The sequence below is a fragment of the Salvia miltiorrhiza genome, chromosome 2 (assembly GCF_028751815.1).
Source record: "Salvia miltiorrhiza cultivar Shanhuang (shh) chromosome 2, IMPLAD_Smil_shh, whole genome shotgun sequence".
Taxonomy (NCBI): Eukaryota; Viridiplantae; Streptophyta; class Magnoliopsida; order Lamiales; family Lamiaceae; genus Salvia; species Salvia miltiorrhiza.
In genome coordinates this window covers 10,190,554-10,262,642 of record NC_080388.1, presented here as the reverse complement: position 1 = coordinate 10,262,642, position 72,089 = coordinate 10,190,554, and the positions used below count along the sequence as shown (strand labels likewise).

General features: G+C 39.9%; 3 protein-coding genes across 3 annotated transcripts; 2 read left to right on the top strand and 1 right to left on the bottom strand.

Annotated features, from left to right (window-relative positions):
- Positions 1–29,624: 29,624 nt before the first annotated feature.
- On the bottom strand, positions 29,625–30,716 carry LOC131013676 (protein S40-7-like). Its single transcript, XM_057941806.1, has one exon. It carries the CDS (start codon positions 30,417–30,419, stop codon positions 29,904–29,906), a length of 516 nt encoding a protein of 171 aa, XP_057797789.1. The 5' UTR covers positions 30,420–30,716; the 3' UTR covers positions 29,625–29,903.
- A 21,777-nt stretch (positions 30,717–52,493) lies between these two features.
- LOC131007980 (uncharacterized) lies at positions 52,494–54,606 on the top strand. The gene is made up of 4 exons (XM_057934887.1): positions 52,494–52,901; positions 53,418–54,116; positions 54,198–54,326; positions 54,445–54,606. Exons 1-4 carry the CDS (start codon positions 52,494–52,496, stop codon positions 54,604–54,606), a joined length of 1,398 nt encoding a protein of 465 aa, XP_057790870.1.
- Positions 54,607–55,184: 578 nt separating this feature from the next.
- LOC131007979 (uncharacterized) lies at positions 55,185–56,681 on the top strand. The gene is made up of 4 exons (XM_057934886.1): positions 55,185–55,282; positions 55,377–55,563; positions 55,929–56,105; positions 56,187–56,681. Exons 1-4 carry the CDS (start codon positions 55,185–55,187, stop codon positions 56,679–56,681), a joined length of 957 nt encoding a protein of 318 aa, XP_057790869.1.
- The last annotated feature ends 15,408 nt before the right edge of the window (positions 56,682–72,089 follow it).

The window sequence follows — 72,089 nt, the reverse complement described above, 5'->3', positions numbered from 1 at the left end:
CTGCGGAATTAACAAAATAAATTAGTATAATGGCAAGCAGGGTCGATCCCACAGAGAGCAGTTAAAAATCATTCAAATCCCTAAATCTATAAAAACGGTGATGCCACCACGCCTTAACTTTGGAGAAAATATTAATTAAAACTAAGAATGCAATAAATTAAATAAAAACTACTCTTGAATTAAATCAATAAAAAGGTAATTCGACTCAAATAAATCCACACTAATTTAAAGCTTTGATCATCGACGTAATAATTAATTAATCCCTATCAACCAACCAGTTATAGGATACCGTGAAACGCAACGGACGTACCCCAATTCCTATTCACTGTGTCGATAAACAGCTGGAGACGCCAGACCTGCTTATTTCTCTTATTAAAATATAACCTAGCTGGAGACGCCAGACCTAGATTTAATATTCTAACAACATTACGATGAAGGAACCCAATTTATATCAATTATCCTAGAGACGCTAGTAATAATTAATACACCAATTAATTCCTACTACGAACATGGTAGTTGTATCACTAATTAGTCTAATTCCAACAATTACGGATTGGCGGGAACTAATTGACACGGCGGCGCCGTAGGCAGCCTTCGCGGATCTCTCCAAAAACGGCACGGCGCGCGCCGTGGGGCCACGGCCGGCGTCATGAAGGCGGCCTCCGTGAGACGGCGGCGGCCGTGAGCTTTGATTCCAAAACTTGCTCCCGACGATGCCAAAAAGCTCGACAACTCCCGATTCCTGCACACGACAGTAGCACACCCAAAAAGTCATCGAGCACGTGAAAAATATAGCAAAAAGATACGAAACATGCTCAAATGCACAGCAGAGAAACTCGCAAATACAACCCAAAAACGAGGTAAACAACCCCCCCACACTTAAATCCTTGCTTGTCCTCAAGCAACAATCACAACATCGATGGAAAATCCACAAGCGATTCTTCTCACCAAGCAAAACACCAACCAATCCAAGTCTTTCAAGATATCAATGTCCCCAATCAAGTGTTGAAAGCTAAGGTTTAAAAATGCAACAACAAAGTGATACAACTCAATCCGATCAGACCCAATTCTCCGCTAGGGGTGAATTTCCTAATGCAATTTCCTTTATAATCATATCTCGTTCCTTTTTCACATTCTTTCATTTTTTCACATTTCACTTCTCTTTTTTTGGGGGGGGGGGTCAAGTTATTTTCGCTCTTAATAGGGGTCAAGTTATTTTTGCTCTTAATAGATGGGCCGTAATTCACGAGATTGACACTTTTGGAGGTGATCCAAAATATTCTCGTGTGGTTTCCCATGCTCATAATGATGCCATTAGAGGAGCAGAGACCCAGAGCTATCAAAAACTCAACAACCAACCAAACATTTCAACACAGAGAAAGATATTAGGATATTGCACTGAAAACACTCCCCCTAGCATGTACCGGACAAATCACGTCAAGAGTTGCTCATCAGGGTGTTGCATCTAAACCTTAAACTAATTACACCACAATGGGAACAAATCAATCATAAGAGACAAGGACAACAAACAACACGAATCACAACCCAGAATCGCTAGTGAACCACCATCAACATGCGATGCACTTAAAAACAAACAAGAAATCAAGACAAGGGGACCATTCGCCCCACACAAGAAAACCCAAGAACACAACAAAAAGACACCCACGGATTCACAACTACCAACAAACACCCCCCCACACTTAAAATCTGGCACTGTCCTCAGTGCATACAAAAAGAGGGGTGAAAAAGGAAACTTCCCTAAATACCGATCCAAGTGGTGAGTCTGTAGTATCCCACGATGTCTGCCAAGCTCTCATCTATAAATCAAACAGTCCCCGACGCACCAACCTGCACCAAACAATAGAAACAACAGAAACACAAACTCAAACAAAACGAAAGAAAAACGAAAACAAGAAAAACATGGGTTGCCTCCCACGCAGCGCTAGTTTTTAAGTCGCCAGCCCGACTAAGAAGATCCCTTAACCAAAATCTGATTGAAGCTCCAGCTGCATTAGTGCCCTTGCAAACACATCTTCTTGAATTGCAGCTGCGGGTCCTCCAAATGAGTGCTCCATACTCATATCCTGGGATGGCCCTCTATCCACACATCCAACGAGATTGAGCGACCCAACCTCATCAAGCTTCTCTTCCAGTAGCAAGGCACACAGAAGGCCTTGCTCTTTATCATCTTCCTCTTGCAGCTTATCCAGAAATTCCGGCTCAATGTCAGCCTCATCCTGCAAGTTAGCAAGGAATTCCCCCACAATCTCGTCCTCCTCCTGTAACTTATAAAGAAAATCCTGCACAATACAGTCTTCATCCAAAACATCTAAAGTCTCAACATAAGAGCAGTTTTGCAATAAAGGAGTACGAGTAGAAGATTTCTTATCAAAAACAGAGAAAGTTACAGACCATACTCAAATTTCCAGTACTCACGTCAATACGAGTATGGGTGGTGGCAATAAAAGGTCGGCCAAGCAAAAGAAGATGCCCATTCTCTCCTCTAATCCCTTTTCCCACATCAAGTACAACAAAATCAGCCAAAACACTAATCCCCCTCACAACCACCTCAACATCCTCAACAAGCCCTCATGGGCTGCTAATGGATCCGTCATCTAGCTCTATCTTAATATTCGTGCATTTCAGCTCTTTGTTTCCCAATTTCTCGAAAATATCAAGCGGCATCAAATTGACTGCCGCGCCCAAGTCAAGCATTCCTAAAACCTTTTCAACCCCACCTAAGCTAATATCAAAAATAAAGCTACCTGGATCTCCTTGCTTGGGTGGTGGTTGGTCTGGTGCAACAGTGATAGGTGGCAGTGGCTCACTGGGGCATTGGGTAGCCTTGATTGCTTGCACGGTTTTGCTTCTCCATTTCCCCGTGGTTATTGGGGCATTTTCCTTGATTACCGCCACGGCATGAGCTTGATGCGGCTGTTGGTCCTGGTTTGGGAACTTCCCAGTTGGCCGTTCTTGCTGTAGTTGATTCAAGGCTCCTGTTAGTTTCCCAACTGTAGTCTCGAGGCTCTTGATGGTAGCACTCTGAGCCTCCATCGCCTGTTTGCTAGCTTGCATGAAAGCTTGCATCTGATCTTCAAATAAGGGGCCTGGAGGTTGGTGCTGCTGAGGTGGGTAGAGTTGCTGCGGGGTTTGCTGTTGCTGAAATGGTTGAGGGTAATGCTGCTGCTGAGGGAATGAGAACTGTTGTTGAGATGGGTAGAACTGCTGCTGGTTCTGATACCCCAATTGCTGTGGAGGTCGGGGGAACTGATTGCCTTGGTTTGATCCCGACCCTTGGCCAGGAGCTTGGTTCCTCCATCCCGAATTCTACTCATTTCTCCCACTCGAGTTGGAGCTTTGTTGCCCTTGATTAAAGCTGGGCCTCTGTTCAAATTGAGGCCTCCCCGGATAGCCCTGAGCAGCATAGACCTCTGCTTCTCCTTCAGGTGTGAATTCGCCCATTCGATGGCACGCATTGATTCCATGGCCAAATTCGCCACATATGCCACAACCCTCTGCTGGTGGCACGCGAACGGGTGAAGTTTCCACCTGGTTCATCCTGAGGTGTTGTACTTGCCTCATCAAGTCCGCTACTTGCTTCTGAAGCTCATTGTTTGGAGCTACTGCATTCGCTTCAACCCTCCTTCCTCTTACCGACTTTTGTTGAGAACTCGCAGTAAGTGTGTCGAAGATCTCCTTGAGCTCATTGGCTGTCTTTCGGGCAATGTTGCCCCCTGCTGTACTGTCCACCATAAACTATGCCGTCTGAATCAATCCGTCATAGAAGAACTGCATTAACATGACGGGTGCTAACTGGTGCTGTGGGCACTGGTGGAGGAGCTCTTGGAATCTCTCCCAAGCCTCGTGGAGAGGCTCGTCAGCTCCTTGCATGAAGTTCATTATCTGAGTCCTAATCTCCTGTGTCTTATGATTAGGGTAGTACTTGAGCATGAACTTCTCACATGCCGCTCCCCATGTAGTGATGGAGTTTGGCGGCAGGGACAGTAACCACGTCCTAGCCCGCTTATTGAGTGCATAAGGTAAGCACTTGAGTCTCAACTGATCCTCGGTGAGTTCTAGCAGTGGGAAGGTCTGCACTTGAGTGCAGAAGTCACGCATGAACTGTAAGGCATCCTCACTTGGCATCCCATGAAAGAGCGGAAGCAGGTTTGAATCGTTGGGCTTCAGATTGTAATTCCGGACTGCTGTGGGAAGCACTATCGCCGAAGTGCTAGTGTTCCCAATAACCGGCCGGGAGAAGTCTCCCATGTACTGTACATTCTGTTCCGCCATGGCTTCTTGGTCAGGATTGGGACAAACTTCTTCTTCTCCTTCAGAATGCACTGAAAGTGTATCCTCAACGGCTTCCAGAATGGGGTTGGAAGCGGTTCTCTCTTCACAGTCTTTCTCTCGAAATTGTGATTCCACAAGGTTTCTCGAACTGGACTCGGACTCCTCCTCCAGGCTTGAAAGGACCTCACGAGGTCGGTGAATGTTGTCGTAGTAAGCTGCAAGCTTTCTCTTCAAGCTTCTGCGTCCTTGCATACACAACACGAACAAACAAAATCAAACGCACCGGAGGGAGAAAAAAAACCAAGTCAAAAGAAAGAAATAAAATAAACACGAAAACAAATGCAACACAACTAAATGCCTAAAGCCCTCCCCGGCAACGGCGCCAAAATTTGACTCATCCAAAAACACCTAGCGGATGGACTCGAATTTATACGAGGTCGTTATAGGGAAGTAAGGTGACTCAAGTCGTCTCACACGGAAGGCTTAACAGGGCTTCAATTGTGCTACTCACAAGAAACAGGAAATAAACCTAAACACTCTAATCAGAAGTTGGGTCTGACATTCACTCTCCGATTAACTAATGCGTAATTAAAGTAAAGTATATAAAACTAACTAGGCCAAATATAGGAAGCGGATTAAGAACGCAGGAAAACTAATAAACCTAGGGTTCTAAACTAGCAATCTAGAAAGCAATAGTTAATTCAACAATCATAAACAACGATTATCTAGGCGAGATAAGAGAACAAACAATTCATCGAATGAACTCGAAGCATCAATAATCTACGCAAAGGAAATAAACTAGCATTCAATCCTATAGAAAAGGTAAACTGAGTTCTTACAACGAGTACGATCCAAAACTTCAATCCAATGTAATGAAAACTAACATGATCTTCAATCCACAAAGCCAAAAGATGTTTGTTGATGTTTGAACTACTCTAAAACTAGGAAAACAAATGTAAAATTGCCTAGGAGGCTGTTGGGGTCGAGAATACATCCAAAACCCTAAAAATCAGCTTTTATATGGCAAAAAATGTAACTACCGAAATTACTCAGGGACGGCGGCGTCGTAGGCAGCCTTCGCGGATCTCTCCAAAAAATGCATGGCGCGCGCCGTGGGGCCGCGGCTGGCGTCATGATGGCGGCCGCCGTGTGACGACGGCGGCCGTGAGCTTTGATTCCAAAACTTGCTCCCGACGATGCCAAAAAGCTTGACAACTCCCGATTCCTGCACACGACAGTAGCACACCCAAAAAGTCATCGAGCACGTGAAAAATAGAGCAAAAAGATACGAAACATGCTCAAATGCACAGCAGAGAAACTCACAAATACAACCCAAAAACGAGGTAAACACAATGCTTTCAACAAGACCTTTTGATGGAAAGTTGCTCATCATGGGTGACTTCATCATGCAGTCCTTGACTGTTTCTTCCAGCTTGTGGTTGAGCCTCTTGATCTCATAAGATGCTCTATCACATTTCGAGTTGGAGAAAAGTTGCTCATCATGGGTGACTTCATCATGCAGTCGACTGTTCTCCATGATTAGCTGATCAAGACAAGTTTTATCTGGAAAGTAGATGATTGTCTGATTCCTAGCTCGTTCATCATTGATCTCCTTTTCCATTTTCTGATTCTGCTTGAGGAGATCTTCGAACATTTTCCTCAACTGACAGTGATTAGTCATGAGCTGATTGAGCTCGTCAGTTTCATCGGATGAGCTTTCTCCAGATTCTGAGTGGTCTCCTGAAAACATCAGGAAGTTATCAGTATAAGGAGTTTTTGAATGAGAAATTACCTCTGAGCCATTCATTCCATTGTCGTAGTTGTTGTCAGCCACGCTTTCAGATCCATTGGCCATCAGGGCTTGACTCTCATCGTCTGAGCTGGTGGTGTCGAAGTCGGATGATTCTGATGTGTCTTTGGAAGAATCAGCATCGTTAGCAACCATCGCTTTCTTCTTTGAAAAGCTGCGATCCCTCTTGGCTTTCAGCTCTTTGCGCTCAGATTGAGTCAGTTCAGGACATTCATTTCGAAAGTGCCCTTTCTTTCTGCATCCAAAGCATTCCATATCTTTGATGTCGTAAACGACTGACTTTCTTTCTCTGCTTCGATCAGTGGAATGTCTGGAGTTGCTTTCCCTTTCTTTTCCTTTGTTGTGCTGCTTGTGGAACCTTCTGTACTTGCGGAATTTGGACTCCATCTTGTTGAATCTTTCAGTCAACAAAGCATATTGACTGAAGAAGTCCTCAGGGTTGAGTTCCGCTGGTTCCTTGATTTGCTTTTTGCCTTCTCTCGCTGAAGCTTTCAGTGCTGCTCCTCTTGAGGTTGATGGACCATGTTCGTCTGATCCTCCAGCCTTCTTGATTCCAAGATTTCTCTGAAGGTCGAACTCATTTGCCATGAGATCAGAGAAAAGCTTGTTTGTCGGGAGCTGACTGAATACAGGCTTATGCTGATGAGCGACTGAGTAGATCTGCCATTCTCCTCGTGGCAGTGCACGAAGAATTTTTAGGTTGATTTCTCGTTAAGTGTATTTGTCTTTAGAGATGGATTGAACTTCATTCAGGATTTGATTGAATCTGAGTTCCATCTCTTCGACAGATTCATTCTTGAGCATGAGGAATGAGTCGAACTTCTGGCAAGCTATGGATAGCTTATTCTCCTTGATTTCCTCAGAACCTACGCACATTCTTTCAAGAATGTCCCAATCTCCTTTGCAGTTCCGCACTTGATGATCTTCATGACATGCTTGTCGGGAACGGTGCCGAAGATGATGCTTTTGGCGAGGTTGTCTAGCTCATCTTGCTTCCTTTCTTCTGTGGAGAAGTCTGCCTTTTGCTTGGGCTGAACCTCATCGTAAGGATCCTGATGTGGGTCAACAGGAACCGTTTTGACCACCAATCACCAACGACATGGTGATTGGTCCGTTGGTGATGACTTCCCACATTCGGCAATGTTGGACGGTGAGGAAGCTTTCAAGCCGAAACTTCCATATGTCGTAGTTTTCAATACTAAACATAGGTAGAGAAGATAATCTGTTGTGGTTAGTCTCCATCAAAAAGAGAGAACAGATAACAACAGATAGAGCAAATAGCAAGCACAAATTGAAAGAGAAAACTTTTTCGAGACATTTGAGAAAAATGATCTAGTTCAATTAGAACCTAATCAGAAACAGAGTGTTCTTGCGAAAAACCTGCTCTTATACCAATTGTTAGGTCCGGGGGGTCTCGAATAGGTGTATGGGAGGGGGGGGAATACACCTATGGGCTATTTTTCTTCCCTTAAAGTGAGGGATCTCCATATAGAGATCAAAACGAAACTTTACATGCAAACAGTGACGCCTGTTAACTGAAAATAGTTTTGACCAAACAGGGTTGACGATTGATACTGAAAACTCTTCAGTAAGGAGTTATCAGTTAAGTTGCTGGAACTTAACTGATGCACGTAAGGGCTTCAGTCGAGTTTGCTAAAACAGAGATGATAACACTCTTCCTGACTATCAGAAGATAGATCAGTCAGATTGATATCATACGCAGCGGAAATAATTCGTAATAGACTCGGTTGAGCACGTTGTTGGTCTTAGGTTTCTCTTTGCAGTTATTCAGTATTCAGTTTATCAATTGAAACAACACAAGTAGGAATGTAAAACTGAAAGCTGTAAATAACACATAGACTTTTACGTGGTTCGGAAAAACCCTTTCCTACATCCACGGTCGGTTGATCGGACCAACAATCCACTCCGCAAGTGCTTAACAGGTGCACTGCAAACCAAACCGTGTGCTTGCCGGGTACACACAACTGTACCACTGAAGAAACCGCTTCTTCAGTACCCACACTTCACTCGTGTCGGATTTCTCTCGCTTAGCATAACCCGCGCTAAGACTCTCAGAGTCAGAATACCTTCCTGAACTCCGAATCACTCAAACACTTTACTCTTTCTTTCTAAAAGAAGGTTTGAACGGTTGCCAACTATACTGCAAAGAACAAGTTCTTTGAAGCAAGTTTGACCTTGGCTTCTGGGTAAACAGAGGTTTGCCTAAGGTCTAAGAGAATGTATGTAATCAGCAGTGACTGATTTTGGCTTTGGGGAGGTTAAGCTTTAGGCTGAGTAGCGATTTTGGCAGAGCTTAAGCTTATGTCGTTGAATTGGTGAAGATTGAAGTGATCCTCGAGCGCTATTTATTGGAGAGGTCTTGAATAGATCCGTTGGCGGAGAACGTCTTCAAGATTTCTTTCGTTGGAGAGCATTTCGAATTTGGGCTGAGGCTTCAATCTTCGAGGTTCCTTGTTTGGTGGAAACGGCTCTCTTGAGGGACAAGAGATGTGACGTCTCTGATAAAGTAGCCACCAAATAGGAATGACCTCTGCAGAGATAAGGAGATCCTGATATCTCTGCATTTAATGCGGCTGTACTTTTGTGAGTACGTGGCTTCCTTTGAACGTTGAAAGTTCAGTCCGAGGAAGAATGTTTAACTGATACTTGACTTTAGTATCAGTCCGCTGAGTCCACGTGGCATGCATTAAGTAATCAGTTTCCGAACTGATTCTTCAACTGATACTTCAGTTGGTAACTTCAGTCTTCAGTCTTCAGTCCTTCGTCCTTCAGTCTTCAGTCTTCAGTCTTCAGAACCGCAAGCTAAACTAGAAACGAACTCGAACACTTGAGTTCAAAACATTCTAGTCTATTACAATTAAGACATATGAATTTTGGTATCATCAAAACAAGGATTAGGATATTCCACAAGGTTCCCAACAAACCACATTTTAATTAAAAAAAATAAAAAATGGTTGACTTACGGAAGAATTAACGCCGTTTGTCCAGAGGGGCCTAATTGCACGATTTTTTGAGTTCGGGGGTTTAGTTGCACACACAGTGAGTAAGAGGGGTTATACGCTATAAGCGCTACCACTTAAAGGGCCTATCTGCACCTTTTCCCTATTCTTAAACTGTAGTGAGAACTCCCTAATTAATCATAACTGTCAACCCATATCTTGAAGGAATAATTATAATCGAGGTGCAATAAATTCATAGAAATAAACAAATGAAAGATATCAAAATCTGAATACTAGGGTAACAAAGTTCGACAAAGCCCATTTGAATGAAGAAAGAAAGACATCGAAAGATATAAATCAATCAACATCATAGCTAACCATTAGGATCATAAGTTTTGTTTCATGCTTCTAATAACCAACAATCATTAACATAATACTGAACATTAAGATTCTAATCTCGATAAAGCATATCATTTAAAACACGACATTGAAGTCTTCGCTTATGGTGGACGTCGTTTTCCACCAAATAATTCCTGCAGAATTATCAAAACTAATTAGTATAATGATAAGCAGGGTCGATCCCACAGAGAGCAGGTAAAATCATTCAATTCCCTAAAACTTATATTTTTGGTGATGCCACCACGCCTTAATTTTGAGAAAATATGAATTAACCTAAGAAAGCAATTTAAATTAATTAAAATAACTCTAGAAAATAATTAAGAAAAGGAAACTCGGCTCGAATAAATCCACACTAATTCAAAACTCTGATCATCGACGCAAAGATTAATTAATCCCTATCAACCAACTAGTTATAGGATACCGTGATACGCACTGACATACCCCAATTCCTACTTACTGTGTCGATAGACGGCTGGATACGTCAGTCCTGCCTATTTTCCTTATTAAAATATAACCTAGCTGGATACGCCAGTCATAGATTTAATATTCTAATAGCATTAAAAAGAAGGAACCCAGTTTAGACCAATTATCCTAGATACGCTAGTAATAATTAATCCACCAATTTATTCCTACTACGAACATGGTAGCTTTATCACTAATCAGCCCTATTCCAACAATTACGAATTGGAGGTGCTAATTGAGTGTAATCCAATTTAATCTAAGTTGATCAGGCTTAAACAAAATCGGAATTATCTTTAAACTCTAGGAATAAATCGAAATCAATAGGAACCAATTTTAAAACCAATTAGATCTCACATATTGATAAATTAGTGTTTCATTATTCTCGCCGAATCAAAAGTTTAGCTACTCATAATTGAAAGAAAAACAATCAAATAAATAAAAGTAAACATGAAACAGGAAAATAAATTACAAGTAAAATAAAAGTCACCACTTGAATTTAAAATAAACCGTCTGCTTGATTCAATAATAGCCGCCAATCTTCAAAGTAACAAAAGCAAAAAAAAGAAATTCAAACTAACAAAATTGTTGCTCCCAGAATGATCTGCCCTCGTCTAATGCCTAAGGAATGAGTTCAAATTAAAAGTCTAACCTAATCAACTAATTATACTCCCCAAAAGTCGCGGCTATGTGTGTGTTCCAAACTAAAGGTTGAGGGAATTAATCCCTAAGGTGCCGCCCCAATCCAAAATATGGGCTTCGGCCCTTACACATAATAAAACCCAAAATAAATTACAACATTAGTTTTGAGCTCAATAAAAAAAATTAGAACAATTGTTTCCAAGCTCAATCTCTAAACTCCTTCATAAATCAACGCTTTCTTCATCAAAAACTCGACTTCCACTATCTCTTGATATCTACAAGCGTCCATCTCCATTCTATCTAATTCCTGCGCCAAAATATCACAAACCATGTAAAATCATATAAAATTCATGGGAACACACACTAAACTAGGTAATTAAAATACACACATCAAATCCCCTCACACTTAGATCATATTTATCCTCAAGTATGACATGAAAGAAGAACTTAATGGTGAAAATCAGTCACTAGCGACAACTTCCTTCCTTGACACGACACTAAGGACTCTAAAAGCAAAGAACGAAACAACGGACACAACAACCAACTGGAAAGAAAACAGAAAAGAACAAGGACACTAACAACTCAATAGAAAACAACAGCCAAGTAATCATCAAAACACTAGTAACGTAACATACTGCCAAATCGAACTATGCAACTTACAATCGATTCTCAACTCTCAAATCAAGAAAATGAAATGTCAAACAAGTGTTTTCATTGTCTATCTAGTCCAAATCAAGCAACAACGAGTTCCTCTCAAGATTCATTCTCCTCTCAAATATTTATTTTGGAAATTCACACACAAGAAGGAAAATCCACTTAGTCGTGATATGTTATGGTCACATAGCAACTCAAGAAGGTCTTTTCTCTTTGGTTGTAATGGGGCTAAGGACCATTCATGATGTTGGCAAGATCCTAGGGGTTGGGTCCTAAGCTCAAGCATTGAAATTCAAAGTGTGCACATCTAATCCAAACTATCATCCACAATTTCAAGTTCTTAGATTTTGCTTGCCCTCAAGCGAACAAGGAAAATGCATAAAGAGAGAACACACAAGACACTAAACCAAAGACATAAAAGACACAAGAAAATAAATAAACTAAAAAACACAAAGAAGGGAAAGATGTCACCTGGATCTTCAATCACGCTCTTTTTCTCGGCCTTGATGGTGGCAACTTGTAGATGCGGGACGGAGGCAGACAAAAATGGAGTGGCGACGGCAGCGGCTGAAAATCAAGAACAAAAGCAAAATCAAATAAAACAATAAGCAAATTAAATACAAGAAAAGAAATTTGGGTTGCCTCCCAATTGCGCCTTTGTTTAAAGTCTTTGGCTAGACTTTATGATGTGATCAAAGTTCCGTCTGAGGTGATAATGGAATTTCTTCCACCGTCGTCATGTTTGATGCATCGCAGTACGACTCCAACTTGCTATAGTTGACTAGAAACGTCTTTGATGTAGCCAAACTCTTAATTTCCACTGTCCCGTTTGGGCAAATAGACTCTATCACGAAAGGGCCTATCCACTTTGTCTTCTGCTTCCCAAGCATGAATTGGACCTTTTCACCAACTTCAAATGTCTTCCGGAGCCGATTCTTGTAAAACCATATTGCTGTTAGATCCTCATACCACATGTTGGCATCATAAACTTCCAGATGAAGCTCATCCTCACACTTATCTTCTAAGTCGGGTGGTGATCCATATCAAAATGCAGAGTTCTGTCGCATGGCTTCCGTCTGGCCAAACAAACCGTATGTCCAGAACCTGCCAATTTCGAGTGAGCATGATGAGACTTGGTAGATTCTTTGACTTCCTCATTGTTCATCCCACAAGCATCAAGACCAGTTGCTCTTTTGATCAAGGTCGGTTCCAACTTGTCCTGCATAGATTTAGTCTCAAGATGTTCTTAGATAAAAGGGTCAGTAACATTAGTGGCACAAGTAGTTTTAACAGCATGGGGATTTTTCATGGTATCATCAATGTTGAAAGTAAACTTTTCTCCATGATAATCCAAACAAATAGTACCACTATAAACATCGATGACTGCCCTAGTGGTTCTTAAGAAAGGACGACCTAACAAAACACCGGCTGACTCTTTCGATTGCATACCACTCATCTTCACCACATAAAAATCAGCTGGACAAACAAAATTATTCACTTTCACAAGGACATTCTCAAGCAAACCTTTAGGGTGCACACATGATCCATCGGCTAACTGAATTACCACTTTAGTATTTATCAACTTCACACCATTTAAACTATTATAAACAGCTAACGACATGACATTAATAGAAGCTCCTAGATCACACATAGCATGCTCAATCTTAGTATCATCGATGTAACATGGTAGATAAAACATACCTGGATCCTTGCATTTGGGCGGCAACTTTTTTCGTATCACTGCTGACACGTTCTCGCCCATCACAATTTTTCCAGATTTCTTAGACTTACCAGCAATGAAATCCTTCAGAAACTTGCTCAGCTGAGGGAGTTTGAGTGCTTGGAGGAAAGGAAGATTAATCTCTAACTTCCCAAATATCTTCATGAAATCCATTAGCTCTTCCTTCGGCTTCTTCTTTGCTAACCTCCTAGGAAAGGGAACAGGTATCTCGATCTCGGGATCATGTAGACTCAAAGGTTTATGAACCTTAGACTGCTCACCCTCAACCAATTTGTGTTCTGCTTCTTTTCCTTTCTGCACAGCTGTCGGGTTACCGTTCTGTTTGGCCAAACCGGACGTATTTGTATTCTGGGCAGCAGAATCAATTTCCTCTCCAAAATTTTTGAATTTTTCCAAGTTGAATATTCGACTCCAGAATCCTTGCTCGGACACCCCTTTGAATTCTGGGTTGTGGGCTCACTCAACTCATTTCCACTCCTCAAAGTAATCATACTAACGTTCTCCATTGGATTCAATTGGACTTGTGATGGTAAAGTACCTTGATTGCCCTTAAGTTGATTCACAGTCGTTGCGAGTTGAGATATTTGCCTCGCCAACCCTTCCATCTGCACCTTATGCTCGGCTTGAGATTGTTGGAGCTGCTGCACATTGCCTTGCAAAAATTGTTGATTACCAATCAATTCCGCCATCATCTCCTCGAGTGATTTACCTTGCTTTTCTGGAACGAGCTGAGGAGGCGGTGGGGTTGGGTTTCCCATCCTCTGATGCGGCGGGCGGTAGTTCTACTACTACTACTGTGGAGGCACTTGTTGAGGTTGCTTCTGCTCTGGATCCCTCCAACGAAAATTAGCATGATTTCTCCATGGTGCATTGTGGTTGGTCGAGTAGGGGTCCCGTTTGGGCAAATGGGGCAGTGGCACGTCGCAGCTGTAAAAATCGTGAAAAGAATTCGCTTGTGCTTGATATTCTTCCTCACTCCCGGTGCATAGCAAACTCGTGTGGCCAAAACATCCACATACTCCACATGGTTTTTCGGTCGGTTGTCCAGCACTTGCTACCTTTTCCACCACGGTATTTAGCAATCTTTCCATTCTCTCCATTCTCTCTTCAAACATATCCTTGTGGTCAGAAGAGTCAGAGGAGCTTGCTTGTGCGGCTTTCTTGAATAATTGCATGCGTGGCTCCTCATATTCTCTTGTCGCATCCACCAAGTGTTGTATCAATCTTTTGACTTCACTCATCGTGTTTTGGGAAAATGCTCCTCCACTTGATGAGTTCACCAGATTTTTAATATCGACTGTCATCCCCTGATAGAAGTATTGTAGCAAATCTCCATCATAAAATTTATGGTTCGGGCAGCTATCCACCAATCGTCTGAATCGGGTCCAGTATGTGCTCAATGACTCATTGTACTCCTGCTTCACTCCACTAATTTCCTTTTTCAACGCATTCGTCTTGGTGGGAGGGAAAAAATATTCCAGGAATAGCTTTTTCATCTCTGCCCATGAAGTGATAGAATTGGGTGGAAGACTCGCGAACCAAGAGTTCGCCTCTACCCATAAACATGCATTTTTACCTCTTGGTGTGTCATTTTTTATGCTTAGTTGTGAGGATTTTGTGTGTTTGATGGTCTATTTGAGCTTATATTCGTTTATGGTCAAGAACTTGTTACTTGCTTGTGTTTGAACGAATTTTCAGAAATAATGAAGCAGAATTTGGAAGAATTGGCTGAAATACAAGTTGTAGTTCGTCTCGATAGGAGTTCGTGAGCGCAAACGGATCATAAATCGGAGTTCGGACGAGGGAGAACAAGCCAAAACAAAATTGTTGCGCAAAGCTGTCAGAAGTTCTGTTTCGTCACGCGGGCCAGCCATGCGGCCGCGCGACGTGGCCGCGCGAGTCGCCGTATTTCCGCCCAAAATTCGTTTTTTTAGCGATTTTGGGTATTTTTGAGAGCTACAAGACCTAGGGCATATAAATACTCCCCAAGAACTTATTCTCTGCAGACCTTTTAATCATCTTTTATCATCTTTTACATCTTTTGGAGAGCTTTGAGAAGACGGAGAACACCATTGGAGCAAGAACTGAAGACTCTCGAATTCTACTACGGTTTCATTGTTGAATGTTTATTTGTGTATTTGAGATATTGATTTTTAGTCATATGTCTATGTGTGGCTAGAATCCCTTTTTCCCAGGGTTTAGGGAGTAGACATGATTTGATTTTCTGACTGTTTGATTCAATTAATTGAGATTGTTTTTCCTTTTTATGTTCTTATTATAATTGTTTGCTTTATTGATTGGCCACCAATTTAGCATAATCATAGGTTTTAATTTGAGATCGGGAGATGATAATTATTACCTGAACTAAGAACATAGAACACATTTATTTTAATTCTAAAGGGAATTGATAACTGTGAGGGCGTTAATCCTAGGAACTTTTAGGAGTTACATGTTAGAAGTGTGATCCGGGGACGGTAGCCTTGCATGTAATCAACGGTTTGTATGCCACGGGAGTGGGTATTGACTAGCTTAGAGATTGCCTTAGGAATCGTCTTATTAATTGAATTGAACATGTTAGTTAGGAGAATCTGTTGAAACCTTTGCCTTGGGAAATCTTCTCTTATCTGTTTCTCTGTTTCACAGCTTGATTTGTTTTCTTTCCTGTTGTTTTATTTATTTTGTTCTTTACAACAAAAACTCTTAATTTTGTTTGTCCAGATAGAGTAGAATAATTTAGGATAGGCATTGATAATAATTAGTCTCTGTGGAATACGACCTTGCTTGCTACTGTACACAATTGCACCCGTACACTTGCGGCGTGTCAAAGAAATTAGCGAACAAGTTTTTGGCGCCGTTGACGGGGACTGATTTTTATCAGTACTATCTGTAGATTGTTTGATACTAATCTGGATTTTTTTTTGTTATTTTTATTTATTTTCTCTATTTTTCTTTTGGTTCTTATTTTTTGGTTCTGGAGTTTTTCCATGTAGTGCATGAGCAGCTATGGAGATTTTTTATAGCACGGGCACTACATGCTATCAATGGCCAGCCGAGATGGTATATTTGGAGAATGTTGCTGCCACCACAAATTCTGATTCAGTTACTTTGTTAGCCACTCAAATCGCTGCATTGTCTTCCAAGATAAATGCTTTGAGTATTGCTAAGATGGAGTCAGCTGTGAAAAATCTGATGATGATGGAAGAGGCAAATTTTGTCAGCAATTTCAATTTCAGGAATTTTGAGCAGGGTGGATTTCAAAGAGGACAACAGGGAAACAATCAGAGTTGGCAACAGTTCTATCATGGAGGGTGCCCGAATAACGCGCTTCAGGCTCCACCAGGCTTCTCTGTCACCAATGGAGTCATCAATGAGGAGAAGAAGCCTAATTTGGAAGAGGTGCCGATGAAATTTATCTCCAAGTCGGATTAGAGGATGGAGAAGCTTGAGTCTACCACTGCTGCTTTAGGGACTCAGATGAAGGTATTTGAGACTTAGATGACTCAAGTTACCACTTCTATTAGCGATCTATATCAGTCGGGCCAATTCTCAAGCAATACTGTGGTGGGTCCAAAAGAGCAGTGTATGACCATTGAGCTCGAATGTGATACTTCATATGAAGAGCCTCAAGCGCTAGAAGAAGAGCAAGAAGTTTGAAAAGTTGAGATGAGCTTGGAGGATGAAAATTTTAAAAGTGTTGAAGTGCGCAATGTCCTAAATGTAGTCAACACTTGCATCGACCAAGGGAAATCATTGAAGGCTTGTCTCTTTAGCTTTTATCTAACTCCATCTTTTGATTTTAATTTTGATTCATCTGATGAACACTTTTTGGAGTGTGGTAGTACTTTTGATTGTTCACAGGATGGCCATAGTTTTCAAGAAAATTTGAAGGTTGGAAAACCACCTTATTATTGGTTCGCAACAGATTATGTACTCAAATTTGATGAAAAGTGGCCACCACCTACACCTGCTAGATCGTCGAGCTAACGACGTTAAAAATAGCGCTTATTGGGAGGCAACCCAATCTTGGTTAGTTCGTTTCTTTTTGTTTAGTTTGTTTGTTTTTGTGCCCCACAATTTCTTTTCAAACTTATTCTCCTTGGTGGTGAATAAGTTTGGGGGGATGTGTCTTTGTGGGTGCATTTTTTGTTGGTTGTTCTTGTTTGTGTCTTCGTTGAGTTGTTTAGTCTTGTTTTGGTGGTTCTCTCTGTGATGTTACCTTGATGATGATATGAGCTGTGCAGGAATTAGTTGGATAATTGGCTTATGATGATTTCTGCTTTAAAATTGTGATGTTGCATGTGTTTGTGTTGATATTGTTGAGATTGAGCATGATTGATGAATGATAAGCATGGTCTCTTTTGATGTTGCAATCAATGAAATAAGCTGTGAGATTTGAGCCTTGATTGTCACCATTTTACAGTCTTATTTCTTATTCTTGAGTGATTGTTCGAGCATGCATGTTTCTCACTAGAACTTATCTTGGTTTCTCCCTCGAGGTCACATAGTGTGCTTAATAACTTCGAGATGATAGAAGGCCGTCTTTGCTAGCCTATGTATCTCATCTTTGTCTTATATCTTTATATGATCCTAGTTCACCCCCTTTGAGCCTTATTTTTCCATATTCTTTGATTTAGCTATGGGTCGGAGCTTGGAGAGTTTTTGATATGAGATAATTGGGTTGTGAAGATGAATGATCATGAGTATGTTTTGTGATTTTAAATTGAAAATCCTAGTACCCTACAAGTTGCTGAAAAGAAAAAAGAAAAAAAAGGAATGGTGGAGAAAAGAAAAAAAAAAGAAAAAAAAAGAAAAGAATTGAAAAAAAATGGGTACATAGAATGCTTTAGAAAGTCATAATGTCATGAGGAATAATTGATGAGTTGTGATGGTTTTGTATTGAAAATTTTGGTTTATGGGAGGTGGAGGATTGTGTTGAGTAAGAATGCTATAAGGTTGGTGATTGTGCTACATTGAGAGTATTTATTAGTCACTTAGCCAAATATATCCTACCCTACCAAAGAGCTTACATTACAACCCTCAATAAAGACCTTTTTGATCTTGGTTATAGGAGCACACATTTAGTAGTGGAGAGGTGAGACGATTGACAAGCTTATGGATGAGTACTTGTTTAGCTTGAACTGAGCGTATACACGTCCTTTTTGATTGATACACTTGAGAGTTGAGAGATCTTAAATTCTTTATCTTTTTGGTAAGGATTGCAAGTCATTGAGACCATAATTTGAAGTTTGTCATGAGTGTGATATCTTGATGATAGAAGATACAAATACATGTTGTTATTTTTGTTGACAAATCTGAAGCCACAATGTAATCTACTTTTCTCTGCGCTCTTGTTGATTCATTCTTGGTTCATCTTTGTTTTGTCCGAGGACGGACAATAGTTCAAGTTTGGGGGGTTGATAAACATGCATTTTTACCTCTTGGTGTGTCATTTTTGATGCTTAGTTGTGAGGATTTTGTGTGTTTGATGGTCTATTTGAGCTTATATTCGTTTATGGTCAAGAACTTGTTACTTGCTTGTGTTTGAACGAATTTTCAGAAATAATGAAGCAGAATTTGGAAGAATTGGCTTAAATACAGGTTGTAGTTCGTCTCGATAGGAGTTCGTGAGCGCAAACGGATCATAAATCGGAGTTCGGACGAGGGAGAACAAGCCAAAACAAAATTGTTGCGCAAAGCTGTCAGAAGTTCTGTTTCGTCACGCGGGCCAGCCATGCGGCCGCGCGACGTGGCCGCGCGAGTCGCCATATTTCCGCCCAAAATTCATTTTTTTAGCGATTTCGGGTATTTTTGAGAGCTACAAGACCTAGGGCATATAAATACTCCCCAAGAACTTATTCTCTGCAGACCTTTTAATCATCTTTTATCATCTTTTACATCTTTTGGAGAGCTTTGAGAAGACGGAGAACACCATTGGAGCAAGAACTGAAGACTCTCGAATTCTACTACGGTTTCATTGTTGAATGTTTATTTGTGTATTTGAGATATTGATTTTTAGTCATATGTCTATGTGTGTCTAGAATCCCTTTTTCCCAGGGTTTAGGGAGTAGGCATGATTTGATTTTCTGACTGTTTGATTCAATTAATTGAGATTGTTTTTCCTTTTTATGTTCTTATTATAATTGTTTGCTTTATTGATTGGCCACCAATTTAGCATAATCATAGGTTTTAATTTGAGATCGGGAGATGATAATCATAGGTTTTAATTTTATTTTAGCATTCAAATGTTGTAATTTGTAAATTTTATTTACAAGAGTTGTAAGGTATAACTTTGAATTATAAGTTCAATTTAGAAAATAATGTATATGAACTTTATATTTTCTTGTGTCATTTATTTTATTAAAGCAAATTTCATTAAATTTTACACAACAATACATAAAATAATAAAAATTACATTAAAAAAAAAATGGACGGTTCTAACAGTTCGAACCGGAACCGGCGGTTCGGAACCGGAACCGAAACTGCCGGTTCACGGTTCGGAACCGAAACCGTGGGGATTATTTTTCGGTTCGGTTCCGGTTCTAGTTTTTGGAACCGGGAACCGGCGGTTCCGGTTTCGGTTCGAACCGGGAACCGAACCGTGGCCACCTCTACTTAGAGCATCCGCATTGGTGTCTACTTGATAGTCTACTTGATAGCTTACTTGATAAGAGGGGACCACATTGAGTAAAGAGGCCGCATTGGGATTACTTGATAGCCTACTTAATTTTTTAGTTTTGATTTTTATGCTTTTCATTTAAATTTAATTGCTCAAATTTAAATAACACAATTTAATTAAAATTGAAATTGCATTAATTTAAAAATCCTAAAAATTACAAAAAAATACATAAAGACATAATTTAAAACTACATAAATTAAAATTTTAGTCTAGATAAGTCAACGACGCTTGAGCACTTCTTGGACCATGAAGTTGTGCAATATCCTTTGTGCATCCGTCATGTGCGTAGTATCCGTGCTGAGAAGCTTCATATCGAGCTCCTCCCTCTTCAGCTCGTTCTTCTTGGCGTACTCGGCGGTGATTGCCTTCAGGTTCTGGTCGGATCTGTCCAACCTCTCCATGTATTCGGGTGGAGGCTCCGAGCTCTGCGACACCTTCCACTTTCCCTTCGCCGCTCTCGCCGCCTTCGCCGCTTTGACGAGATCTCCTCGCCGGACGCCGAGGTGATGAATTCGCTTATCTCTGTAGTCTTCGTCCTCTTGGAGGAATGGACGTCGCCCTCAAGATACATCGACTTGAACTTATGTGGTGAAACATAAGAGGGTGGATATCTAACTAATCGGTGAATTAAGAATGGATCGTGAGTTATACCTAGTTGCGATTGATCGGAGAAGATAAAGGAAGTAATCGGAATGCTAGAACGAGAGAAAAGTTGTTGTTGTATTGAGTGTAGAAGATAACGTAAATACAAAGGAGCACGCATGCGGATATTTATAGATTACATATGGAGGGTAAGACTGTAAAATCAACACTGGAGCATGCGTCTTGCATGGTCGGGGGCAAAAAGGTAGATTTACTGGTGAGGCGGGCGATTCCTCTGGCGCAAGTCTGCCCTCTGGCAAGGACCTTTCCTCTGATTAAGTTTGGTTCCTCAGGCAAGTATGATTCCTCTGGCGAGTATGATTCCTCTGGTGAGGATGATTCCTCTGCCGAGGATGATTCCCCTGACGAAAGCTACCTCGCTGCTCCCTGTGATCCTACTGGTAAAGACATTCCTCTATTCCGCATATATTACTCCTCATCAGCTACTCCCCCCTAGTCTGGTTGAACCGGGTATTCTTCGTGTTCAACCAGCGAAGTATTGTTGAAGCCAGTGTTGTGCTGTTTTCCTTGATCCCTGCAAATCATGAAGACATAAAAGTTCTAATATTGTAAGTAAGCAAAGATAAACAGTTTCCCCTTGACTTTGGAATTGTGATTCCAAGTTGGATTTCCTTCTCGTGGAATGGCGTGTTTATCCCTTTAATCAAAGTGCTGAAATGTTTCTTTGGAATTTTTGCTACTCCCCCCTCTCGTCTGACTAGTTCGCTCTGGAACGGTGCAACTAGTCAGAGGATTCGCCCGCGCGGATGACGTCATCATCATTAAATGCCCGCCCTTTCTACAGTGCTTTTTCCGTATCCCGAGGTTACTTTTTCAGCCTTCGCGTCCTTTCGCCTCCCCGTAGAAATCCTCGACCGTCGATTGCTTTTTTTTTAGGGCCACGTGTCATTCATCCCGTATAATGACAGCTGCCCGCGTACGTTACTTAGTCAGTTTTGAGTTTTTATCCCTTCATCTTCTTCCTTCTGTTTCCGCACTTGCTCATTTTTTCTCTCAATTCCAGTGATTTCCTTCTTACTGTTTCGGCAATTTTTTTGTGACCCCACCGTTCCAATCCCTTCCGTCGACCTTAAAGAACTCCTGACCTTAGGTAAATCGCGTGCTCCCTTTCCTGGTATCTGTAATTAGTTGTAGCATAGTTGTGTAATTGTTGGTGCTCTGATTGAGCATGTTAGAAACCCTAGGCTTAAAAATTCCGGCAATGGCTTCCACTTCCGTTCCCCAACCCTCGCGGTCGCCTTCTCCCTCTCCCCGAGGTTCTTCGTCTTCCTCCCCCCAGTCCCAGGATCTTGTACACCTTCTTTCCCCCTCCACCTCACATGATTCTCAGGCTACCCCAAGTCCCTCCAAGCCTAGAAAGAGGACTAAGAGAGCACCCCAACCTCCTAAGCATATTCCCGAATCTCGCCTTGGTGTCGCGGCGATGGAAAAGATGAGGGACAAATGTCGTCGTCCCGAAGACCTAAAATTCATACCCTTCTCCAAAACCTCGTCGCCCCCAGAAAAACTTCGTGATCATAAAACAGTGGCCATTTGGAAGGCCCAGATAGATGATGGCCTAAGGCTTCCTCCCCCTGCTCTCCTGGTTGAAGTCTGCAACCATTTCTGCATTCCCTTTTATCAAGTCACCCCCTCCGCCATCCGGAGGTTATATTCCTTCCACATTCTATGTCGAGCCCACGGTGTTGGGGACACCGCCAAATTATTCTTTCAGACCCAGTCTCTTCGCATGCAGGTCTTAAGAAATATCCCACCACCTTCCTTTCTTCCTTAAATTCTTTTGACAAAGATTTTTTATTTCATTACTGTTATGTGCGCACCCTTGTTGGTTCCTGGCGCGATCATGGCGCTATGGAGCTGGAATGGCATAGCCCGCGGACCACCTATAAACCAGCCTCTCCAGATGCCCCCTCCGCATTTGACCTGGGGGTCATAACCCGTCTTAACGACGTGAACAGCGCCCAGACCTTAGACTGTAGGTACCTTGCCGAAAACAATTCGGCTTTGGCAGCTAATGGTCTATTTCCCTTGTATCCAAAGACATCAATAGGTAAAAATATGTGTTAGAAAATATATTGACTTTTGTTACCCTGATTCTAACAGCGTAGAATTTTTTATTTGCAGACATGGCTTGGAGGGCCAGGTGCGGGCTCGATCTGGCTGCCGCTGCTTCTCCCACTCGCAGCGGGGGACGTGGCTCGGGAGGCTCTGACTCCCGTATAGGCCCTATAGAGCAACCAGCTGGGCCCGAGACGGACACCTCTCATCCGGTGTCAGATATCCCTTAAATGGCCGCCCCTCCTCAGGGCTTTCCCCCTGGTAAGGGGAAGAATATGAACGTCTTGCTTTCACTCAGCCCGGAAGCTCTGGAGGTTGATGTCGGCGGCCTTACTCACAGGCGCAGACATTCCGGAGCCGGTGAGGGATCCGGTGCTGGTGGAGAGGATGTCCCTGTTGTGGACATTACTGATGAAGTCCCCTCTCCCGACTCAGCCCAAGACATCGCCACTCCCGGGTTCACGAAGAAGAGGAAGAGGAGCCTGATCTCCTTGGGCGAAAAAGAGAAGCAGGAGGGCCTGAAGAAGGCCAGCAAGACTGTGGGTCCAGCAAGGAAGTCTGCTGGTGGTGCGGGGGCTCTCTCCTCTGCTGCCCAAAAGGGCAAAGGCAAAGTTTCGGCCCCTCCCGCCGAGGAGTCGGAGGTGGCTGTTCCTGGTCCGATTGCACGTCTATCGGGGCAGGAGTTTGTTGAAGCCCTATCTTCCCGTGTTCACCCGAAGGACAAGGAGGTGGCGGGGAAATTGAAACGAGAGGTTCTGACCAGCCATCTGGGCCAGTTGGCTCTTCAGGTACACTGCACTTTGTATTTTTATTTAAAGATTAAATTACTAACCTCTTGATTTATCTGGCGAAACCCATTTCTCTGGCGAAAATTATTTCTCTGCTCTGACATTACCCGCTTTATTTCTTTGCAGATGGAATCCCGACTCTGGGCGGCCATCCAGTGCATTCATAATTATGATGCATTGGAGAAGGAGAGAGAAAAGGTGGCCAAGCGGGACGACGATGTTTCCAGCGTAGTGGAGCGTCTCAGCAAAGCTGAGGCGGAGGCTGCGGCTTTTCAAGCTCGCATTGCCGAGCTTGAGGTGGAGAAGGCGTCCCTGGTCTCTGAGCTGGCCAGGGCTAAAAAGGAAGGTTACGATAACCTTACCCGATTCCGGGAGACGTACCAGCGGGAGCATCAGGACGCTTGCCCCCAGTGGAAGAAGGCGTGTGAAGGTGTCCAGGCGCGGTGTTATGCATTGGGGGTCAGGGACCAACACCTGGAATTCTTTGTCTCTCCCCAGGGCCAGCGGTTCCTGGATTTCATGTTGGAGGGCACTCTGGCAGCTTTCCAGAAGCATCCCGACTACCTGGAGGGGTTTGCACCCATTTTCGCCCACATTATACGAGAGATATCCACGAAAGCGGCGGAGATGGTAGGAGCGTCAGAGGAGCAGATCGCGACTCTGGACATGAGGGCCTTGATGGATCATATCAAGGACGAGGACCTCAACAGGATATTGGGGATTGATGCTAAGGCCCCGGCGAAGCCCGCGTGGTGGTACCCGGTCTTGAATAAAGCCATCCCCCAATTCGCCTTTGGGGTTTATCCTGGTCCGGCGTTCTCCTCCCCGAAGTACCAGCCCTCCTTTTGCGCAACTCTGGCCAAATTTGTGGAAAAACTGAGGGGTGGATCTGGCGCTGGCCCCCACAGCCTTGCTCAGTTCCGCATGGAGCCCCCGCTGCCCTCTGGCTTGAAGGCCTCCGCCTTCGAGGACACTGTCTCCTCAGTAGACGCCGTGGGACAACTTTATGCCTTGTATCAAAACAATGATGCGTATATTTCTGAGGCAATAAAGTTGTTGAACATGGAGCAACGTCTGCCCCCGGTGCAATTCTCTGAGACATTGCCGGTACTTGAGGTAGGTGGTTCCTGTGGTGGAGCTTCCACCGCTCCCAAGTCTTCTGCTATCCCTGCCCTTGTCCCGGATCCCTCTGCTGCTGCTGCCTCCAAGCCCTCTGATACTGCTCCAGACTCCTCCGTTCCTCCTCCCTGATGGCCCTAATCTCCCTTTTTGACTTGATGGATATTTTTGTAACTTTTTGATTTGTAAAAACTTAGTACCTATCTGTGGCTTTTGATGTATAGTCTGCTTCTTTGGTATTTGTAAATGAAATTTCTTCACCGCTTGTTTCGCCTTTAGATTTATGTGTTGGTCCTGCTTTCTTTCGTGCTTTATGTTATTTTTGTTGCTTATTGATGTTGAGCTTGCCTTCCCGGATCTCCAACTATGATGTATATTTTTGTAAAGTAGGGTATGATCTCTGTTTTTGTTGAAGTCTTTGTGATTCTTCTGCTGGGAACGTCCTTGGTTTGGCCCGTTGTGCTTGTTCCAAGCGTTTCTCTGATCTTCCTCCCTGGGATTTCTCTGACTCCTGTTTTGGGGATTTCGCTGACTCCTCTGGCAAGGATTTTGCTGAATCCTCTGGTGAGGATTTCACTGAATCCCTTGGCGAGGATTCCGCTGACTCCTCTGGCGAGGATTTCGCTGAATCCTCTGGCGGGGATTTCGTTGACTCCTCTGGCTAGGATTTCGCTGACTCCTCTGGCGAGGATTTCGTTGACTCCTCTGGCGAGGATTTCGCTGCTGCTTCCCATCCAAGCATTCCTTCGCTGCTTCCCATCCAAGCTTGAACACTCTGCGCGGAGCATGGAGGACCCGGGGGGTGCAACCAACTTTCGCGGCTTACGATTAGATAGTAACCCTCTGCGCGGAGCATGGAGGACTCGGGGAGTGCAACCAACTTTCGCGGCTTACGATTAAACAGAAATAATACCCTGCACGGAGCATGGAAGACCCGGGGGGTGCAACCAACTTTCGTGGCTTACGGTTGAACAGAAATAATACCCTGCACGGAGCATGGAAGACCCGGGGGGTGCAACCAACTTTTGTGGCTTACGGTTGAACAGAAATAATACCCTGCACGGAGCATGGAAGACCCGGGGGGTGCAACCAACTTTCGTGGCTTACGGTTGAACATAAATAATACCCTGCACGGAGCATGGAGGACCCGGGGGGTGCAACCAACTTTCGTGGCTTACGGTTGAACAGAAATAATACCCTGCACAGAGCATGGAAGACCCGGGGGGTGCAACCAACTTTCGTGGCTTACGGTTGAACAGAAATAATACCCTGCACGGAGCATGGAGGACCCGGGGGGTGCAACCAACTTTCGTGGCTTACGGTTGAACAGAAATAATACCCTGCACGGAGCATGGAAGACCCGGGGGGTGCAACCAACTTTCGTGGCTTACAGTTAAGTGTAACCCTCTGCTCTGGTGGCAGCATGATCCCTCTACTCTGGTGGGAGCATGATTCCTCTGCTCTGGTGGCAGTCTGATTCCTCTGCTCTTCCCTTTGTTCGAGCGGTGCCCCTGGTTGTTTATTTTTCCTTTGACTTGCTAAGAAGCAATTCCGCGTTCCATTTCTCTGCGCGGAGCATGGAAGACCCTGGGGGTGCAACCAACTTTTGCGGCTTACGATAGCAATGATTCCTCTGCTTTTCCCTTGACTTGCTAAGAAGCAATTTTGAATTTGTAAATTGGGGACTACGGGTATACTCCCTACTCCCCCCTCTGGTGACATGTGCAATGCCTCTGCATGAACATGTTAAGTAAAATATGCAATTTGAAAAAACGATAATAAAAAATGAACTAGATAACACCAGGGAATTCCCTAGAACCATGTATCCAATTTTATTGATATCATGGCCCCGAACCTCGTTAAAACCCCTGTGGGGAAAAAGAGTATTCGGTCTACAAATTGTCGTGTCATCTAAGTAACATGCCTCTGTTCTGGCCTCTGTGCCTGGGTTTCGTTCCTTCGGACTATAAATTGATCCAGGTTACCTGTCCGCACCAAAAGCTCCAAGTGATGCTTCAGATGCCCGCAATGTTTGGTAAAATGCCCATAGGCATTGTGATACTCGCATAGTTTATTGTTAGGTCCCTGTTGGGGCTGCCCATCTCGGTAAGTCCCAGGCGCCTTGAAAAATGGTTGATTCTTGATCAGATGGAAGATCTCCTCCGATGTCTTGTTCAAAGGGGTGTACTCGTCGAAACGAGTAACTTCATTCACAGTGCGTTGTTAGCAGTGTGGTCCCTCTGCCTGGGTGGGAGGTATCCTCGGGGGTAATCCTCTGAAAGGGGCCCTATCCTGGTGTTGTTGCCTCTCTGGTGTTTCCTCGGCTTTTTTAGCCTCGGGGGTATCAGACTCGTCGATCCCCTCCTTCCTGACAACGCTATTGAGCCTAACCCGGCTCCCCTCTGGCCTTCTCTCCAGTGCCCTCTCAGCGGGTAGTTTCTGTATTTCCCCAGGTGCCACAGCCTGTTTGTTGATTATCGGATTGTTTGCCTCCAGCGCAGCGGGAGGTGGGGCCTCAGTGCCTTGCGGATTGGTCGCTCCTACCAGAGGAGCTATAACGGGAACGGTGGTCAGCAGAGGATTCCCCAGTGCCTGACGCACGGCCGAATAGTGGAGCAGGGCCATCATCTGCTCCGTCAACCTAAAGTTGAACTGCCCCCCACCAGACGTGGGGGCCAAGCCTGGCGTATCTGAACCCGGTGTCACCAGAGCAGGTCTCTGGAAGTTGCCATTCTGTCCTGCTAGCGGGGTGGCCGAGATAGCATGAAAACCCGACGGCGTGGTAAAGGCGGTGCTGCCCTGCAGGCCGTTAAACAGTGAGGTTGGCACCTCAGTAGCGTGAGCAGCGGAGTCAAACTCCTTCTCCAAGGTGCGGTGAGCGTCTGAAGAACCCATAGCACCTGCACATAGACGATGTGAGAAAAATCCAGATAACAAATGTATCGCTCCTCCTTTAATGATCGAAATTCCCGAGATAAGAAATCCAGAACACCGGCGCGGAGGCCGTTAAAAATTCCCCCTCAAGATATCTCTATACACTGGGAAATAAACCCAGGGCATAGATTGAATTAACAGAGTACGAATGATAGAGATGTCCCCTTTGAACTCGTATTAAGATCCAGCAGAAGAAACACGTTATCAGCAGTAACAACCAAGAAAATCGTTAGCGGAGTGCGTTAGGCATGGTAGAAAACGAAGATTATACGAGGAAACATGAAAATCACAACCCATAATTACCACGATCGTGCATTAAAATAACCGCGAAACTCAAAAACAGCAGAAACAACCCATCAGCCCATCAGCAAAACATGTTTAGACATGATGTAAAGCGAAGATTATACGAGAAAACATGAGAAACATCGATAATTATCACCCTTATACGACAATGGCCGTAAATTAACAGCACAGCAAAAACACAGTGTTAATCGACAAATCACCGGTATAATACGTCAGATTCATAATGAAAACAGGCAGTAAGCGCAAAATCAGCATAGCCACACACAATTATCGAACTAATCCGTAAGATAATCAAACATAATCACATATCTCCCAATTTACGGCTTCCGCCACCTTTCCCCATGCACGAAAAATACAATTAAACACAGATTTCCCGAATCGGCAAGTAAATCGGCGTAAAAACAGGGGTATCGAGCTAGAATAGCTTGGGCACTCCAAACAATGGCGAAATCGGGACCTGCGCATGCAAATCCGGCGACGATTCCAGATCTGCATACGAAGGGGCTGGAATTCTCACGCCTTAGCCCATGTTTTCCCACAGACGGCGCCAGATGGTGAAACATAAGAGGGTGGATATCTAACTAATCGGTGAATTAAGAATGGATCGTAAGTTATACCTAGTTGCGATTGATCGGAGAAGATAAAGGAAGTAATCGGAATGCTAGAACGAGAGAAAAGCTGTTGTTGTATTGAGTGTAGAAGATAGCGTAAATACAAAGAAGCACACATGCGGATATTTATAGATTACATATGGAGGGTAAGACAGTAAAATCAACACCGGAGCATGCGTCTTGCATGGTCGGGGGCAAAAAGGTAGATTTACTGGTGAGGCGGGCGATTCCTCTGGCGCAAGTCTGCCCTCTGGCAAGGACCTTTCCTCTGATTAAGTTTTGTTCCTCAGGCAAGTATGATTCCTCTGGCGAGTATAATTCCTCTGGCGAGTGCGATTCCTCTGGTGAGGATGATTCCTCTGCCGAGGATGATTCCACTGGTGAGAATGATTCCTCTGCCGAGTGCGATTCCTCTGGTGAGGATGATTCCTCTGCCGAGGATGATTCCCCTGACGAAAGCTACCTCGCTGCTCCCTGTGATCCTACTGGTAAAGACATTCCTCTATTCCGCATATATTACTCCTTGTTCCGGAGAATTTTTCACGCGTTCCAATAGTTGAACGCGCTCTTAGTTGTGCTCCTACTTTTGAAAAGGATTTTGGCCTTGTCCCGGAGCATGTCGTCCAAATGGCCAGAAGGCCACCGGGTGCTCTTCTCTATCCAAATTGCCTCCCACAGCCGCACATCCGAGCTCACTTTGGCCCAGTGCCCTTGAATTTGGTGCCGATGAGGGGGTTGACACGGCAAGAATCTGTCCCCAATACGTCTCCCCCTTTTGATCGGTCCCACGGATGGAGTCGTTGGTCTTCTCCGTTCAAATTTGGACGATGAGGTCCGTCTCCTCGAGGGTGTAGGTATAAGGGATAGTCCTTCCTTCCTCCTACAGCGCCGGCTTGTCATGTTTGATCTTGTAGGCGATTTCCTTCCTCCGACTGCCTTTCTTTAATTTGGCGGCACTATGGGCTGCCGGCGGCTTCTCGCCGGTTGGAGGGTCATCCCCCAAGTTACATTCCGTAAAATTGGGATAATAGTCGCTGAAGAGATCGGGGCACCAATTTAAATCATATATATTTGGGTTGTGTGGATCCATGGAGATTGTAGAGAGAGGAAGAAGATTAAAGATGGTGGAAATGGAAGAAATGAAGATGGAAGAAAGGGGAATTTAAAGAACAGAGAGAGAAAAAAAAAAAAAAAAAAAAAAAGGAAAAAGCCAAACGATCGAATGGACCGAATTTCAAAAAAAAAATTCGAAAATGCCAAAATTCTGCCGATTTTCAATTTTTTTTTTTTTTTTTTTTGTTTTTAATTCCAACGCGTGTAAACACGCGCCTATATCAAACAAGATCGAGTGCTACTCGATCAATCGAGTAAGGCGACGCTGCATCGCCCTACTCGATCTCATCCTTACTCGAGTAGGGTGGATCGAGTAGAGCGTTACCAATGCTCTTATACTCTTATCAATAACGATAAAAAAATGATCAAACATTTATACACCGTATCAAATAAGCTATCTATAAATTTCTCCCATGTGGAAAAATCAACCAAAATTTTTCATTTCATTACATATGCTTGGAACATGCCAACATTACAAATCTCCCATTCATAAAGACTAAAGAAAACCTTGGACCCTACCATTAATTTCTTCAATAAATACTCCTTTACACCTAATAAAAAGCCTCCAATAGACCACCTTCGTTACTACGTGCTACACAATTAACACTAAATTAACCATATCGATATGGTTGAAAATAGATAATAATAGTATCATGACAGTGACATATACGTTCGCTAATCTATTCAATAAAACCAGTCTTGGTTAAAATAGCATTCCTGGTTTTGCTGAGGTCTCTTCCTTTGAGAGTCCTCCCAACTCCCTCGCACATTGAATGTGAAACAATCCTTGTTCTCGCAAGTCTTCTAGCCAACACTTCATGTGGAGGGGCCTCGTCCTCGCCCTCCTCCTCCTCCTCTGCATCAACTTTACTATCACAACTATGTGCGTCACATGCTCCATCCCGTGTAATTTTCTTTTTGTTTTTCTTTAGAATCTTGGAGCAGTCGGGAATCTCCACAGGGGCCGAGGACCGGTGGCGCGCCGCCCTTTGCGGCAGCGAGGACTCCTCTCCGCCGCCTTCGACGTGCCATGCATATGACGATGATGAGAAATCGCGTTTGCTTTTGGTTTTGGAGCTCGAGTTTGAACCTTCTCTTGCATTGATCATTGCCCACACTTCCTCTTCTTGAAGATCCTCAGCTTGATCCACCGCCTTCTTTCCGCCGCCGCTATAGCCACCGTAGGAATCTTCCATTTCTGCCGCTAAAAGTTAGGAAATTTGGTGGAGGTGTTTGATAGAAGAATTTATGTTTTTTTTTTGGACCTAGTGAGTTGAACTAGAGCTTCTATACCGCAACATTTTTATTTCCCTCGATTGAGAGAGAAAGTAGGAGGGAGAGAGAGTGAGAGTGAAAGAGAGTGGCAAAATTCGTGAGAAATCACATTAATCAAGAACTCAAAAACGACCTAACTCGAAAACGAAAAAATGAACAGAACCTCGAAAACGACAAAAATCAAGAGGGATGTAGATAATGAGTCGAGCTATGGTTATTTATTTGGCCCTAAAAATAGCAAAAATGGCAGAGACGAATCAAATGATTTAACGATTCAGTAAACAGCTGTGTGTACTAACTCCACCTTATCTAAAAAAAATTTATGTGGTGACAGTCTGCGGTACGGACAATAGTCCAAAACAACTACAGGAATTTCAAATATTTTAAGGAGATAGGATATAGCAATATTATATGGGTCGGAATTTAAAGTACCCACTTTTATAACATGTCTTACAAAACTACCCACCCAAACCCAAAGTCAAAAAGTCAAAGCCTAACATGCTTGGTTTTTTGTAATGCGTCCAACTCACGTCACTTTCACAATGGATTTAGTTAAATATGACTCTAAATCTGAGGACACGTTAAAATAATAGCAATTGTTGGATAAAAAATTTATAAAATCATATATTATGAATCAAGAAAACATAATAGAGCTTAAAAATTCACTATTATGTATATTATGCAACAAAAAAATATTATGAAACAAATGGCGTAATTAGCTGCCACAAATTCATAGCCGTGAACAGTAGCCGCGCATATTTGGTACCGGCGGCTACTGTTCACGGCTATGAATTTGTGGCGGCTAATTACGCCATTTGCAACAAAAAAATATTATGAAACAAATGGGTAGATTAGCCGCCACAAATTCATAGCCGTGAACAGTAGCCGCCGGTACCAAATATGTGCGGCTACTGTTCACGGCTATGAATTTGTGGCGGCTAATCTACCCATTTGTTTCATAATATTTTTTTGTTGCAAATGACGTAATTAGCCGCCACAAATTCATAGCCGTGAACAGTAGCCGCCAGTACCAAATATGCGCGGCTACTGAGTAGCGGCTATGAAATTCTGGTGGCTAATTACGCCATTTGTTTCATAATATTTTTTATTCTGGTGGCTAATTACGCCATTTGTTTCATAATATTTTTTTGTTGCATAATATACATAATAGTGAATTTTTAAGCTCTATTATGTTTTCTTGATTCATAATATATGATTTTATAAATTTTTTATCCAACAATTGCTATTATTTTAACGTGTCCTCAGATTTAGAGTCATATTTAACTAAATCCATTGTGAAAGTGACGTGAGTTGGACGCATTACAAAAAACCAAGCATGTCAGGCTTTGACTTTTTGACTTTGGGTTTGGGTGGGTAGTTTTATAAGACATGTTATAAAAGTGGGTAGATTCCCCTATTCACATATATTATTACATCTTCGGTCCCATTTAAGACTTGCTACTTTTCAATTTAGATCATTTTATATTCACTTCATTATATTAACAGAAACTTTGTCATAATTCCATTTTCACTTCATTCATTAAAAAGTTATCATTATCACCTCCATTTATAAAAGGGTTAATTGCCGGAAAAATCATATACTTTTTCGATTTTTGGTTATTTCCCATGACAAAAAAAGTCTGAACAGAAATCCATGAATTGAAAACTTAATTGTAATTTTCCCCCGCGTCCATTTTTTCCCCAAATTGAATCCGAGGTGGCAATCGGATTTCCAGCGTGTCATCGCCGGGAATTGGAGTTTTGCGGCGATAGTGAAGCTTTTTTGAGTCCCGTCACCTCGACCTCCGGCGCCAGCAAACCAGTCAACGGTCGCCTTGCCCGAGCCTCGTGACTCCACCCCGAGTCCCCGACGCCGGCGGCGATTGGCAGTTGGCACGACAATTAGTTTTGAGAGAACTGATTTAGATCCCAGCTCCAACCTCCGCCGCCCTCATCTCGCCTCCAACCTCCGCCCTCTCGTCTCGCCGCTTCCACATACCGCCTCCGCCCTCCCCTTTCCTCTTCCAGTTCGCTCGCCTCTATTCTCATTAATTAGGGCTCATTGCTTGACAAAGCAGGGGGAGGGAGACAGAACCAGATCGGTGGCGCCTCTTTCAGAAATTTGGGTAAGTGATTCAGATCTCGGCTCCCACTTCCGCCGCCCTCGTCTCGCCTCCAACCTCTGCCCTCTCGCCTCGCCGCCTTCGCCCTCCCATTTCCTCTTTCAGGCGGCGCCGATGTCGATCGCTGCCTAGTCATCAGGCGATGTGGCTGCCTAGTCATCAATTTATTTTGACAGATGGAATGAATTATGCCACGTTGGATCAGAGCTCCATCGGAGATCGCCGGAAAATGGACGCGGGGGAAAATTACAATTAAGTTTTCAATTCATGGATTTCTGTTCAGACTTTTTTTGTCATGGGAAATAACCAAAAATCGAAAAAGTATATGATTTTTCCGGCAATTAACCCTTTATAAAAATACTAGATTTATACAACTGCACTCACATTTAAAATGAAATATTTAATTACTTCACTAACAACTTTACTCACATCTTTATATATATAAAAAGCAAAGTAAATGTAATTTAATTCAATTACAAGGATATAATTGAAAATTAAGGACAAAAATTGTAAAAACCACCGAAAATAATTTAACTAACCCTCCAAACAAACTAACCCTCCAAACAAGTTAATTAATAACCACCGAAAATTGTGAATTGAACAATAAACTGCCCATTATTTAATACTATTAATTACTATTGTTTTGGATATTCTTTTTTTCTTCTCATTTTGTAATAAAACATATTTTTATTATTTTCATGAAATTATATTTAGGATAAAACATATAATATGCATTTTGAATGAAAGGTAATGAAAATATATTTAATCTGATATATAATATGTAAACAAAATAAATTTAGAATGAGCAAATTATTACAATAATATAATTTTTTAACATAATAAAAATTTATAATTTAAGAAATTATATTTTTTCTTAAATGGGGAAACATATTTAAAATTATAATTATCTTTTTTTCTTAATTCTAATATTTTAAATTTTTAAAATTATATAATTATTATAACATATTTCTTAAAAGTATATACAAATAAGTGTGGACGACTACTTTTTCAATACTCACATCCAAGTAATTGGTTATTAAATCTCTACATACATATAGAAAAGTTGATAATTTGTTTTTCGAATATGGATAATATAGTAATTAAAATATCTACTAATATATACTCCATTGTTTTAAAAAATATATACAATCAATTATCATGTAATATGGGCATGCAGATGTATTTTCAAAAAAGATGAGGAGTGTCCAATATTTTATTTTTTTTATTTTATTTAAACAAAACACAATTTTATTGTTTGTGAGTAGTTTCATTTTGGATAATATATGCATCTTAAATGAAAGATCACAGAAAAATATTTAATTTGACATATATTTAATTTGAAATAAATAAATATAATATAATTGCTTCAATCAATTAAATATTTTTTATTTTTTTATTTATATAGCATTTTTTTTTTCAAAAAATTGGACATGTTTTAAAATTTTCATTAATTGTTTTTGTCTTATTTTATCTTTTTATTTTTCTTTTTTATTTCTAATATTTTGATTTATCATATTATGTATTTTTTATTTTATGTAAAAAAAATTATGTTTACAAAAATAACAATACTATTAAAAGACATCAAATTATATATTATAGTTTAGTCTATGAAGGAAGTTATAATGAAATGGCCATATTACAAAAGGATATATCATATATGTAGACATTATTTAAATAATAATAAGAGTGTATCTATTTTTGTTGAATTCAATAATTATTTATTTAATTTAAATGATATTAAAATATTTATAAATTAAAACCTAGCAATAAATAAATTATGTGGAGTTAACTAACAAAAATAAAGAAGGTTAATGATTAATTATTATATAGTTAAATTTTTTAAATGCGTTGAAAGTTAATAAAGTTAATTAAAAATCAAATAGAGAAGATTATGCATAAGCTACAGTACAAAGTTTTAAAAATTCAAATTATAATTAATTGTTCTTATATCAAATTTTAATTTTATTAGTTGATATTGCATTATAAAGCATATATATGCCCAACTTATGTGATGAGGATGAAATTGAGCGCTTAAATATATTCATATCTAACTTCAGCGGAAATACGAAACATTAAGATAAAGCTGCAGATCTGAGGCTAAAGGAGAATCAGAATTAAAGTGGAAAGCGAAAGATTTATATTCTGACTACAGATATACAAATTTGAAATACGTGGTAATCAATTATTTGAATTTCTCAAATATTTTTATTTGAGCTTTGAAATCAGACTAAATGGGCCTTAGTAATGTATCTCAATAATAGACTATAAATAGACCACCTAAGATCAAATGTAAACAAGTCCTTCCATAAGAGCAAATCAAATAAACAAATGCTATCTTCTTTTCCATATTTTTTGCACCCATTTTTTAGTTCTTAGCTCTTAGCTCGATTTATCTTCACTTTTTCATAAACTTGCCGTTGAATCTAATACCCACCACAATATTATAAGAGTCTAAAATCACATTCGCCGCGCTATGCGCGGGAGGTACACTAGTTTTATTAAAACTCGTATCGTCAATAATTTAGTTTTTTATGGACAAATGAAGTATGAAATATCTCATTTCATTTTGTGGCACTCAACACATAACAAACAATTTGAACGTAATTTATAAATAATTCATATAATATGCCAACAAAAATTATTTTCAACATTCTCATCTTTACTTGTTTAGACAAACTACATCAAAATAGTAACTCCTTCGTCCCCCGAAATTTGAGCAATTTCTTTTTGGCACGAGTTTTAAAGAGTTACTCTCTCTGTTCTACTTTAATAGGTTCATTTCTTTTGGATACAAAGATTAAGAAACTTACTTTTTATGAGAAAAGTGGCGTGATCCACACCAATTAAATACTCCCTCCGTCCCACTTATCTTGACACATTTTTCTTTTTTGTTTGTCCTATTTATAATGGCACTTTTCCAAAAATAATATGTGGTACCTACCTTCTCTACACACATCAAATAAATGGTCTCTACCAACTTTACACTCTTAGCACCTTATTCTTAATCTTTGTGCCAAAAACAAATGTGCCAAGATAATAGGGAGGGTACGTCCCAAAAATGAAAACGAGCATATTAGAGTGGACGGATGAAGTAGTATTTTATGTGTTAAGTGTGATAGGTGAAAAAGTGAATAAAGGGAAGAACTTTTTTTATATATATAATTTAACAGTATTAAATAAAGAAATTTAAAGGGCGCGTCACAGGGGACTCTAACCTAAGACCTTTGGTCTTAGGGTTAACCTCTTACCGCTTGGCCAACACACGCACACAAAAGGGAAACACTTTTGTCATATAAGGAAAATGCTCAAACTTTACGGAACAATTCGAAAAGAAATACTGCTCAAGCTTCACGGGACTGAGGTATTTTTTAATTTTCAATTCTATTATAAACAATGCACTTTATACTTAAATCACCTATACCTTAATATCTATATTCAAAATAAACAAGACATTTCAAACGTATATATATATTCGAGAGGTCAACTAGCTACTCTTTTGGAATATAACAATGTAAATGTCAAATTTACCAGTTTGGGTAAGGCAGCACACATCATATCTACTTTTCATGAGCATGGGTTTTCCAGTCATTTTCGATATTTTCATTAAGATTTGTTTTATATATTGTAATTATTTTGTATTATGATAATTAATTGTCTCAAAATAAACAAAGATTTGGATTGTATTTACTTTTGTATATGAACTTGATAACTTATCCCAAAATATCTTTTTTGTGATTTTGAAAATGAACTTTATAATTTATCTCAAAATACATGAACTTCACTCTTTTTAAAATTCTCACTGCTTTCAAACCGAAGCTCACATGCAGCCACATGAAAATCAAGATAATCGTTTAGATTTCGAGTTGGTGAGAAAATTCAAAAAGCTTAAAAAATCGTGTGTGTTAAAAAAATTACAATTAAGTTCACGGTAAAACCAAATTAAACAAATTAAATGAAACAAGAGCTTCGAAATTTATATGCCAAAGTGAAAATGACCAAAGTTCATGTAATTTGAGGCGGATAACTCTTTCGTATTAAATGCGTCCACGTTCTGTTAAAAAGGCATCATTATGAATGTTCTAATTAAAATGAATAAACTTCTAACTCATCTCGTGTGGATGACTGCACCGCACCATTCGACAGCATTAAACAATTAAGATTTAATTAAATACTAATTGAAAATTAATAAAGTTCTAACTATGGATGACTAATTTCTAATTAGTGTGAACTTAAAAAAAGTATGATGCGAGATGCCGTGTATATCTACCTCTAATCGGGGATTAGTAAACCACAAGTGGGGATTAGTGAACTCTAATACTCCCTCCATCCCAATATTAATGGTCACTTTCTTTTCAGCACGAAAATTAAGAAATTGATTGTTATGTTTTAATTGAGTGTGGTCCACCAAAATTAATGAGTTAATTAAAAAATGAGGGGATGATTGTTGGCCGCTGTTTCACCTTCTTCTCCGGCGATGGCGTCTAATCTCCACACAATCCCACCACCACAATTAATCCACAATCCCACCACCACTAATCCAGTTTTCGGAGCCATCATCCAAGAAAATCTCCATACAATCCCACCACCACTAATCTAGTTTTCAACCCAACACAAATCTAGAGTTGCAGACAAATCTCGAGGTCATTAATGGAGAGATTGCAGAGATCTGCCATATCGTTCCGGTGACAAGGCTCGTCGAGATTCGTGTGGGATGACAAATCGCGGCCCACCCCGCGCTATGCCGCCTACCTTTTTACCGTGAAAGAATACACCCAAATCGTGGCCTACTCCCCATCTCTCCCTCCGGATCTATTCTCAGATCCAGGCATTGACACCGCCTGGAAGATCGCACGGCCGGAAGACCGCTGTCGTGGAGCCCTAGATCCTCCATTCGTGGCCTCCACTCTCTTCCTATTTCTGGTGACATCAACCGATCTACGCCTTCCCCCGTCAACTGATGCGTCTTTGACTTTTGGGCCATTTGACCCTATTTTTCCCTTTTATTTGAGTCAGTTCAGGTCATTCTGAAAAAAATGATATTGTGGAGGAGGAAGGTCCAGTAAGAGGCAAAATGGAGAAACGTGGTCGGAATGGGCATTACCAGCCCAGATTGCATGTCATGTGTTACCAACACGGAGCCGAAGCGTAGTACCCCTCAGTGAGATGTGAGAATCCCGAAGATACCACCTGGTATGAGCCAAATTCGGGGAAGCAATCCGTTTGACCACTACCATAAGAAGCAACCAGCCGAAGCCAAAAAAGAAAAGTAAATCAAGAAGATTTGATGGAAGATTACAGGAGGATGGAGAAGGAGCCGAAAGAATATAGAAAATGGGAAGGTTGACTCAAGATTGCAGCTGGAAAATATCTTCAATCGGATCAATCAAAGATTGAGCTAAAGAAGGAAAGAAGATCTTAATGAAGATATGGAGCTGGTGCAGCTAGGGTTGCCTTCTACCAACCATCAGTATTTAAAGATGAAGATGTGCAACGGGGGAAGAACTTTGGCAAACTTTTGACTCTTGAAAGAACCTTTTCAGTTAGGCTACGTTTGAACTTTATTATTTTACATTCAGAAACAATCCCATTTATATTTTTCTTTAGTTTATCAAACACTTATTCACTTTTAGTAGTTGTAATCGCAAGGACGACGGTCTCGAGCATTTCGATCCGGGTATTTTATTTATTATCTATTCCTACTTTGCATTGTGTTTATTTTTATGAATACATTTCAATTAGTGTTTGTGTATTTCAATATGTGTGAGTAGTCTCCTTGGTGAAATTTGAGTAGAGGAAATAATTGTTGTCGATATGTAAATCTTTCATGAGGTATTTATGCTTTTGGTTGAGTCTAGTGGTTTCGGATGGATTTGTGCCGAATCATGGACAGTAGGAGCCTAACGGGTGATCTCCGTTCCGTAAAGGGCTGTCCATGTCAAGCAAAGGCAGAGTATACCAGGACGTGACAACCAGTATACCCACGACTGAGTAGCTGAGCAGCATCAATAAAAGGTGTTGTAGATCTGAAAGGCAAGGTAAGGATTGATGGGATACACTGTCCTTTCTTGGTCTTGGGCTTCTCTAACAACTACCCATCAACTGTGACGAGACATAAAGCCATGGTTATCAAACGGGGAAAGCGACTACTGTGTCGTAGCATTCCTATGACCGGTCGACCTTCAAGCCGGAAATATTTGAGTCCGGGAGGCATGTGTTACTAAAAGTACGGAGTCGGGGACCTTGGGAGATAAGGTTGGTAAGGGTCATACTTGGAGAGTATCGGGCTTGACTACTACCTAAGGAGAAGTGAAGCACTGCCTTATGACCGGAGAATGTGTGGTCTTCGGACCAAGTGACTACAAGGGATTCAACCATCCCAAGTGTGAAAAGTAATCTCTTGAAACGCCCCAATGTCTATGATCGAAACCAATATCGACAATAATCAAGACCTAATCCCGAGAGGCGTTAGGCGACTGCGCGCGGCCATGGGTGTGGTGGTCGGTGCAGCTGGGCAGCGGCCATGGGGTGGCGGCCGGTGCTGCTTAGGGGTGACCACCCAATCCGGGATGTCAGGGGGACAGGCGGTGGGGGTTTGTGTTTATGTTTGTGTATTTATTTAGGGAGGTTAGGGTTAATTAAAAAAAATAATTAAATTAACTAATTGGGCTAAAGGGAGAAAATATTTCTATTTTGAGAAAGTGGTCATTTTTAGTAGGACAAACCAAAATGGAAAGGTGACCACTTTTATTGGGACGGAGGGAGCATATGGGATGAGATTAGTGTCCCACAGTTTTATGTGCTCTACTGTGTCTTATTTTTATATTAATTATTTTAACAATATTTTTTATAAAAATAAAATTTATTATGGTTAAGGTACAAATCCACCCATAAACTAGACACCCCTAGAGCGTATCTCTCCCTATTTTCGACGTTGGCTCACATAAACCCCCAAAGTCCATGAAAAGGGTACATTTAAACCCAGTGCTTAAACGGCATAATCACGCTGTTAACTTAAATTTTTTTTTAATTTCTAAGTGGGACCCACTATCCACCACCACCCCCTCCACTTCACCATCTCTGCAAAACCTTCTCGGCGTGATTCCGCCATTTAAGCACTAGGTTTAAATGTACCATTTTCATGGACTTTGGGGGTTTATTTGGGCCAACGTCGAGACCGGGGAGGGATACGCTCTAGGGTGTCTAGTTTAGGGGTAAATTTGTACCTTAACCCAATTTATTATTACCTTCGTCTACAAAAAATAATCCTAGTAAGATATGCCAAGGATTCTAACAAAAATGATTATTGTATTGTGAGTGGAGAAAGAATCTCACTTAAAAAGTAGTGTTTATAATGATATTTCCTCCGTCCACAAAAAAACAGTCCTAGTAAAGGATGACACGGATTTTAATAAAAATGGTTATTGTATTATGCGTGAAGAAATTGTCGCACTTAAAAAGTAATCTTTATATTGATAATTAATTATAGGGTTAAGTATCAAATTCTCCCCACATTGACACCCTTTTCACGTCTGGCTCCTTAAACTAGACTTTGGTTCAATAAACGCCTTAAGTCTTAAATTTGATTTAATTACACCCTCTGCACTAACAGTTGTTTAACTCTGTTAATTATTTTAAATACTTTTTTCATTGGTGGTGGAAACACGCCAGAAAGTGAAGAGCAACAGTTCTCCGGCCAAGAAGACATAGAAGGTGATAAGGGTGGATAAGAAGCATCTCAGACAAAAGCAAGTTAGGCTTATGGAGTAGAAAAATGCGATAGAGAGGAATAGGAAGAAGTTGGGGATGAAGTTATTGAGTCGTGTATTTAAGAAGTCGAAGCAAAGCACTGGATTCAAGTTTGATTTCCAGATAGAGGATGAAGTGAGGCAGATCTTCAGCACTTGGGCTGATGAGGTCGTCCAGGAGTATTCGGCATATGGTCTTCTTCTTCCCATCGGTGACGAAACACGAGAGCGTGTACGAGTTGTTGTTGTTTGATATTATTCGCCACGACACGGCGCTCAAGGCGTCAGTGATGGGGCTGGAGCTGCTGCTCTTCACTTTCTGGCGTGTTTCCGGCGTGTTTCCACCAACAATGAAATAAAAAAAATTAAAAATAAAATACTTGACGGAGTTAAATAACCGTCAGGGCAGAGAGTTTAATTGAACCAAATTTAAGACTTTGAGGGTTTAGTTGAACCAAAGTCTAGTTTAGGGAGTCAGACGTAAAAAGGGTGTCAATGTTGGATTTGATACTTACCGCCTAATTATATTTTAAGTCCTATATAGGGCCTAGCATGTGATAGATAGTTTCTCAAAATAGAAAATGAATAATTTTTGTGGACATCCGAAAATGACAAAAAATGACTATATTTTGTGGACGTGGGAAGTAATTAATTGTATTTTGAGTGGAGAATATGGTCCACCATGTAATAGACTGTTCCAAAAATGGAAATTGACTAATTTTTGTAGACATCCAAAAATAGCAAAAAATGGACTATTTTTTGCAGACGAATGCAGCATTTTTTTTAAAATTGTTACACTTAAAGAAAGGAAAAACACACTCACACTCTAGCCTTCTAAGTGACTCTAACCCCCGACCTATTGGTTGGAGGAGAAGCGGACGAATGCAGTATAACACTATGAATTATAGTTAATTTTTATTTCAAAAATTTAAATTTTTTGAAAGTATATACCATGACTTTGAATTTATCAACCTATTATTAGCTTATAAAAGTGAAATTAAATTATAAAAAATAATTATATACCCTAATTTGATATAATAAATCCTAATTAATAATCACAAAATTGAATTAAAGCATACAAAGTTGAAATTAAAGAAAAATAAGAAAATAAATAAAAATGAAAGTGAACACGAAGTGGGACATTAAGCGTGGTACACTGAATCTTCATCCCAAATATAGATGTTATTAGAGGATTACTGAAGTCTAACTGAATTAATGCACGTGCATTTAAATGCGCACAAACTTTTGCCAGAAACAAAAATATACGTTGTGTTATTGAATTTGAGACTTTTTAACTTCAATAATACTCATTTTATCATTAGATCATTATGAAAGAATGACTAATTCATAGAACATGTGGTGAAATTTAGCGCAACATGTAATAGTAGTACATACGAAGATACGGTATCACAAAATGTATCAACATAAGAAAGAACAGTACGCAGAGAATGATAACCCAGTTTGTTGATAAAACACCTACGTCTGAGGGGCCTCGCCATGGAAAATCGATCCACTATATGAAGTTAAGATATCTTCTGAAAACCTCACCAATGGTGGACAATTGAAACTAGACATCAACTAACTTCCTAGGCGTGAACACCGACGTCTACCACCTGATCCCTTGATAAACAAGAGCCAAATAAAGAAGAGATTATAACTCTTTTACCATGTACGCTCAATAGTGTATTCCTCACAAACACTCTTCTGCTAGAACAAAGAAAGGTACTAGTATCAGAAATTTCACCACAGACAACAAGTTCGGGGGGACATCTAGCAAGAACACAAAAATTCTCGATTACGTAGCGAGAGCAATTTGGCACGAATTTTTCCACCATCTTAAATGAAATATGGTCTTCTTAAATAGCTTTCACGTCTCCAATCTTCTCTAGCAGCAGAAGAGTTTTAGCTCGATGAGGACACAATAAACGAGAACAAAGTATATCCGTAATTGCGATCCAATAAAACTTCAACAAATCTGGACAAACAAAATCGTGCATATCCAAAAGAATCGCCTAAAGATAATGCTTCAAATTGTTGCTGAAAATCTGCAAAGTATAAGCTTCGCGTTGTCTCAGACAAAATTAGTACATCAAATGATTCAGTACTATCATCAAGAAGTACATCGACTGATACTTGCAAATTGTCTATTTAATGACAATATAATAGAGTATAACATATACTCTAACACGTTCTACCACTTTTAGTGTTTCAGATTTTGATTTTTTTTTTCTTTTATATTTTAATATTTTTTATGCTTTAGTTTATTTTTGTTATTATAATTAGGGTTTCTATTAGGGTTTAGGTTCTGTTTTCTCTTTTCTTTTTAATAAAATTCTATTTGAATTATATAGGGTTTCTATTAGGGTATAAATTATTTTTTTATAATTTATATTTACTTTTAGGGTTAATTGCATGTAAATACACCAATTTTGGCCAAAATTCATTTTTGATGCGTCTTTAGAATAAAATATACGAACTTTATTTCAATTTTGACTTTGATGAGCCATATAGACGCCATGCAGATGCCATGTCATTTCCGATGAGCCGCGTAGATGCCATGTCATTTTTTCACATGTGGAAAGTGAAATCAGAGTCAAAATTGAACAACTAATAATGTTTTTATATTTTATTGAATTTTTCTAAGTATGCGTCAAAACTGAATTTTGGCAAAAATTGGTGTATTTACATGCAATTATCCCTTACTTTTATTAGTTAACAATTCATTTATTAGGATTGATTAATCCAAAACTGGGGTATAAATTTTTATAACTAAAAATTAAGTATATAATTCATAATATTAAAATAAAATATATTTTGTACAAAATATTATATATAATAGTTGAACACGGTGGAACACACAAAATTATGAACACTGACCCACCCCACACAAGTATTAGTCTTTTCAAAATAACCTCACTTTAGTACTACAATGATGTGTTTACTTTGAAGTACAAGGATAAGCTCCATTAATCCCTTTATACTTTGTTTGCTTTTACGTAACAAAAAATTTGGGCATTATCGTATAAAATTTCAAGCAATACCTTTTCTCTTGGGCAAAGTATAATTTTATAGCTTGGGAAGAGTATTATAATTTTGTACCACTTTATAAAGAGTGTCTGAAATAAGATTTTATTAAAAAGAAAAGAAACAACAACGGAAAACCAAACACCCTTGAAAGCACAAAGCTGCAGACTAAGGGCCGAGCCTCGTTAAAACCTCATAACAGCTGAGGAAAAAGAGTACTCGTCAAGGACCAAGGTTGACAGAGCTGAGTTAGGAGGTCTCAAGGATTCCGGCCGAACCATTACCCTTAGGCCTCCCGGCTTACAACCGATCCAGAACCAAGAGAAAAAAACCAAAAAATCAAGCGAAACGAGTAAAATAGGGAATAGAAACATCCTCTTTGACAAAATCATTTAAACCAGCAATGGCATGAGGCCAAAAACCCTCCTCCGTAGCTTGAGAAGCCAAATAATCCGCCGATCTGTTGCCCTCACGAAAAATGTGAGAAATGCGCCACGTGAAAGTGTGGAGTTTGGAGAGAGCAAGCTTCCACCGAGGCTTGAATCTCCAAGGAACCGTCTCAGAGAGCGACTGAAGAAGCTGAACCACGTAAGAAGAATCCGACTCAAACCAAACTCTCTCCCATTTGGCACGATGCACAGATTCAATCGCAATAATAATAGCTAAAAGCTCTGCTTCGAACGCAACCCCCTGGCCGCCTGAAAAATGATAACAACCAAGAACGTCATTGAAGGCATTCCTAAAGACGCCCCCCGCATGAATCCTCCAATCACGAACCGAACCATCAGTATTAACTTAAATCCACTTTATAAAGAGTGTCATTAATACTCTCTTCATCGATAAAAAATAATCCTAGAAGAGGATGACCTGGGTTTTAATAAAAATGGGTTGAGTGTATTGTGAGTGGAGAATAAGTGCCACTTAAAAGGCAGTATTTTTTTTTTTTTTGACGAACTTAAAAGGTAGTAATTAATCGTATTGGAAGTGGAGGAAGATGCTTATCATGTGGTAGAAAATATAAATAAGTAGATGTATTGAATATAATAAGTAATTAGGTATTGTCCAAAAATGAAAACTAATTTTTATGAAAGCTTCAAAATGACAAAAAGATACTCCCTTTGTACAATTTCATGCTCTTTTGAAAATGACACGAATTTTAACAAAATAGTTGAGTTTGATGTGAGTGGAGTAAGGATCCTACATTTATTAGAGTGTTAAAATGATTAAAATGGAATAAACATTCTACCTTTTACGAGGCACAAAAACTTTAGTGCGCTCCCACATAAAATTAGCGTACAATGCGCTCCCTTCGCCTGCTTTTTTTTTTTTACATTAAAAGTGTTATTTAAAAGGTCGTTTTCATAGTAAAAAGATACTAATCTTACACGCAAACAACACTTTTACTCACAGTAAATGACCTTTTTATTTACGGTAAATGATAATCAATATAATATTGCTTATTTCTTAATTTAATTAAATGATACTATTTACTTTAATAAATAGTAATACTTTTTATATATGTAAATGACATTTTCAATATATGTAAATGACTCTATTTTTATGTCAAACAAAAAAATTTAATAAATGACATTATTTGATTTCGTAAATGATATTTTCTGTAAATGTAAATAACACTTATTTAACTATGTATTATAAATGTCACTTTTAATAATATAGAATGATATTTTTAATTATTGCAAATGATACTTCATAAATGATATTTTTTTATAAAATTAAATGATATTTTGTATAAAAATAAATGATATATTAAAAATAACACTTTTAATGCATGCCAAAACACTTTTAATATGTGCAAATAATACTTTTGAAAGGGCTGATTTTTTTTTATAAAAATCGATAAATTAAAAAATAAATGTTATTGGACCGCCCAGAACAGTGCAAGCACTAGAGGCCCAAAAAAGGCACTAGAAATAGAGGCTCATTAGATGTGATTCAAACTCCCGACGTTCACCTCATTCAGACGTCACCCAACCAACTGAGCTAGTTCGGGTATAAAAGTCATTTATTTAATATATATATATATATATATATATATATATAACTTCACTGGAGCACATAGAAGACCGACTCTTTATAAGGTTGTGTGGAATAATTTTATTAAAAATAGATAATAACATCATGAAATTGGGGGAGAAACTAAAATGTATAACAAAATAGACATGAAATTGAGGGATGATCGGATGAGAGTATTTTTTTTGTATGAACGAATGGAATATATATCACTCAAAATAAATAAGATATAGTAAACAATATGATTTTAATTTAAATAATAAATTTATTAATCGTAATATTATTCTTCTATTTAAAAAAAATACATTAAATACACGTAATTTTTTTTTAATTGATACAAGTACGTAAGTAAAATGATTATTACGATCCGTACAGTTCACATGTATCGTGGTGCTATATATTTATAATACTAATAAATAAAAATTATAGTGGGCCAGGGAAATTCAGTAGATAATTGATAAACACGAATTGAATCAAGTAGGCTGAATTGCTTCCTAGAGTAGAAGGGGCCTAGCCTAGATAGGAGGATTTTATATAGGAAGGAAGAGGGATTGAGAGGTCATACAACTCTGAACGACCTTTTCCTGGACAGTGACTCGACAGTAGTAAATACATATTGCACCCAAACATCTCGGGAACTAATCATTTCCAAACAAACATTTTCAGTTCCTATCATTTTCTACTCTAAAAAAAAAAAAAAAGTGACTATATATCATTTCCCCTTAACTATTTCAAATGGTTTATTTCTATGCTTTAATTAATATTAGAGCATGAGGTAAAAATTTAGGGTTAAATGCATCTTCTCATGCAGCCTAACATAACAAAAAGAAAACGAAGAAGAGTTGGAAGAGCGTGATAGTTTGGATGGCCGATTATACTACTTAGGTCTTCTCATGCATCTTCTCATGCACTCTTTATTTAGTAAATATTGATTGAATTAATTTATTTCATCCGTTATCATAAAATATATCCATTTTTAAATGATGGTAGTGATTTTTGGCCACCTAGGTGTCTAGACACCTAGCCAAAAACCGGTTTTTTACTTAAGATTTAATTTGACAGGTTTTTGGTATTTTGTGATTTGGCTAAAATATCATTTCCATAAAATACTCAACCTATTTTTTAGTATATTTCGGTTTTCATATAATCCGAATTTTCAGTTTGTTTTTTTCCAAATTTTTTAGTTTTTTTTTTCGAAAATCATATTTTTTTTATTTGGAAAATTGATTTTTTTTTTTCGATTTTTTTTATTTGTTTCCGAAATTTTATTATTGATTTGTTACCAGTACTTGATTTGTTTTCAGATATTATTTTTTTCGAAATTAATATTTATTTTTTAATCAAAAAATATTTTTTTTTTCGAAAATTATGTTATTTTATTTGTTTCCACTGATTTGGATATTCTACTAAAAATAATCCTAGATTTGTTTCCACTAATTTAGAGATTATCATTATCCTAAAAATAATCCTAGATTTTTTCCACTAATTTAGAGATTATCATTATCCTAAAAATAATCCTAGATTTTTTCCACTAATTTAGAGATTCTCATTCTTCTAAAAATAATCCTAGATTTTTTCCACTAATTTAGAGATTCTCATTCTCCTAAAAATAATCCTAGATTTGTTTCCACATATATAGTTTTTTTCAATAATTATTTTATTTTTTTCGAAAATTATGTTATTTTTATTTGTCTCCACTAATTTAGATATTCTCAAAATAATCCTAAATTTGTTTTCATATATATATTTTTCCAATAATTATATAAAAAAAATATTTCGAAGATGATTTAAAAAAAAACCGAAATACAAGAAAAATGTGCTTGGGAGATTTGAACCTGAGACCTCAATAATATGTGAGTGATACTTTGTCACCTTGTCCAGTAGTGGCAACCACATTAATCAATTGTTAGAAATAAAAATAAAATGAATCATATGATGGGACATCGATTGAAAAATTAAATAACATACACTTGAATTAAATGTATTATAATAAAGTAGTAAATGGGATATAATAATAAGAAAATTGAACTAGTGTGAGTAATCAAGTCGAAATAGTTGTACTCAATTAAATAAAGTTGAATGATTTAATAGAAATAAATTAGTAACATATATTTGAAAACAATGTATTATAATAAAGCAGTAAACGGGACAATGCATTATATATCATTTGTCATAAATGTTATATAGTTTTCCGAGAGAAATCCAATCGTACGATTCATTTTACTTTATTCTTTTTCTCAAATTCACTAATTTACTTCAATTAATTAATAAAACTTAAAAAAAAAAGAATATGTTATTACGACTTCGTTATTTACACTAGGACAGTTCATTTTCTTATTAGCATATCGGGTTTAATACTCTATTACACTATAGTGTTTTTATTTGTCGTAAATGTTATATAGTTTTCCGAGCGAAATCCAACCGTACGATTCATTTTACGTTATTCTTTTCTCAAATTCACTAATTTACTTCAATTAATTAATAATTTTTTTAAAAAGAATATGTTATTACGACTTTGTTATTTACAGTAGGACAGTTCATTTTCTTATTAGCATATCGGTTTAATACTCTATTACACTATAGTGTTTTTTATTTGTCGTACATGTTATATAGTTTTCCGAGCGAAATCCAATCGTACGATTCATTTTACTTTATTCTTTTCTCAAATTCACCAATTTACTTCAATTAATTAATAATTTTTTTTAAAAGAATATGTTATTACGACTTCGTTATTTACACTAGGGCAGTTCATTTTGTTATTAGCATATCGGGTTTAATACTCTATTACACTATAATATTTTTAATTTGTCGTAAATGTTATATACTTTTCCTAGCGAAATCCAATCGTACGATTCATTTTACTTTATTCTTTTCTCAAATTCACTAATTTACTTCGATTAATTAAAAAAACTTAAAAAAAAGAATATGTTATTACAACTTCGTTATTTACACTACGACAGTTCATTTTCTCAAATTCACTAATTTACTTCAATTAATTAATCAAACTAAATTTTTTAAACAATAATTATTTCGATGAATTTAATACTTTATTATAAGAGTTGAAATAAAGTATATGAAATTATATGTTTTTTCTATCGATTTCCAATCGTATTTTCTGTTTAGTTTGAATTCTGACTAAGGATTAATGCGGTTGCCACTACCGGACAAGGTGACAAAGTATCACAAACAAATTATTGAGGTCTCAGGTTCAAATCCTCCAAATTAAATATATGTTGAAACAAATCTAGGATTATTTTTAGGAGAATTAAAATCTCTAAATTAGTGGAAACAAATCTAGGATTATTTTTAGGAGTATTAGAATCTCTAAATTAGTGGAAACAAATCTAGGATTATTTATAAGAGAATTAGAATCTCTAAATTAATGGAAACAAATCTAGTATTATTTTAAAAGAATATCCAAATAAGTGGAAACAAATAAAAATAACATAATTTTCGAAAAAAAATAAAAAAATAAATATTCCGAAAGAAATAACATAAATGCCGAATAAAAAAATAACATAATTTTCGAAACAAGAAAAAAAAATAATATGTGCAAACAAATCTATTATTTTACAACAATTCATAAATTAGTGGGAAAAAAATACAAATAATACAATTTCGGAAACAAATTATCAAAAACAATTCGAAAATAAAAAACATATAATTTTCGGAAAAAAAATATTTTCGAAAAAAAGGGAAAATTAGGAAAAAAATGGATATAAAACAGAAATAGGATTATATTCAAATTGGTTGAGTATTTGAAGGAAATGATATTTTAGTCAATCCACTAATTATAAAAAAATCGGTCAGATGAAATTTCATGGGAAAAACCGGTTTTCACCTAGGTGGCCAAAAATCTTTACCCTTTAAATGACACGGATTTGAATAAAGTGATTGAATGCGTTATGAATAGAGTAATGGTCTTAATTTATTATGAGTGAAAAACTTACAAAAAATAGAATTATTCATTTTATGAGGACATACGAAAATAGCAAATTATATACATTTTATAAAAACGGATGGAGTATAAATTTTTCGCTTAAAATAGATCACAATTTCCATAATGATATAATCATATATAGGTGTTCCGCTTAAAATAGATCACATTTTCCATAAGGGTTAATAGCCAGAAAATACATGAAGTTTGCACATGAACTTAAAAATTAGCCCCAAAATACATGAACTTTTAATTTAAACGCAAATTGCACCCGCGTTGACCATCTGCGTGAGCATAGTTGATGTGGCAGCCGAAAATTGCAGACGTGGACTTCCCGCCGGGCATTTAAAACGACGTCGTTTTTGTCAAACTTTTTTAAATAAAAAAATTAAAAAAAAAAATGTGAACAGAAGAGATCGGCGCGGTGGTCGGCAACACCCGACGACCCCATTACCGCTGCACAAATCAGCACCAGTCGTCGACGACACCCGACTGCCAGCGCCCACCTCGCCATAATTTCAGACGCCTAACGGTGGCGTCGCCCGGCGCCTCCCCTCTCTTTTCCAGCCTATCTCTCTCTCCCAGACTCCCTCTCTCTGACCCTCGACCTCTTTCCCTCTCTCTGGCCCCTCTCACCCTCTCGGCCATCCGACGCCGCTCCCCCTGCTCCGGCGAGCATCCAGCCATCGCCGCCGCTGCGCCCGATGTCGTCTCTTCTGCCCGGCGCGAAGTCCTTCTTCCTTCGATCTGGCGCACTCCTTCTTCCAACACAGCTGCTTCACTGCCTCCACCCATTTTTCAGATCTGGCGGACTCCAAATTTTCTCACAGAGGCGCACTTTTCAGATCTGCCTCCACCCATTTTTCAGATCTGACGCACTTCAAATTAGCAGTGGTCCTCTAGCTCGGCGCGGTCGCTGCTCCAGCCATCGCCGCCGCTGCGCCTGACGTCGTCTCCTCCAGCCCGGCGCGGTCTCCTTCTTCCTTCGACTGGCAGCAACGGGTGTCGCTGCTATCACCTTGGCGGACAACACAACTGCTTCGCTGCCTCCACCCATCTTCCAGATCTGGCGCCGCCGCCACCCCTGTTTCTCCGGCGAGGGCGTCACCTGCCTTCTCTCCACACCGGCGCCGTTCAGACGCCCCTTCCCTGTCTACCCCCAAATTTACTTCAACCTCTTCTATTTTCCATTTTCCAATTCTTCAACCAAAAAAAAAGACAATTAATTAATTTATGGGCAAAACGACGTCGTTTTGCCCACGTGGCTTGCCAGCGTGTACAAAAAGCCACGCAATATGCCATGTAATGTCCACGTAATCACCGGTCAAACTTATTCCTCGCCGGAAATTTCGTCGTGTGCAAATTACAACAAAATTAAAAGGTGGTGTATTTTGAGGCTAATTTTAAAGGTCATGTGCAATTTGCAAATTTGGTGATAGTTCATGTATTTTTTTGCTATTAACCTTTTCCATAATGATAGAATCAGATATAGGTGAAATGAATTCATTTGAATATACCGCGTGTGTTGGCCAAGCGGTAAAGGGTTAATGTATAAGGCTAAAGGTCTTGGATTCGATTTCCTTGTGGCGCAACTTTTTTAATTAATTTATTTAATATTGTAATTTATATTAAAAAAAAGAATAGAAATTGAATATATATATATATATATATATATATATATATTATATTCCTATGTCCATTTCATTCATATGATTGATATGTTTTTCCATCGGAAATCACTATTGAAATTACTATTTTCGAAATAATCCTGATTTTCGATGAGATTGGAATAGCTATTTCATCCACAACTTATGGATATGGATTTACCATTCCCATTGACCAATATATAATACCCTAAATTTTCGTTCCTAGAATTTATAATATCTTATTGATATTATTAAGAGATGATAGGTAGAACTATCAAAGGGGCTGGATCTCGAGTTATATCGGGTAGGGCCGGGCCGGGCGGAAATATGATCGAGCTGCAAAATAGCAAACCCAACCCAACTCCTCTCGAACCACCGGATAGTCGGGCCAAACTTGTCCAATAATTTATTTTCTATAAAAATAATAAAATAAATTAAACCGACTGACATCAAATCAAAATCATCAATTCATAAATATAATTAAAGATAAAATAAAAATCTTAAATCATACTATTGTAAGTTAAAACACAACGAAAAATAAATGAAAATCCTAAAATAGATACTCTCTCCGTCCCACGAATCTTGATACGTTTGATTTCGGCACGGGAATTAAGGAGTTGTAGATTAGTGATTTAAGTGTGTAATTAATAAAGTATAAAAGTGATAAAGTAGGAGAGAGAAGGTAATAAAACTGATAAAGTAGGAAAGAGAATGTAATAATTATTACCTTATTTGGAAATGTGTTAAGATTCGTGGGACGGAAGAAGTAGTTTATTAAATAACACTTCAAAGTATTTAAACAAATTTAAAGTCATAATACTAAACATATTAAACAAACTCAAAATTAATAGAATTGTATTCAACTAAAAAAAAATATTCATTTTAAACTATAAAATTAGCGAAACTGACGTTCATATTCCATATTGTGCTAATTAAAGTATATTCTAAAAAGGGGCAAACTCACGGTCACTGCAAAGTCAAAGAGAAATGATAATACTCATTAAGTCATTATATCTTCGATAAAGTTATTAACTTATTTAGAATGATCAATAGAGAATTCTCCATTAATCCTAACTCTATATATATATATATATATATATATATATATATATATATATATATATGAGAAAAATTTTGAGGTAGCCAAAATGAAGCATAAAACACAAATTTTGGCCACTAATTGAAAATACTTAAATTTTGTCCTTTTTTTGTGATTTCGGACGATTTTACCCTTAAGGGGCGGACCGGGTATCGGGTCGCGTGCGGGTTATAGGGTTTGAACAAAACTAATGATTTACCATTTGTGCACCAATTTTTCACCGCCATTTACCGTTCTCTCTCGGCCCTTTTACCCTAAACCGCCCTCAACCGCGCCGCCGGAAATCTCGTGGAAAACCGCCGTGAACTACTGTCAATCGTCGTCAACCACCCACCTTCATCTTCTCCACCTGCATATTATCCGTTTATCCACTCAAATCCACTCCAAAAAATGACCAAGCGCAAGGCTTCACAAACCGGCTCGACCTCCAAGCGCCAGCGCGCTGCAGAATCCGGCGAGGAAAAAGCCGGATCTGGAGTTCCTGGAAGCGTCATAGATATTTGCAAAGAAATCAATGCAGATGAGAGTTCCGGATCTGAGGAACAACAATCACCGATCTGGGTGGTGACTCTTCCAACCACGGCCGAAGAAGCCGGCGAGGAAGACGAAGCCGCCGAGGAAGAAGATTCTGGAGAGGAAGAAGAAGCCGTCGAGGAAGAAGAAGCCGTCGAGGAAGAAGAATCCGGAGAGGAAGAAGAAGCCGGCGAGGAAGAAGAATCCGGAGCGGAAGAAGAAGCCAGCGAGGAAGAAAACTCCGAAGAGTCCGCCGGTGAAGATGAGGATGATTTGTCAACTACAGTAATTCCTTGAAAACCCTAATTTACTTGATGATTTGCATGTTGGAATTACTCAGTTTTTTTGGGATTTCCTCTCGGCATTTATGGCACTATTAGTGCCATAAGTACCAAGAGGAACATTGATTACTCTGGTTTATTTTGGATTACTTGGTTTATTTTGGATTACTTGGCTTCATTTTGGGATTTCCGTTTGTAGATCTGACGATCATAACCGTGTAACCTGTCCTCTTAGGCTTAGTTGAAGCTTTTAAAATTTTTATATATTGACATGTTTCATTGTTCATTTGAATTATGTAATGTTGACCTTTTATAGGTGTTTGTCATTGTTGGAATCTGTTATTGTTGGGATTTCCGTTTGTAGATCTGATGAAATCTGTCATTTTACTTGATGTGTTTTTAATTTAGATTTCCTTTGGCACTTATGGCACTATTAGTGCCATAAGTGCCAACTGTGTATTTAAGATCTCATTATAATACGTTTCATTCATTTTGGCATGCTTTTATTTTCGGAATGAAGGTACAATGGAAATACCTACGAAAAGGTATGGAGCAAATAAAACACAAGGTCAACATTACGGGCAAGGAGAACATTATTGAAATCATAAACGATGTTTTAAAGGGTGACAATGTATACCTTGAGCTGCAAGAGTCTGTTTTCAGCGATTTCCTAAAACTGCTATCCCGCATATCACGATCAGGCCAATGCCTGCATTTCATGATATCAAGACAGATAGCAGGACAATCAAATCCGGATGAGACGGCGTTGTTTTTTATCGTGGATGACTATGTGACGAGGTTTTCCAGGATTGAGTTTTTTTTTATGACAGGATTGAAATTTGGGTCAAGCAACTTTAACCCCTATGCAGATCACATCATACTTGAGAATTCTTTTTATCAGAGAGTTCTTGGCGGTAGGGAAATTTCCCCCAACAAATTGAGGGAGATGTTTATGACCCGAGGTTTGGGTGAGCATAAAGCGGACTACGTTAAGGCAGCAAAGATGCTACTAGTGACGGATCTGATATTTGGCTATGATGGTACGAATTCCAGAATTCCGGATTGGCTCTGGGTGCTTTTGGAGGACACAACAGCATGGGAGGAATTCCCATGGGGCAGCATGTCATTTCAGATGACAATTCATGCAATCAACAAGGTGAGAAGCACTCCAGCAGCAAATGCATCATATCATCTAACCGGGAACACTCTTGCCTTCTTGGTAAGTATCATTAAATATTGTTCAATTCACACTGTTTTCCCAATAAAAACTAAATTACCTCATTTGATTCTGTGTTGTCAGGCTTGGATGTATTGTGCTCTCCCAAAGCTGGGAAAGGATATCGGAGAAAGAAAACCCTCAAAAGTATTCCCTCGGATGCTGAGGTTCACCTACACTAACAATCGCAGGAGACCGGAAGCTGGCGAACAGGTAAAAATACTTAATAAGTGCCATGCTGTTCTGCTCCTGTTGGCACTTATGGCACTATTAGTGCCATAAGTGCCAAAGGAAATCCAAAAAAACATGAAGTAAAATGGTCCTTGTGCAGGTTCATTTTTCACTGAAACCAACAGAAGAGGAAAAGCAACATAAACACTGGGCATCTATTGAAGAAGAAGGAACACCATTCATTTTGCAGTACAGTCCCACTGCGGATGGCAGCAAGAAGAGAGCAAAGAAAATGGCCGCGAGGTATGAGGGGGTCAGATGATTCAAGAACAAAGGTTAGAGAGCGAAGGAGAAGGAAGAAACCAGCAACAGCAAGAGCATCAACAACAGCAACATCAACAACAACAGCATGGAGAGGCTGTGATGACATTCACAGCCTCGGAAATGAAGCAATTTATTGAAAAAGTGGGAGAAAGCGCAGCAAAGAGAGCGCGCATTGAATTTGTTGAACATTTCAATCGGGAAGAGCTGATAAATGACATAGCTGACTGCGTCGTTAGCAAATTGCGTCAAAGACAGCAATATAGGCCACCACAAGAGGTTAAAATTTCTTAGTGCTTAATATTGTATTCCTCACACTAATCATTGTTTTCAAACCAGGTTGCAAGCACAGCAGAATGGATGGCGTACTGTGAAACTGAGGAGAGATTTTACCGCCAAGTATGGGGAACACCGGCTTCTATGCCAACACCAACACCAGCAAATGCAGACATTGAAGCCGGAATATCAGCCGCAGCGGCAACACCAGCAACCGCACAACATGAGGCAGGAACATCTGCAGCAGTGGCAGCAGCAACAACATCCCCGCCTCAACAATTGGGGTAAATCAGACCAACCAGCATGAGGATGCCATCTGCAGCATGTAAAAGTCCATTCCGGCGTGATGATGTCAGAGGAACAAATTTTCTTAGGTACCTGAGGAGCAAAGAAGCTGAACAGTAAGTAATTAAGTAGCATTGAATAGATTTACCTAATGTATGCCTAATGTATCATCATTCCAATTAACATTCTCATATGCATTGATATGTCCAGGAGGAATGTGGGTTTGCCATATCTGGTGGACAAAAATTGGTTTGGTCTGATAAAGAAGACCACCGAAAAGCTAGACAGTCAAAGCATAGACTCTTACCTTGCCGTGCTAGCAGCAAAACCAGAGTTGGCTGGTTTTGAAGGAATTGAATTCCCTGCAAACATTGCCATCACAGGCACAATGTTCTCGGTAATTGCTTAATAATTTCTTATTGTAATATATATATTTCATAATAATCTGCTCATCTTGGCACTTATGGCACTATTAGTGCCATAAGTGCCTTGAGGAACATCGATTACTTGGTTACATTTTGGATTTCGGTTGGCACTTATGGCACTAATAGTGCCATAAGTGCCAAGAGGAACGATTACTTGTTACATTTTGGATTTCGGTTGGCACTTATGGCACTATTAGTGCCATAAGTGCCTTGAGGAACATCGATTACTTGGTTACATTTTGGATTTCGGTTGGCACTTATGGCACTATTAGTGCCATAAGTGCCAACTGAAATTACAATATACAGCATATAACAACTCAAATATAATAATGCACAGGCTACCATAGACCAAGTATGGAATGAATTACATGGAAAAGATCCGAAGGGCACAACATATGACCCGAAAAGCGAAGAGATCATACAAGAGGAACAAATGAAGAGGCTATGCTTGTTTGCAGTGGGGAAAGAGCCACGATGGGGGGAGTATGTCAAGAAATGGAACGATGTTGAGAAGGTTAGTGTGTCAATACCCAAGTGAGTTAAGTGTAAGTCGTATTGTTTATTTTTTTGACTAATGTATGTTATTTAATGTCAGCTCATCATGATTGTTCACTTCAACGATCACTGGGCCACCTGTTTGGTGAATTTCACGGACCATGAGTTGACGATATATGACTCCAATCAGCACAAGTTCGATGATATCCATCTCGATATACGTCAATGTGCTTTCTTGCCAATCTGCAGGATTATACCACAGATCCTCAAGAAGATTGGCTATTATGAGAAGCGCAATGTGGATGGGAAATACACAGAATGGATATATTCCTACCCATACGATGGATCGAACAATCTGAAACAACTGGATAGCGTAAGTTGTGGGGTTCTGTCTATTAAGTATGTCGAGATGATGCTTACTGGAAAGTTCGTTGAAAAGAACATGAGCAAGGCGGGGCTTAAAACATTCCGTGAAAAGATAGCAGAAAGCATCTACAAATTCAGCACGGATGCAAGTACCTTTGAGCCCTTGGAAGATGAAGATGAACAAGAGGATGCCGGTGAAGGCGTTGCGGCAGCCAATCTTCGTGAATGAACAATCAGTTTATATTTGTAAAACAATCAGTTAGTTTATTTTGATTGTCAATCAGTTTAGGCTTGATAAAGAACTTGGTGATCAGTTAGTTTATTTTGATTATGTGATATATATGGTATGTTTTAGTCAGAACCCTAAAGGTTTGGATTGTCAAGTACATAGCAGGTTTGGCACTTATGGCACTATTAGTGCCAGAAGTGCTTAAGGATATCCAAAATAAATGCTTGCGGAAACGCAAAATAAAACAAAGTAAAATGGCCCTCTTGGCACTTATAGCACTAATAAAGGATATCCCAAAAAACATAAGTGTTTTCGGAAATAAAATACAAAATAAAATGACCCTCTTGGCACTTATGGCACTATTAGTGCCATAAGTGCTAAAGGATATTCCAAAACTCAATGGTTCTCTTGGCACTTATGACACTAATAGTGCCACAAGTGTCTTCGGAAAACATAAACAAGTAAAATGGCCCAAATGGCACTTATGGCACTAATAGTGCCATAAGTGCCAAGTGGGACTTGCAAGCATCTGACAGATTCGATAACAGATTCCAACAATGACAAACACCTATAAAAGGTCAACATTACATAATTCAAATGAACAATGAAACATGTCAATATATAAAAATTTTAAAAGCTTCAACTAAGCCTAAGAGGACAGGTTACACGGTTATGATCGTCAGATCTACAAAGGCTGCATCGTCTCTTTTTTGTACCACTAACACATGACTCACTGCTGCTGACTTCTTCCTGCACTGTAAGTTGCATGACTGCAGTGCACGTAGATTGATAATGTCCTTTCTCATGGCATCGAGAACAAAAACGACGGCTCGATGAGCCGGAACCACCACTCTTCATCCTCTTCTCACGCGGTCTCCCAGATTGTTGAACATCACCTGGTGTTAGCACAACCCTCGAAGCAATATCCTCGGGAATGCGCCAATCTTCAGGATTCGGTAGTGGCATCACCTCGCCAGAATATATTTCACGGAGAGTAGCAGTTGAAAAGTAATCATTCACATAAGACGACGGGTTCTGGTTCACCTTTCTGCATCAAAAGAAGAATCAAATAAATTTCATTATTGTAAATATAATGAATAAACAAGCATTAAGATCGTGCAGAACTATATGGCACTAATAGTGCCATAAGTGTCATTCGTGCAGCAAAAATCCACTTAATCACATGGCCACAAAAAACAGAAATAAATCAAATAACAAACAAAGAATCAATACTGACCCTATTGCAGCTGCAGCATGAGGACATGGTATCCTTTGGAACTGGAACACAAGACACGTGCATGTGTGACTGCCAAGATCAACAACATAACTCTTGTTATCAGATGTAACCTCAAACTTTGTTGGATTGATTGGCTGGACAGACATCCTCAATCCCAAATCAACTGATTTAGCCAATCTCATAGATGCCCAATCTGTCAGCTCGAGAGGTCTTTCCATAGCAAGAACTCGTCGTTCATAGAACCAAGTTCCAATCCTTGATCGGATAGTCTCCAAAAGGGTGCAAACAGGCAACCTTCTAGACCATCGGAGACAATTGTTCAAACTCTCAGCAGGATTAGAGGTCATGAGCATATAGCGACGAACCGGGCAGTGTGAACGAGCCCATCTACTTGGACCAATGTTCATCAACTTCTCATGTGCACGAGGTTTAACAGACTTCAAATTCTCCATGTGTTGCTCAAAATCCTCAATCTTGTACGCCCTTGCAGCTAACTTGAAAAGAGTAACAACATGACTTCCCCAATGCTTTAGATTGCTCTGTATGTGAAAGGAACAAAGTGCCTGCGGGGTTCCTGGAAAGACATGCTCTATTGCTTTTCTGATACTCATATGCTGATCAGAAACAAACAGTAACTCATCACGGACACCAAAAGTATGTCGTAGCCGCTTAAGAAACCAAATCCACGATGCATCACGCTCTTTATCCGCAATCCCAAAAGCTAAAGGCAATATCTGTTCATTTGCATCTTTTGCAACAGCAACAAACAAGATACCTTTGTATTTGCCCTTCAAATGAGTGCCATCAATAACTATCATAGGACGACACAACTTAAAGGCTTTAATACAAGCAGAAAGAGCAATAAAAGCATACTCGAACACATTATTTTCATTAGTCTGTACATCTACCACAGAACCAGGATTTGCCTGCTGTAGCATGTGTAAGTACTTCGGCATGATGTGAAAGGAAGTATCCGGGTCACCATACGTCATCTTCAAAGCCAAGTTCCTCGCAGCAAGTGCAGTGCTATACATGACAGAAATACCATATTTATGCTGTAACAATGCCTGAATAGTTCTTGGTGTAAGGGTAACACCTTTAGCCATCACATCGGGAAGGAAATACGATGCCAACACCTTAGAAGACACTTTTGGGGCAGCATGGTACCTCAGGTCAATTGCGCAGTCATGAGGAACAAATTCAGTAATAGTCCACATTTTTCCCAAAGCCTTCCCACGAATCACAAACGGGCAACCACCTCCAAATTTGCAAACAACATAGTATCTAGACAGTGAGGAACGAACTGTAGTGAACGATGCATGGTTAATAAGATGATAAACACCACAAGCTACAACCATCTTATCCTTGCTTTGAAAAATACCACCAACAGAGAATGTATCGCTGCTCGAATCATCCTCCTCTATGCCTAGTTCTTGAAAAGGGACCGAAGCTTGATAAGCAACACCTGGGATAATCCACTGACTAGTAGGGTGATGATAATTTCCTATCTCTTCATCAGAATCATCACGCGGTGGCATATTCTGACAATCTCTACCACAGTAGTCATCAAAATCCTCATCATCATCAGACCCATAATCACCTTGCCCAACTAAACGATCATCACCTTCATCCTCCTCATCAACATCATCAGCAACTTCACAACAATTCTCAAGACCATCCATCTGATTGTCACTAGAATTAAAATTGCTAGAAGCTGAAACTTCAACAACAGGATTATGTAAAACATGCTTCGCCAAATCATTACTTCTAAGAGAAACAGTCACATGTAAAATCGGCATTTGAACAAAATTCAACAAATGTGACAGTTCAAAATCATCAGTAATCTTCATCCTCATCACCTCACATCCAGGAGACTGAAACAATGCATCAATTTCATACATATAGACAGTCCTATTCTTCATTAAACGAAGTTCAATCTTACCAAGTAGATCAATGAATGTTATACCATTAGACGGTATAGGCATATATTCCCTCCGTCCACCCTCATAAACATTGTTAACCCAAGTTCCTCCATGAGCAATAATAATAGATGTTGCACCCATCTACATAAAACAAGGCAGTGTATGGTCATTAGTACAATTTCATACAGCACAAATATTGTAAATGTGATAAATAAACAAGCATACAAACAAGAAAAATAAAACCAAGTGATCTGCTCCTCTTGGCACTTATGGCACTAATAGTGCCATAAGTGCCTACGCAGATCCAAAATACAGACATAACAGCAATCAAATCTAAATCCCTAAATGGAACATCTAAACCCTAAATGGAACATCTAAACCCTAATTGGATAATCTAAACCCTAATTGGAACATCTAAACCCCCCTAATTGGATAATCTAAACCGTAAATGGATCTGCATAGGCACTTATGGCACTAATAGTGTCATAAGTGCCTACGCAGATCCAAAATACAGACATAACAACAATCAAATCTAAATCCCTAAATGGAACATCTAAACCCTAAATGGAACATCTAAACCCCCCTAATTGGATAATCTAAACCGTAAATGGATCTGCATAGGCACTTATGGCACTAATAGTGCCATAAGTGCCTACGCAGATCCAAAATACAGACATAACAGCAATCAAATCTAAATCCCTAAATGGAACATCTAAACCCTAAATGGATAATCTAAACCCTAAATGGAACATCTAAACCCTAATTGGATAATCTAAACCCTAATTGGAACATCTAAACCCCCCTAATTGGATAATCTAAACCGTAAATGGATCTGCATAGGCACTTATGGCACTAATAGTGCCATAAGTGCCTACGCAGATACAAAATACAGACATAACAGCAATCAAATCTAAATCCCTAAATGGAACATCTAAACCCTAAATGGATAATCTAAACCCTAAATGGAACATCTAAACCCCCCTAATTGGATAATCTAAACCGTAAATGGATCTGCATAGGCACTTATGGCACTAATAGTGCCATAAGTGCCTACGCAGATCCAAAATACAGACATAACAGCAATCAAATCTAAATCCCTAAATGGAACATCTAAACCCTAAATGGATAATCTAAACCCTAATTGGCCAAATGACTGCACCACCCAGCTACATGATATCAGAACACAATTGTATGGCACTAATAGTGCCATAAGTGCCTACCATTGACAGCTACACATACAAAAACAACAGCAATATAATATACGTGCCAAATCTCGTACAAAAATACAGAAATCACAGAAATAGAAGAACTAGAAGAAATCATAATGTGAATAAGATGAAACAGATCAAACAAACAAATAAACAAACAAAAAACTAACAATCTCATACCAAATCTCGTCGGATCACTGCAGATTTGTCGAAAGTGGTGAGAGAGGAGGAAGATGAAGAGGAGAGGATAATCGTCTCTCTAGTCTCTTCGTCGGCGCCGGCGAGAGAGAGATAGATACGGAGAGGACAATCAGAGAGAGAATTCAGATACGTCGAGGGCGGTGAGAAAGAGCAGGAGGAGGAGAGGACAAATCGTCTCTCTAATCTCTTCGTCGGGGAAAATCACAACGAGAGAGGTGGATAATTGCCTTCATTCATCATCATCGCAGAAACAATATGGCGCAGATAGAGGTGAGAGAGGTGGATCGCAGGCGAGATAGAGAATCACAGCAAGAGAGGTGGAGAATTGGCTTCATTCATCATCATCGCAGAAACAATAGGGCGCAGATAGAGGTGAAAGAGGTGGATCGCAGGCGAGAGAGAGAGAGAGAGATCACGTGTATGTGCATGAATCCGGATCCGGGTCAAACGAAGGTATTAGATTAATTGGGTTAAGGGGTATATTAGGTAAGACACATAAAAAATGGCTAAATATTGTTATTTATCATTTGGTGGACAAAATTTAAGTTTCATTCATCAATAGGGCCATCCGGCCCTATTGTTTCTATATATATTGTAGAATCCACTCCCCTCATAATATGTAGGTCTAAATCTGGACCATACAATGGGGCCACGTGGCGCATTAGGAGCGCACCTCATGGAAGCAGCCTCCCAAGACCTTCCAAGGCAAAAAAAAAATATAAATGGAAGGTAAAATAGTCATTTTGATTTTTTTTTTTTTACCGAAGATCTATTTTTGTCGCGGCTGTCGTCAAAATTATGCATCTAATTGTACACCAATATGCATAAACACAAATCCAAATATGCATGACACTCGATAGAAATAGAGCTAATATATAAAACTATCCACTTTCATATTGTAAAATTAAAATCTAGCCTATCAAATAAAAATAATAAAAAGTAGCCAGTTTTTGAACAAAAAGTCATAAATACCCCTCCTTTTAAAATATTAAAAAATGGCCACTCACTTCTATCCCTCTCTCTCTCTCGGATTCAATTCATCACCATAATTCACGTCACTCTCTCTCTCTTCACCTTCACGTCACTCTCTCTCTCTCTCTCTCTCACTACCGGCGCCGCTGCCATCTCTCCCTTCCTCCGCCACCTATCTACTCTGCGCGGCGTACTTCTTCCCCAATTTCATCGGCGTCACATCAGTTGAATTCGTGAGCTCCAATCAGTTGGTGAATTCGAAATTGAGAAGCATCAATTTCGATTAGTTATGGCGTTGAATCTGTTAGGGCACAGAGCAGGGACGCAGTGATGGAGAATGGGAGGGGGAGACGAGAGGTGGTGGTTGATGGAAATTAGCAGAAGGGCTAGGGCTGCGGCAAAATTATCTATGTTTCTCACGCATCCCCTCCCCCCAGTTCTCTCTCTCTTTCTCTCATCTTTCTCATTGTGCATCTACAGTTGCAGGTGGAATTTGAGGAGGAACGATTTGCACGATCTTCTAATCAATTTAGTGCAGCGACTATCTATATCTATTGTGTATGTATAGCTAGATTGATTAAGGAGTGAATTGAAATAGTAACAAATTGGAAGAGATCCAATGAAGGCATTGGGAGAGATCCAATGAAGGCATTGGGAGCAGTGCCGATGCACATCTATATGTGTGTACGTATAGGGGTAAGGATCCTCTACTGTGCACAGCATGGTGCTGTGCACAAAAACAGGGGGAATTGGTATTTTTGGATTTTTTATTTTTATTAAAATTTTAATTATTTTTTTACAATTTGAATGCACTTGAATGCACATCACCCTGCTGTTCTTTTTCCGTACGTATAGCTTGATTGAGCGAGTTAAAATAGTGAGAGATACAATACGCAAGGGGTAATGGGTGCAGTGGTAGTGATGATAGAATTTTTAGCAACTAAATTGAGAATATAGGTTCACAAATATTATTGCTTTTTTATTAGTAGATATCGGCAATTTGATATGATTGGAAAAGAAAAATAAACTCATGTTGGTATCAAATGTACCTATTTTCTAATGAAAAAATCTAAGTGAAATCAAATATATGAAGTTATGTTGTCAATTGTTGATGAAGATGAGTTTGTGCTGTTAATGTTCTAAAATACACAATCAAATTTATGAATTCACAACTTAATGTTCTGGAATTCACAACAAATTCGATGAATTCACAACTTAATATTCTTGAATTCACAACCAAAATAAATTCTAATTTTAGTTGTGAATTCAAACTTTAAAAACTCAAATTCACAACCAAAATAAATTCTGATTGTGAATTCGACTGGTTGTGAATTCACAACCAAAATTTTTGGTTGTGCAGCAAAAAAAAATTGGCTTTGGTGGTGAATTCACAATTAAAAAATTCTGGTTATGAATTAAATTTTGGTTGTGAATTCGACTAGTTGTGAATTCACAACCAAAAAATTTTTGGTTGTGAATTAAATTTTGGCTGTGAATTCGACTGGTTGTGAATTCACAAACAAAAAATTCTGGTTGTGAATTCGACTGGTTGTGAATTGTGAATTCACACTGGTTGTGAATTGCGGGATTTTTTAAAGGGGTGATGTTTAAAGGGTAAAATGAAGTGGGCATTTTTAAAATTTTTAATGTGAAGGGTATTTTGGTAACACTGGCCATTTTTTAATATTTTTATCTTAGTGGACAATTTTTAATTTTACAATATGAAAGTGACCATTTTAAAAATCCACTCATAGAAATATGCATGAGAAAGTATCATAATGCAAACCCTCAAAATTATGCATATAATTGAACACCAATATGCATAAATGCAAACACAAATATGCATGACACTGGATAGAAATATGCATGGAAAAGTATCAGAATGCAAACCCTCTGATGTCTATCGCTGTCGAATAATGCTATGCATATTTGTGTGTAACGTTATGCATATTTCTATTTCTTTATGCATATTCTTGTTGAACTATATGCATAGTACTATGCGACACCGTCAGGTAACTCTCGTCGCTGGTCACTTGATGGGTCATATATTGATACTTTCTCATGCATATTTCTATCGAGTGTCATGCATATTTGGATTTATGTTTATGCATATTGGTGTACAATTATATGCATAATTTTGACGACTGATGAGAAAAAAAGGATTTTCGGTAATAATAATAATTTTTTATAATTTTCAAAATGACTATTTTACCCCTTCGTGTTTTTTGCCTTGGAAAGCTTTGAAAGGTCTTGGGAGGCTACTGCTTATATATATATATATATATATATATATATATATATATATATATATATATAATTTAATTAAATTCAAGATACAATATTTTTATATTTAGTTCAGAAGCTAAAATATTTCAATTAATGAGCTCACATAAGGACAAGAAGACTAAATCTTCACACATCAAAGGAGAATGAAGACAAAAGAACCTGAACAGATTTAGACTATGATGAGGAGTAAAATATGCGTGAGGCAGACCTGATAACACCAGAGTCTTCAGCGCTGGAACATGAGGCATAAGAAAGAGCTTCTATAGTATTTATGGGAAAAAAACTCGAAAGATAAAAGCACCAGGGCCATTTTGGGAGGATTTAGGCATTACGGGTACCAGGGTTGAAGTAAAGAAATGATGAGCAACGCTGGGGATTAAGAAAATCTGGCATAGTCAGGAGGGGAACTTGAGCAGGGCTGGTGTGCTCAAGAGGGGGATTTCAGGGCTGGAAGATAGATGCAGCGCTGGAAAAGATTGGCAGCCCCGCTGGTTGACAACGACCTCGAAAAGATTCTCTCTAACTGCCAGGGTCACTATCGGTCATGTAATTACTAATTTACCCTTGTCTTATGCGTCTATAAATAGAAAGAACGCTTGTCATTGTAGACACATGCTATCCGAATCACTATCTTCATAATTAAAGGGTGAAATTATTGAACTCACCAACTGGCGCCGTCTGTGGAAAGTTGCGGATCGAGCTTAAGACATGAAGAAAATTTATGCATGGAATTTGCTCGGCCGAATTTCTTGGCACAAGCTATATATCTTTGCCGAGGATTTGGGTTTGATGGGCACATATGCTTGTTTGTGTGCGTTTTCTCTGGTTTTGATCGATCTTGTGGTGGGCATTTGCATGGGCTTTCGTAATTTCGCATGCATTTTACGTGATTTTCGTTTTGACGCATCTTTTATGTTACTATATTGTTTGTTGCGCTAATTTCTGTTTGAATTGGCGTTTCTCCAGGCGTTGGGAGTTTCTTGTTGACAGATCTATGGAATTCTTGGGATATAGTTTTCTGCTGCTTTATTTGTGGTAGAGATCTGTTGGATCTGTTGGATTTCTGGGAATTTTCTTGCATGATCTCTATATCGAGTGGGAATTGAATTTCTTAGGGGAATTCTTCATGAAAACTATGGGCTGCCTTTTATGTGGATGGAAACATACGTTATTCGGGGACTTCGCCTTATATTTTTCCTTTTAGATCACTAATTTTGTTTCTACAGGTCATGGAGGACACAAATATCATCAAAAATTTGCTGGGGGACTTCGCGGGAGAGGGCAGGGCTCCTGCTCCTAACACAGCTGCTACTGTCACCAATGAGGGAATTCTGGTTGAGGACTCCACTCCTACTGGCCTACTTAGGCTCATACTATCAGGGCTGCAGGTGACTCCGACTAAGCAAGGGTCAACTGCACAAGGAACGGGGCAGATTAACGTCACCATGACCGAACAGATGCTATCTTTTCTGAGTTATGCCTGCATGAGACAGGTGTTGGGATCATATACACCACCGCTGAATTCAGGGCTACCGACAGGGGCAGGGCTGGGGACCTCAGGACTTCCGACTCAAAACATTCCTGGGGGATTCTCAACAGGAAATCCACCTTCTCTGGTAAAAAGCACCATTGTCGTTCCCGCGAAGGGAGCCGACGGGGATAGAGCTGATAAAGTACAGGCTATCGTAAACATGACACCACCCAGGAATGTCAAAGAGGTACAAATATTAAATGGGAGACTCACAGCACTCGGGCGATTTATTTCTCGATTGACGGACCGGAGTTTACCTTTTTCTAAAATATTGGGGAAAGGAACCAAGTTCGAGTGGACTCAAAATTATCAATAGGCTTTTGAGCAGTTAAAATAATATCTAGCGAAGCTGCCAATGCTGACGAAACCAAGGGTTGGGGAAACGTTATACTTATACATAGCAGTGGGAACGAAATCCTTGGGATCAGTGTTTATTAGAGAATAACGAGGGCAACAAATGCTGATTTATTTTGTTAGTAAAATGTTACAGGGGGCGGAGCTGAACTACTCTAAAATTGAAAGGGCAGTGCTGATCGTGTTGGTAACGGCTCAAAGGTTAAGACCGTACTTTCTGGCACACAAGGTCATTGTGCGCACGTCATTGCCATTCAAGCAAACTTTAGGGCGACCAAATCTGTCAGGAAGAATGGCAAAGTGGGCAATCGAGTTGAGTAAGTACGACGTGGATTTTGAGCCACAGATTGCTATCAAAGTGCATGTTCTGACAGACTTTATACAAGAGACTACTAGGGCTGAAAAACAGAAACCCTCGAGGGCATTCGTGGATGGTTCTGTCACGAAGGCAGGATGCGGGGTGGGCATCTATATTCGATCCCCCACTAATGACGATTTATAATTTGCAATTTAATATGAGCAGTGCTTGTCTAACAATGGGGCTGAGTATGAAGCTGTTGTTAAGGCCTTGTCAATTTTATCAAAACTAGGGGCTGAATCCGTGCATGTAAAGTTTGATTCGCAATTGGTGGTGCAGCAGTTGCTAGGCGAGTATGATATCAGGAAACGTCGAATGGCCACATACCATGTCAAGGCTGGGGAGTTGATGTCCAAGTTTCAGGACTGTCTCATTGAACAAATACCGCGCGAACAAATAACAGGGCTGACTTACTAGCGCGGATGGCCAGCGCGGCCGAGCATAGCTGGATAGATTTTGTGACTCTGCTCTCTGAGCCTAATGCAACGAGTATACAGGGTGTATTCAACGTGGAAGTCAGAGAAAATTGGTGTACACCCATAATCCACTTCTTGCGGATAGGGGAGCGACTAGACTCAGTTATCTCCCAGCGCTGCCTCTATGGTAGATATTGTATCATCAATGATCAACTGTACAAGATATCTTTTACTGATCCACTATTAAAATGTCTATATCTGGAAGAGGCGCAATTCGCTCTCAGGGAAGTTCACCAGGGTTGTTGCGGGAACCACATTGGATATAAGGATTTGATGAGAAAAATTATCAGGGATGGGTTTTATTGGCCTACAATGGCGGAAGATGCCAAACAATTTGTCAAGAAATGTGAGATCTGTCAGAAATACGCCCCGCGCATCAATATCCCAGGAGAAACTATGGGATCTATATACGCCACTTGCCCTTTTGACAAATGAGGAATCGACATTGTGGGAAAACTCCCCACAGCCCCGGGTGGAAAATATTTCTTAATAATGGTTGTGGATTACTTTTCTAAATAGGTGGAAGCAGAGGCAGTGACAAAGATAGATGAGTGTACCATTGAGAGATTCCTATGGCGCAACATTTGCTGCCGGTATGGGTCACCGAGAGTACTCATCTCGGATAACGGGATGCAATTCACGGGGAAGCGCATAGAGGACTTTTATCACAGAATGGACATCATAAAATGCTTCGTCTCTGTGGCTCACCCAAAGGCTAACGGCCAAGTAGAACTTACTAATCGCACAATACGTGAAGGCCTAAAGAAACGATTGGAAAAGAGTAAGGGCAAATGGACGGAAGAGCTGGATGGGGTCCTTTGGGCTTATCGTACCAGCCCTAAGACAGCTACAAGGAAAGCACCATTCACGTTTGTATATGATTCCAATGCTGTGATACCAGCCGAGGTACGCTTGGCATCACACAGGGTCTTACATTATGACCCCATACAGAATGATGAACTTCGGCGCTTAGATCTGGATTTCATAGAGGTGAGCAGAGACGCAGCTTTTCTCAGGGCTGCAAAATATAAAAACATCATCAAAGCTGGGTTCGATAGCAAGGCGATAGTCAGAAAATTTACCAAGGGAGATCTAGTATTAAAGCGGACGGATGCACTGCATCCAGCCAAAAAGTTTGATCTTACTTGGGAGGGCCCTTTTGTGGTAACAGAAGTGCTGGGCGGTGGAGCATATCACCTATCTGATAGTGAAGGGAGGCCTCTCACTCGGCCTTGGAACATCAATACTATGAAAAAATTCTATGCTTGAAGAGCTTACAATATAAATCTATCTTTGTAGACCAAATACTCTTTTTTCCCCACAGGGGTTTTAATGAGGTTTGGGACCAAGTTTCTTTAATAAAATGAGATTCTTGGTTTTAAGGTAAACACCCGTGTTTGACAACATTTTTCATTTATATTACGGTATCTATCTTTAACTAATCAAGAATTGCAGGGCTGACAAACAATCGTGCTTGATTTCTAAAAGTACGCGGATGACACTGGGGAGAGTAGGGGTCTATACCCCATATACGCCTACTACACGGTGAGACATATCCTATTTTTTAGGGATAAAAAATTCATAATTATAGAATGTCACCTAGGTTCGAGCTCCCAGAGCTAGCTTAGCGTGGGCAGCTGCCTACACCGGATCCCAATGCTGGTAGTAGCGCGAGCACATAGGACCTAGAAATCGCCTAAGTGCGAGCTCCCAGAGCTGCCTTAGTGCAGGCATTAAGTGGAAGAAAATTATAGAATGTCACCTACGTTCGAGCTCCCAGAGCTGGCTTAGCGTGGGCAGCTGCCTACACTGGATCCCAATGCTGGTAGTAGCGCGAATGCATAGGACCTAGACGTTGCCTAAGTGCGAGCTCCCAGAGCTGCCTTAGCGCGGACATTAAGTGGTACGATATCTAAAAGTTGCCTAAGTGTGAGCTCTCAAAGCTGCCTTAGCGCGGACATTAAGTGGTACGATATTCCAAAAGTTGCCTAAGTGTGAACTCTCAGAGCTGCCTTAGCGCGGACATTAAGTGGTACGCTATTCCAAAAGTTGCCTAAGTGTGAGCTCTCAGAGCTGCCTTAACACGGACATTAAGTGGAAAGATATTTCAAAAGTTGCCCAAATCAAAGCTCCCAGAGATAATTTAGCACAAACATTCAGAAGAATCAAAATTTCGAAGGTCACCTAAGCACGAGCTCCCAGAGTTGTCTTAACACGGACACCCAGAAAGTCAAAATGCCAAAACAACACAAAGGGTCAAGCTTCCAGAGATGAAATTAATCTGTCATCAGTAACCAATTTACAGAAATAATAAAGTAAGAGCAGCCAAAAAAATAACCGATTCATAGAGGACAATGAGTTTGTGTATATACAGAGTCATAAAGATATCTAAACATATGATCTAAAAAAACATACATATATCCTATCTAAGTAGGAAGAGCTTCGGGCTGAGCAGAGGTTGGAGCAGACATAAAAGCAGAACCAGAGGGACCGGGGCCAGAAGCAGCGGAGAAGGGACCTTCATTAAAAATAGGTAAAGACCTGGAGGCGTCGACGTCGGGGAAAGGATCTGGATCCTTAGATAGATCCCGGACCAGAGAATGCGTAGAGCTGGACTCATCCTTGTATAACTTAGCAAGTTCTTGAAGGACCTCTTCGCGGGAAACAGAAGAGCTGGACAGGTCAGATAACAGAGGCTTAGGAGGGTACAGTCCAAATTCAGCAAAAGATCGAGGTGCCGCTCTGTCCCGGGATAGATCCTGCACAAATTCTTGAAGAACTTCAAGAAAAGGGCTAGAGAAGATAGGCTCTGTGGGGGCATCCTCAGTGCAGAGACCCACGATAAATTGCTGAAGCGCGCTGTCCAGTACTGGATACCACTACTCAGGGCTAGCAGGGGCCTTAGGGTCTATGCCTAGCTTTGCGCACAGGGCATTATTTTCCAAATAACGCATTAAAGCCCGCAGATCCAGTTTCGCCACCTGCTCAGCGGTGGCCCCAGGCATCTCGGCTCCCTTCCGCCCAATCTCCGTGATCATGTAGGCCAGGGTGGGAACGAACTTCTTGAGAAAATTAGAAGTTTTGCAGAAGGCGTCCATCGTGCCCTCGAAGAGAAGCTGGAGAAATTGATGGCCCTGGGTGACAAGAAGAACTCCAGCGCTAGTCACGAGCACCAAAAATGTACCCCTCTCGGTGGGCTCTGATACGGGCCTCCCTCCATCGCCTCTTCGACTCATCGTATTCCTTGGAATAGCGCTCCTAAAATCTGTAGCCCAGTTCATGGGTCTCACGTTTCGCCTCTTGAAGAGCGAATTCCAAGGAATTTCTCTCAACTTCCAGCTCTGCAAGTCTGGCTTGAGCACGGGACAACTCTGCCTCTGCTTCGCTTAGGCTGGATATTGCTTGAGAGGCCTCTTTCTCTTTAAGGGCCAATGCAGCCCTGGCCTGGTGCAGGCTCCTCTCTACTTCATCAAAAAGCTCTACCCTACGAAGAGCCTCGGCCTTCTGAGTCTCCTCCTGTGGATTAGTAGAAGGTTAGTAGAACCGGTAAAAAGAAAAACGCAAAAATACCAAGGGATGAGAGAGAAGTGTACTGTCAGATAGGTGCGACTCAGTGATTCAACCAGTGCCGTGCCCGAGGCCTTACGGGTGATAGCCTGATTGTCCGGGTGAACCCTGGCTAACATCTGTTCATAATACTCCCGCCCATCCATAGTAGAGACGGGACATATCAGAACGGTGGTCCGATCCTCAGGACCGCCTCTGGGCAGCTCTGGCTCCTGGGCTGTCGATTTACCCAGGCGAATGGCCCTCTTCTTGCGTGCCAGGGCTTCCACCTTCTCCTTCAGAGGGTCCTTCCTCTTCCTCTTAGGGGCAGTCTTGGCCGCCCCTGGACAGAGGGTAGAGACGGGCTCTATGTCTAGGACTTCTATATCGTCGTCGACCGGCTCTTCCTCCTCCTCATCCCTCAACCCTGTGTGGACGGTGGAGATCTGGGTGATTTGCTCCAGGACAGGACTAGGGCGGCGCGGACCAGGATGGAAGGACGTGTATGTAATTGGAACTGATTAAAAACCCTCAGTTAGGGAAATATTAATGGAGGATGGGATCTCTGTCGAGCCCCCGAACTCTTGGGTATCGTTGACCGTCTTGGACATGTCAGCTTTCGAAGGAGTAGCCCGAGGGGTGTCATCCCGGGGAGTCTCAGCTCTGGGAATCCCAACCCTGTCCTCATCTTCGGCTGCCGGGGATGGAAGAAGACTTTCGCAATCAGCCATCCAGTCCATCTCTGAAACAAGTTATTGGTTGGTTAGCATCAAGCACATCTTATCATCACACAAAAAAAACACACGACAAACAGATTACCTATTCGGGAATGGGAGAAATGGGAGAACAGCCAGTTCACTGCCAGCACTGAGTTGTTCTCTACTAAGAGCCGGGAAAGAAAAGGCTGATTAGAGTGAAAAGTGTCGAGCCAATTAAAAATGGCTCAATTCTGGTTTGAAGGAGGGGTTAAAGAGGGGAGTGGCTGAGTATGTCTCTCCGGGTGCCAGATCACGTTAGCAACCTCGACAAAGGCACGCCAGGTTCCTTTATCAGTAGAAACTATACAGTATTTATTTACAAAATTCTTGTCTGTAGAGGGCAGTTTACTCATAAAGGTGGTTTTATATCTTTTATTGGTGGAAAAACTGTAATGGTGTTGGTTTTCTTGAGGACTTGGGTTTGACAAAACAGATCTGCCGTATCTCGGCAGCCGTGGTATTTCACTAGTATATGGAAGAAGGCCCGCCGCATGGCTGAAGGGGCAAGCTGGTAAAAGGGGATACGAAAATGATTACAGATTGTTACCAGAAAGGGGGG

Coding starts and splice junctions, on each gene's coding strand:
- LOC131007979 (XM_057934886.1), top strand. CDS start 55,185: ATGAGGATGCCATCTGCAGCATGTAAAAGTCCATTCCGGCGTGATGAT. Junction 55,283..55,376: donor AGGAGCAAAGAAGCTGAACA/GTAAGTAATTAA, acceptor TGATATGTCCAG/GAGGAATGTGGGTTTGCCAT. Junction 56,106..56,186: donor AATGGAACGATGTTGAGAAG/GTTAGTGTGTCA, acceptor ATTTAATGTCAG/CTCATCATGATTGTTCACTT.
- LOC131013676 (XM_057941806.1), bottom strand. CDS start 30,419: ATGGAAGATTCCTACGGTGGCTATAGCGGCGGCGGAAAGAAGGCGGTG.
- LOC131007980 (XM_057934887.1), top strand. CDS start 52,494: ATGACCAAGCGCAAGGCTTCACAAACCGGCTCGACCTCCAAGCGCCAG. Junction 52,902..53,417: donor AGGATGATTTGTCAACTACA/GTAATTCCTTGA, acceptor TTCGGAATGAAG/GTACAATGGAAATACCTACG. Junction 54,117..54,197: donor GGAACACTCTTGCCTTCTTG/GTAAGTATCATT, acceptor CTGTGTTGTCAG/GCTTGGATGTATTGTGCTCT.